We start from the raw sequence: 72,089 nt of genomic DNA on the forward strand, positions 1-72,089 counted from the left end.
TCAAATGACTGCCTGTTCCACAGGTATAACACAAAGGGTCGGATGTTTTAACAGAATTTGATCCTTCAAACATTCTACTATACGACCCAAGACCTAAAAAGTCTTAAATCTTTTTTTTTTTCTTCTTCTTTTGACCAGCTTTTCGGGAATTTAGCCTACTGTACGAGGTTAATTTAGGTAACAAATCATTTCTAACTGAAAGATTAGGATAGTAGCAACTACATTTCGCTAGCACGAGTTATTCTATTGCCAGGTAATAGCTACAAGCTTTCTATTATTAACATCACAGAAGTTTTCTTTTTGGTGCTTTAAAAACATTCGAAGCTGATCTCATGCATAGCCTTCCCGCCCCCCCAGTACTTGAAATAGTTAACTCTTCAGATTATTTCCATTTATATATTTGGAGTGTTAATTTGCTTTATAACTTTATTTTAATTTATGTAACCACCTACTTTAAGTTTCCAACTACTGTGGTACTATAGCGATAGTGCCAGCTGACATGACCAAACTGTGTAAGGTTGTTTACGCGGGTTTGAATCCCGCTTAAGGCAAGGGTGTTGTGCATTGTGCTTTCATCATTCATTTCTCGTCGTCTCCATTGACTTCAAGGACTGAATTGTAGACATAAAACTTAAACTAAATTGTACAGTAAAATCACTTCCCTAACTTTTGTGTAAAATCTGCATTTTCCTATAAAACATGTATCATTTACCTCAGCCGCATTGAATCGTTATTCCTATGATGTTACTGTTAAATTTACCTTGTGTGGTGGACACAGTCACACTGAACAGTTGACTGTGTACGTGATTTCTTTAATTTCTTAGATAACTTCAAAATATTCTTGATTGTTATTATGCTTCGGAGGTCAATAAACCCAAATAAGAAAGAAAACTAGTCCGCTTTCTCCAGTAAAGTATAACTTCTCCAAAAATATAAAGGCGATGGTACTGTTTATTGCGTCTAGTATCAGAGAATGTGTGAACAAATCTGCTTCATTAAGGATATCCTTCCATTCATATTCTACATTGCAAAGTATTTGAAATTCAGTTCTGATAGATATATTGCGTTACGGATGATATTTATTTTCACAACGTGTTCGGTTTTCTTTAAGGTTCTTTGGGTTGATGTGTAGTTTGACCTAAGATGTACTTCCATCGTAGATCGAACCTAGGTTTCCCCACACGTAAGTAGACAGCGCTGACAATTTAGCCCGAGGGAGCTCAATAAAATCACGCATGTAATTTATGCTATGGGTATTCTAGTTGTTCTTATTGAAAAATAATTACATTTTTCTGTGTAACTTTTATTTATTTATTAAAGGGACAGAATATTTGCCACACAAATTCACATTCTTGTTAATACACTGGAAATATATGCAGAAATCTCCAATATAATTATTCCATTCGAGCAGTAGCTCCCCCGACCTAAATCTTCACCAGTTGCCAAAAGAAATACTCATGAAAGACCCTGTTCTCACATGTCACTGTATTTGTAAAAATCTGATCATTTTTATTTTTTAAAGATACTTTTAATACTGGTATTAGCAAATATTCTACAATCCTTTTTTTTTATTTGTTCTTTATTCATGTACCTATGTTCGGAACATATAGAATATATATACATGCATTTATAAATATATACAACTTGTCTACTTGGAATGTAATACCGTCAGTAATACTTACATCACTATAAATTACATCAAATAGCCTTATATACAAACAAATAACTGAGTACACTTAATATACAATGAAGCAAGGAAAAGACACGGAAAGCATACATTCAAACTTAAACGAAGAAACTTTTATAATGGGAACTCAAACTTTATGCATGAAGTACGTACGATACTTTTTCTAAGTCTCCTTAATCCTGTTCATATTCTTTACACTGAACTTGCGGATGGCTAATAAAAACAAATTTCATGTTGACAATTTAAAAGTTGGGATCAATTTGCACTTCTATTAAATTTTTACAGCTTAAATCAGGACAATTAACCATGTACACTGAAACAGATATTTAGGTTCAGTTCAGGTTAAAGTTTCTATAATTTTCTCTAGATCACAAAGTACAAATTAGAAATAATGAAAATTCGCCTTGATTGTAATATTTCAAATTTGATTTCATTTTCAGTTTAGCGTTCTTTTCAGCAGCGAGCTACATGAGACGTGGACCTACAGTTTAATGTAGAATCCGAAATACATGAGTTCCCACCGGGAATCGAACTGGGTCTCCCACGCCAAAGGCGCGTACGCTAACACTTAGCCACGAGGGAGCCCAATATTGTAAACTATGGATACATTAAAATATTGGGGACACAGTGACTCGGTATTACAGCCCTCACCACTGGTGCGTGGGGTCCCTGATTCGATCCCAGCTTGCGCAGTGTGTGTTCCAACATGGAATAATTTTGAAACTAACGTAATAAGATATCCTTTTTCTGTTTGCCCTCCATTTTGTGACTTGCACAATTCAAATACTCTATGAAAGAATGGGCCAACAATAACTATAATGAAATCGAGAATTGCAATAATAATGCATTATGACGTGAACTACTGATTCAAACACATAAAACAATGTGTGTATATGGCGCCACGAAACAAAGTTTCCCGCCAAAACAAAAGCTTTCTTTCTCTAGGAAGTTGCACTCAAATCTAATGCACATCATACTATATCTGGACAAAAATACCATGGATTTACATTCGTGTAAGTACGGCTAATAAGGTTAGTTGTCAATCTTAATAAAAATGTGTCATACCGTTTACATTACAGTATAGCTGTTGAATAGTTTATACCATTATATTACCAAACAATATGACTGTTCTTTTATTACCTTCTGCATTTAAAAAGCAACGAAAACAGATTACTGCATCAAGCTGAAACAAATGTAGTTAAATCTATGCTTTCCGAGCCATTTTTGCCTTTTGTCTCAATTAATTCTGCTCAATCTAACCTTTCTTAAGATACATTATGTATGTACACGTAAAAATTGTTAATTATGCTTTACACACATTTCTACATATGTAACTATATATATTTACACAAACATAAAAGTCCCAGTAAGTAATATACTTATATAAAAACAAACATTTTCCAGTTATGATGCCCAAAGTTTACTTCATAAGCAACCTGGAACAGATATGTAAATGCACAAAACTTCAGAAACAGCACTGACTAATGTCCCAGCTACAAAAATTTAAAAACAATTATTTTAAAATTATTCAACTGTTTTTCGCATATATAAAATAAATAACATTCATAACCAACAACAACACTGGACACAATCGCTTAAAATCAATTTCCACAAACGAATATTTCAAGATGCAACGATCGCATTCTTTAGGCTATTCATAAAACTTTACGTAAATCTCTCTCTCTCACACATACAAAAGCAGCTAATCACTTGTTCATTGTCATTTTAATTCATTACATTAAAATTCATTATTCCGTTCCCAAGGATATTAAAATATGTGTGAATTATAAAACCTGTTAAAGTTGGCAACCCCTCTAAATTGGTCACCTACAAAGTTCGGTCGCGTCTAAGGAATCTCTTCATAACTTTGCCAACTTAACACAGGTTTTAATGTATATATACATACATACGTAAATGTCTTTGTAAATTGTAGGCAGAGATTCAGGGTTATAAGGTAGAACTATTTATAGTAATAATTTCATGGCTTTACAGAAATCTCATGTAAATTTATCAGTCTGGAGGTGTTAACTCATACGGAAACAAATAAACTGGGGTATTTTAATGATTTTGAAAGTAACATTCTTCTATTAGATATGAAATATTTTTGCCACTAAACGCCTGCAAATATTATGGCAAGTACTCTACATTTCTCTGAACATTCAACGTAATTTTCGCGGAAATATTTCTAACGAAACAAATAGTTTTCTTTTAAATAATGATATTTTAAAGATATATTATGGCCTCCATCTTCTGAACTTTGAATTTGTGTGTTTATTATTATCTGCTTCCTCACTTCCACAATATGGTATGGATATCGGCCATTTACCTGTTCCGAAATTCGCTCCGAAAATATTTTTGATTTGACCCACTACAATACGTTTCTACTAAGTAAACGGCTGTTGAAAATGAAGATTAGACCGAACACTGTCAATAAACCACATTGAGGGACCTGTCAACAACGCATGCGCGATACATCAAATTAGGAGGGAATATTGAACTTAAAATTATAATGTCTTAATGATTGTTCAACATTTTATATTAACTGAACTCAGAATATAGAGGCCATAAATCGAGTTTGAAACCTTAGCATTAAAGTCATATTTCTTTTATTACAACTTTGTTTTCCTTAAACACACAATACAGAATATTCTGAATACTATGCAAGTTTAAGTATCTGGGATAAAATTTGATGTTTATATTAGTATCAAGTGTAACCTAAAAAATTTTGCCACTAATGTTTACAACCCAACAAATATGTTGAACCTTAAGTTTAATGCAGTTAACATTAAATCGACTATGTCATTTTGTCAGCATTAACATGTTATACCTAATATATCGTTTAACCTTTTTGAGAAAATTTGAATCACTTATTTAGGAAGTTATTTTCTCTAGTATGCTTTCGCTAGAGCTACATAAATACCTTTGATTTTGTTTTCGGTTCTCTCAATGGGATTTCATTATTTTAGCGCACCGTTTTACACGCTGAAAATTCTGAGCCTTAGAAATATTATACATAATGAGAGAGACAAAAAGCAGCTATCCCATTGTATTTCTTCAATGACTTTAAAGAAAGGAAAAAATAACGAACAATAAAATATGTCGCTAAATATCTAGAAGAGATCTTCTTGGCGAAAGCACCGTTTTCATTTATTGTCCTAAGATACACCTGAGTCTCTATATCTAAGAATACTGAGAAAAAGACCAAGCTCTTACGTAATATTTCGTGAACACAAGTCTGCATGATGACATGATGATACTAACATGTTTATGACCATAATTGAAGTCTCAGATTCACCAAACCAAAGCTATGTTCAACAAACGCTACACTGTACATATAGGACGCGTAATTTGAACTTAAGTACTTCATCTTATTTTATAGCGTTTTGTAAAAAAGAGAAATTCACTCCATTGCCATCCTTTCAGCCTTTTCTGTTTTTCTTATTTAATCATCTGCTTTAGGGCAGTACACACTTAACAATAAGCACTCAACTGTAGACCTAATTTGCATTTAGTTTATACAAAGCAATATGTAAAGATCCTCAAAATTATACCGTAGTTGACAATTATTCAGTCTCTAGTGGTACTCATAAACGAAATCGATTCAGAAGTAAGTGTACAGGAGAAAAAATCCAGATATAACCGACTGATCGTACATTCTTTTACAAAAAGTCATAAGTATAAAGAAGGTACGAGGGACAGTCAGAAAGTTCCCGGAATTCTGTCGTAGCTCTTTATTACCACAATGTAAGTACACATTTACTTAATTGCCCTCAAAGTTAGCACCTTCGGAACACACGCACACTTGTTTTAATGCTACCGTGATTGGTGGAAACATCGACGATAGCTCTTTTTTGGTACCTTCCGAAGTCAGACGTCGCGTTGGTTTTGATCTCTTCGACGTCATTTTTAGCTTTGGGAAGAGCCAAAAATCCGATGGTACTAAACTGTTTTTAAAGCTATCAAAGCCTCTGATGCAGATTTTCCCCAATTTGCACATGAACTTGATGTTTGCGCGTTGCTTAATATATGAAATTGCACCAACTGATCACAGTCCTTCATTCAGCTACATTACTCCTACACTGGCTGTTATGACGTGTTAATACTTGTCAAATTCATAATTAAGCAACCTAAGGACTACCTGTACAAAATTCATTGCGGTTGCATCAAAAATGCCGACACTAGAAGAACCTTCCAGGAATTTTTTGACTGCTCCTCGTATAATACTTTAACGTTTCTGTGTAAAATAGGTATAATTATATTTATAAACGACAACGTCTCAGTGTGTCACACTAATTCCTAATAATAAATCGACACGCTACCAGATGTCGCTATCTGCGCTATCACTTGGCTGTTTGGCTAATAGATGTCACTACTATGCACGCAATTTGCAAATTTAAAACTATTGTGACGATTTAATTGTAACTTAAAAACACTTTTGTTTCAATTTAATTATTTCAAAATAAGACAAGGGCCTTAATCAAATTTAGATCCGATGGTTATTATTTGTGTGTTTCCACAGTAATATATTGTGACGATTACCTTGTTTAACTGAATTATTTCAAAATGGATAATCGTGATATTGACCATGAACGTGCTTTGCTATATATTATTAGGACAAGGACCCTAATCATAGTTCGATTCGAGCATTAGTATTTGTGTATACGCGCGTTAGCTGGTACGCAATCTCAAAATAATGTAAAATGTAAACAATTAAGAGTTTTTGCTTAAGCAAGGTTTTAACCTATAATGTACAGTCATGTCCAAAATGATTGTCGCATATCTATAACTGTCTTCTTGTAAGAATATAATTTGATAATGATTTTGCAGGGTACTTTTAGTACTGTTGTTATGCGTATAATCGGGAAATGTATATTTGTGGTAATTTTTTATAGGAAAAGAATTATAAATACGAAAATTAGAATGAGTAAAACAAAATATTGTTAAATGGACAAGAAAGATTTGTTTTTCGTTATATTGACCTTATTTACTGCGCTTTTGACATGAACTTTGCCACATACATGTCTTTGCCGATTATAAACATACTAACATTATAAAAAAAATACCGGGTGAAATCGTTATCAAATTATATTCCTACAAGAACATATTTATAGATATGCGATAATCATTTTGGACATAAGTGTACAATAGGCCGCAACAACAAGTAACTATAAATATATACTAAGTTTCAGAACAAGAAAGCCTCGATTCCTGGAAATCCATCGACACCTCCACGCCTTTGTCCCTTGTCAACAGACCTTACATCTAAGAAAACAGGAGACCCTCGGTTAGAAAGAGGAAAAGAAGTTGCCAAACGTCTCCTTTTCTTCAGATTTCTTTAATTTTATCACCAAAAGTAATAACATTATGTCTTCATTTTTCACTTGTTTTCCTTATTTGTTTTTTCTTCTACTTAATTACATCGGACATGTGGCAACATCCACCAACCACGTTCTAACAAGAGTTGTGTTGCCCTTTTGGTAATGGTGTGAGACAAGGCTCTTATGTTTTGAAACGGACAATATGTACTTGTTTCGATGAAATTCGAGACCCATGGACAAGTCTATAAAAATCTATCTTTCAAAGACATGGGGTAGCCATTTTTTATTTTTAAAAAAGATCGAATATATCAAAAATTTAAAAAAAAAAATCAAAATGCTTTTTTTGATATTGAGGGATACACCTTCACGCAAAATGAACGAAGCTGTTATTTCATGTCTTCATAAAGAAATAAAGAAAAAAAAAAGGTATTCCTTTTTAACAGTACACTATACACAACTAGGAGAGGCTTATTTTTAAAGTTTATATGTATTTATAATAGTTTCAACAAAAATTCTCTGTTGATACGTTTCACTTCGGAAACCAGTTACAAAAAGGAGGAGGAAATCTTATTCAACCATTTCCCCTTAGAAATCACACCCTCTTGGTCAATCGTGCCCAGAATGAAACATTTCATCGCAGATCTCAAACGCTACACTAACACCTTGAAGATTTTATATTATAAATGCTTCAAAGACTTTACTCAACATTAAAGTATTTTACTTTGAAAGGGTTATCAATATTGCCTAAAAGAAGTTAAATTCGAATTATACATGAAGAGATTTATGCACAGTTATACAGTAATCATTGTGATTAGAGGTAAAATACAGTTTCGTCATATTGTGTTATTAACAAGATGCTTGGTTTTCGGTGTGTAGTAATTTTAACTAATTACAATATATTTCTTTGAATATTCAACTTATCTTTTTAATATACATATAAAATTCGATGCGACTCAATCCTCCCATTCCGGAGCTACTAAAATAAAAAGTAAAACCAATCATACCAAATTCTCATTCAAAATATTATCAACACTAACAAATGTTTCTTATTATATCACAACATTTTTTAATACTAAAACTTAAACTGGCTGAGACGCGAGTTTCCCGTCTCCTCCTAACTTTACCAACGCCTAAAGTTTCTTTATTTTGTTTATTTGTCCAAGTGTAAAAGACTAAAGATCAACCACTGACGAAAATAAGACAAAAAATACACGACCCATTACAATAAAAGACCCTAATAACTCCCACATTAGACAAAGAATAATGTACAAAACCGATAACGAATACTCTAGTACATGCCTTTAGGACACAGTATTACATCTATTACAAGAAAATTAATGTATGCAATGGTCAACTTACATATAATTTAAAAAGACAATGTAGATTTTAACACAACAATAAGAACAATGTATGAGAACAATAATATAAATACTGAACCACTCACAAAACCAGACGTAGAAAATATTTGAACCTCCTAACTTTATTACGGTAACATACTTGATTATGATATGGTACTGGAGAGTACACAATTAACGGTTTTGCTCATAGGCAATACACATCCTGCAGCACCATGGTAGAAGTACGAAATAGAAATAACTTCCGAGTTTCTGACAAATGATAACAGTAATTAATATAAGTCTTATGAACAATACTAGTGCCAAATGACAGATCTCAAACAACAATGACAGTTTTTACTTATCATACATATATTTTTTAAAATGAAGACAATGACCAATAACGCCATTTATTATGCAATCACATTCACGTCTATCTTGAAGTTCTTATTGTGTACCAAATAAAATTACCAACCAAGCAAGTTTTATATTAGTTTATATTTTAATGAGAGCAGTTATTTGGATGTGATGAATATATGTTTTGATATACATACATACGTTAAAATGACCGTGAAACAAAAAGCTACACTACAGAGGAATATACAGTAGCTTTCTTATATGGGCCAATTTACAACTAATTGGAAAACGTCTGTCATTATACTCTGTAACTAACGTCATATTTATGTAATATCTCATTCTTTCTTGAACTGGATTTTTCTGTTATTTCTCCAATAACTCATGTTAAACTAAAATACCAGAAAAATATAAGTCTTCTACTTTCACTCGCACGGAAGAATGTTTTGATGCGGTATGCTTACACTAGCTTTGAGAGAGGGAGGCACAAGGTAGTTCAACAAATGATATGAACGGCTGAGAATAGAGTCTGTGAAAGAAAACTAAGCATACAGCCATTACTATCTATATATTAGTTGGGAGCGACTACATATATATCATGAGTGCAATACTGTTACCTCCAAGTACGACTGAAACACATACAAGATAAATCTTCTTCTTTTTTAAGTTTTACGTCCCACGGTTATGCCGGTTAGGCTAAAGGAGACGGTGATTATGAGAGATGAGTGAAATGGTGGAATGAAGAAAGTGGGAGGAAACGGGAGAACCCCGAGAAAACCCACGAGCACGGTGTTTGTCCACCACAAAGTTCACTTGGCGGAGGCTGGGATCGAACCCGGGACCCCAAGCACCAGAGGTGAACGCTCTACCACTGAGCCACCGCGCCCCCCTACATACAAGATAAGTTGTAAGTCCTGTTACCATCACAATCAGCAGTACAATTCAGAAACCACATGCCACAGAGTATCGCGGTCCCTTGCAAAATGTACGATAAGTTTTTTTTTTTTTTTTTTTTCATTTTCCTAATTTCCAGCATTCTTTGGTTTCGTTTCAGAATGACTACGAAAAAACATATACGACAGTCCTTCCCACTGGTTTGGTGGCTTGCGTGTGCGCCTTTGATGCACATGGTCTCGGGTTCGATTTCCGATGGAAGAGCATTACAAACCTTCAACGCATTACAGTAATTTCAATTTCACCTTAAATTGTGGATCTACGTCTCCTATGGGATCGATGCTGAAAAGTGAGGATACCACAGAAGGCAGCACAGTGTGTACTGTGGTGGTCTATGGAGACCAAATCGCTAATAACCGTAAAAACGAATTTTCGCCTTTAATATGGACGTGATCCTGCCTCCAAGCCCAGCATCGCATTAAGTGACAGACAGAGAACATTAGGATGACGATAGGGTGAATAAATTCCAATGTCACGCATAAACATATTCATGGTACACCTAAGACGAATATGTGATGTTGGCTACTGCACAGTAAGGTATTCGGTCCATATTTCTTCAGTGAGAACAACATTACAGCGAGCACTTACTGTGACATGTTAGAGCAGTACCTCTGCCACAGATGGAAGAGAAGTTGCAGACGTCCATTATTTTCCAATACGATGCGAGTGCTTTTATTGATCTCAACATTTGTTCGGAATATTTTGAACAGAGATTTCGCTGAGAAAGATTTATCCCAGTCTGTCCTCGATTACCTGATATCACACTCGCTGGATTTTTCTTTTGAAGGTGTGTTAAACTCTATGTGGTCTTCTGTTGACGCTACACATCGAAGGTGAACCATTGGCGCTGTACGAACTTTTGATGCTGATATGCTCCAGTATACAAGGTTAGAAATATTACCATGATATCCTGCTAACAATCAAAGAGAAATACTAATAGCAAACAAAACTTGTTAAATTGTGATACATTTTACGGGACCACAATGCTCTGTATCATTTGGTTTGGAAGCTCTGATTGATTCTGATGGTAACAAAACTTTTCGAATTCCTGTATATTTTTCGTCTCCTCTCTGCTTTTGTTCTAATCTTCACAACAATGCACAATAGTTTGTTTTAACTAGAGAAGTAGAATGTGAGAAAGGAAAACAAGTAATCAATATCCAGGATCTGGGACTATCCACTAGAAAAGAACGAGCATAAAATAAAAGCAAACGTCGAAGTCGAAAGAACTTTTCTGGAAGAAGTATATTGTGGGTTTTGTATGAAGAATTACGAAAACGTGATTAATAATTATGTCTTCGAAATGTATGTGTTGCGAAATACACAGTTCGAGTTTGTGTTTTGCATCCCTATATGCACTACGGAGGTTATGAAGGACGGAACTAACTAATTAACATGAGCTCTGCACCACGACCGGGCTTCTTAATTCAATGCAATTGGCAGCTGTACCGACTACTGCTGTTAAAATTCGAAAAATTCATTATTTGAATAATGGATTCTTAGAATATTCGATATTATTCGAACAATATTCATTATTTGGACAATTTTTCAACAAATTTCGGATAATGAATAATTGTTCAAATATTGAAAATAGATATTCGAATAACAGGGGGAAAATATTCGAACAATTTTAACAACACAAGCACAGACCATCATGTAACTTTATAGTGTAGAGCGTTCCCCACCACTCTACCTCGCCTCCAAGAGAGTCAGATTACAGGACCACATCACCGGCCCCGGTTTAAGATGAAGACAATTAAATTGGTTGAACGGAAATCCGATTAGGAAGTGCTGGAAATAGCAAGCAAGGAAAGGGTGATATTGAATGTAAGTAAAAAGAGAAAGGCGAGCCAGTTGGCATATTGAGTAGAAACGGCGAAAAGAACGAGAGAGAAGATGAGGAACAAGATTACAACCAACGTGAGTATAAAAACGGATAACTCCTATCAGGACAAAGATGTTGACTGTGGACCATGCCGCAAGAAAGCTTTCCAATTTGCACCATGTGACCTCTTCCAGTAATGACAAGATATTTATGACGACCATGTATCAAAACATACTACCTCGAGGACAAGTAGTGATCTTCTGAAAGTAGTATCTGGTTATTTTTGAACCTGACCGTACATTTCTACGGAACAATTCTGTATATATGTATATCAACATGCTGCAGGTAACTGCCAAACTAAAACAGTACGTGTTGTAGCATTTTACTAAAAAAATACCCTGTTTTATCACATCAAACATTGGATCACTCTTAAAGTAACGATATACGAGGTAAACCTGGAAGCAAACAATCGACACAGTTAACCCATAGATTCGCACAAGTCGAGTGGTACAGGTGTCCGCCATATGTAAGCTGATGTGCTTTCTCACGACTGTTCGAGAACTCAACGTTCGTAAGACACACACCACAAGTATTCTCTTGCAAAACAGCCTCTTGAATTTCATCTTGAGACGAACAGTCCACTGTCTCTACCTGAAACCAAGAAATATCAAAACAAAAAAATCACGCTATTTCTTAATGGATGGATTTTTATAGCACCGCGAATTAGATATGATACTTTTATGTTGTTAGTAATGTTAATTACACGAATACATACACATACGCTACATTTAAAATTTTTGAACACTACATCAATCTCGAAGATCTTGGTAACACTTTTATTGCTAGTATGGTGGTTAGTAGTACTTATTCTTGTAACATAACAACAGCTTTCATTCAGCAATCAACACTTCTATTTCTATGAACACTTGATGTGCTGCGTGCGAAGATATGGACGTCATCTATTCTTTATGGACCAAGCTATAAGACCAGTACTTCTGACCACTCACCACTTGGGCCAGCTAGAATAGCATTAATAAAACAAACACATATGTTGTTATCAAGAAACCTTAAACAACACTTGTCTACAAATGATCAGGCTGGCAAACGAGAGAGTGATTTATTTGCTCTTTCAATTGGAGTGACTGGACGTAAACATTACAATTCCAATTAATCCTATCACAACAAAAATAAAACCAGCGAATGATTAGTTTCATTTTCTGACGTTTGATATCTCACATCAAATTTACAACACCATGTCTTTGTCGTTTCTTGTGTATCAATAACATAAGTGAATTTTGTTTTGTCCGGCAATTTTAAATCTTCACCGAAGCTCGCAACCATGATAAGCCATTGGAAAAACAAAGAACAGGATAACCATAATTTCGAATCATTACAACTGCCATCATTATTATCGAATTCTGAAAAATATTGTTATGTTGAACCAGCACCATTTTGCACTTAGATCAAAGAGAACGTTTCATCTGCTCTCCGCTAGCTTCAATATCGCGGAATTTCCGTTAAGATTTTCGTATCTGTAATTTGGAATTTGCAATTGCGATACAAAATCCGCAACTTGAAAAAAAAATCTTGGTATAAAAATGAAATTTTTGAGTTTAACGTCCCAGGATTATGCCTGTTAGGCTAAGAGAGACGCTGACTGAAGCAAGTGAATGATGATGGAAGAACTGGTGGAATGAGAAAGAGGGAAGAGACGGGAGTACCCCGAGAAAACGCAAGAGCAGGATGTACACTAGAGACCTGCACGGGCCGGGCCCAGCCCGAGGCCCGAATCCCGGCCCGGCCCGCGGGCCGACTCTGCTATTTCTTTGGGCCGGGCCGGGCTTGGGCGGGCCGACACTGTTATTTCTTTGGACCGGGCCGGCCTTGGGCTAGCTGACACTGATTTCTCTTCAGGTCGGGCCGGGCTGGGGCCGGTCAATTGAAATTCTTTAATAATTATAGACTTTCGTTAAATGATAATTGGAATAAAGCCAAACGTTGAAGAAGTGTGTCCATGAAAAATGTTACAACGAATTCAATAGCTATTTACAGTTTGTGTTGCTTAGCGGCTCCACTTTCACTATAGAGGATTGCAGGCATTATGCGGTAAATTGAGCTCTGACTTTGACCTTCACTGAACTCAAAATATAACAAGAAGGGCTGGGAATGTTTTGCCTGTCGCTAAACAATATTGCCATCTTCACTTTATGCTAAAAATCAATTAAGTTAGATTTTTGTTACAGGGAATGGAGTTTTTGTTCTCTCGATGACAGGAAAAGTTCTAGGAGGCAATGGTACCATTCGGGAGGCAAGCGTCAGGTTATGAACCAGAGTTTAGAAAATGTTTCTGAGTACTAAATTTTGAGAAAGATTGGGGCTCGAGCTAATTTTTTTAAAAAATTATCGGGCCGGGGTCTGGCCAAAAACTTTTAAAATTTATCGGGCCCGAATCGGGCTTGGGCCAAGAATTTTATAAACTTATCGGGCCGGGCCGGGCTTGGGCCGAAAATCTCCAAAACTTTTCGGGCCCGGGCTGGGCCGGGCCTAGGTACGTTCGGGCTGGATTGGGCTCGGGCCGATTAACCTTACCTGGTTGGAGATCGAATCAGGGACGTCACGCACTAGAGATAAGCGTTCTACCACTGAGCCATCGTGAATCCTTTAAAAATCTCGGTATAGTTCATTCTTCAAATAAACGGGACTCCCAACACACTGTGGCAACGGTAGCTCTAAAAGCGTTCTAATGCTCTTATCATTATCTTGTAATGTTACTTGTAATGCCAATGCAAACAAATAAATACGCTCTCCACTCACTCATTTACCAGTCTGGCCAACTCCTAACAATGCACATGAAGAATAATCACAACACAGCACATACAAGTCGCTCTCTCTTACACACACCCATACACACATGCATATACACATTCATACGCAAGGGCATGTACGGCAATTAAGATATTTGACTGATACAACGTATGGAATACATATTACAAGGTAAAAAACAGTACTCAACTCAATTGTATTCCTAGAAGCTGAGAAACTTCCCGATATTTCAGATACGTAAGCGAATATCCTTTTTCGAGAATTATGGAGGTTTATTACAAGTTACGCAAAAAGTTCTTCAGTACCAGTGCATATTATATATTCTTATACAAAATAACGAAGTGCCGTTCTTTTAAAAAAATAACTTTTATGTGGGGACTAAATACAACTATTCCTACCCCTTAAAAATTATGCTACTGTGAAGTGCACTTACACAACTATTACCTATTCTAAATTATTTTTATTTTTCAAGTGTATGAAAGTATTAAAATCTCTTTGGCACTATTCTTGATGCGTTCTTCAACCTCCTTCACACTACTACCATGAATCCCGTACCAAGTTCATAGTTGCCCAACTCGTACTTCCAAACGTATAGCGATTTAGTAATTTTCCATAAATGAACAAAGGATTTTTTAAAGAAATTTCAGAATAGTAAATACGAAATCTGTAGATTATAAATATTTATTATTGTGAACCTTTCTATTATGTGCACCTACCACAAAATTTGTATCAAGAGAACAACTGGAATTTAAAAGTATTTTTTTTTTTTTCAGTATTAAATTTTGGATTTTTCGTCTTAATGAAACAAACGTCAAATATGTTCGTTTCAATAGTTGATTTGCACTGTGTAAAACCTTGCTATTTTTTTTCTTTCTCTTTCTTTCTTTGTGTGCGTGTGTGTAAATGTTTAGAGAACCCCGAAATAGCTTCTTTAACTTTATGTTGATCTAGTGTTGGTGTTTCTTTTAAGCTAGGTTGCCATGTTGCAAGAATCTTGTAGCTGACATTAAAAAAATCTTGTAACCCCATCTTTCTATTTACTGTTTACAGAGTACGACTTTCTGAAAGCAAGATAGATATCTCCTCTAGCAGCACTGCACTCTAGTGGACAAGTAGTGAAGAATCCGTTGTTTCGAAAAGGGCTAAATTATTTTTTTTTCTTTATGTCAGTGGGAGGGCGACAGCAGGTAGCAAGCAAGACGCCCCAGAAAGTTGTAGATGGTTTGGCTCCTTGCAAGATGAAAAAATGTTGCATGGAGAAATATTGTACGGTTACAAGATTTTTTTTTAATGACAGCTACAAGATTCTTGTAGCATGAAAACTAACCTTTAGTCACATGATATACGAATCTTGGCATGAACAAGATATCTCATAAACGCCGGTTGAAAGTTTTTATAAACGAAATAGCTTTTGTATTGGCTCAGATACTTTTCCAAATTCCTAGGTGGTTTCAGGCTGGCTTTTAAATTATGTTTCATTGCAATCTTTCGTAGTCTATATGATAAGTTATGGAATAGCGGAAAGATAGCCCATTTATCCACATGTTTATTCTTTTTTTTTTTAATTTTCAACAACATTGTAAGCCTTTTTTGCTATATATTCAATAAATATACTGTATTTATTAATGTTTACGATACAACACACAAAATACTTTAGAATAAGCAGCAATTGTGTAAGTGCGCTTTACAATAGCATAAATGTACGAACAGGAATAGCTTGATAAGCCTCCACATACTAGATTAACAAAAACTTGGTTATTTTGCATAGAAATTTAAAATATCTACTCACACTGAAGTTGACAGGATGTGGAGAATTTTTTGCATAACAAGCGTCTATAATCCTCGAAAAACAACACACGTTTACGTATCCGAAATATCGGAAAGTTTTCCAGCTTCTAGGAATATGATTGATAAAGTACTGATTTTAATTAAGATACTATTAGAATTCACTTCGCAAAGATCATTTGCATTACTTTTACTTGATGTATGATACTTAGCACGAAATATTCTTATTCCTTTTTCTGTTTTATCGCAAAGTCCTTCATGATTATTATTGTTAGTTTTCATCTGTGTTATTGATTAGACCTTCCGATTTTACAAAATCGGAGCTTGTCGAATATGCTGAATAAGAAGTTAATTTTAATTCAGGAAGAAAAAGATCTTTCAACCAGAATATTGAGAGTCAGCACAGGAACCAACCAGTAATCCTCCCCATTCTCCAGCAGAAGACAAGAACAAAGTTGTCGAAATTATTGAAGTGAAAATTCAACTTTAAATACACAGAATCAGGACAAGATTTGATATAATACATATTCCTTGTGTTTGCTGTTATTTTCTCATAGGAATATATCATGAGTTCACGAAAAGGAAAGGTTATGTTTATTTATTTCGACTTGTTTTACATGTCGAGGTCAAAACTATATGAAGTCTTATCTACCATCTAAACATAACAGAGGTTCACAAAAGTTCCCATAAATACACTTTTTTCTTTCTTTCTTTAGCGGGTATGATTATTAAAAAACTACAACACTCAATCAAATTGTGTGTGTTGTTCCCATGCCAATTAATGAAAATATTCACTCACAAAAATATATATCTAGCAAGCAACTTGCACTTTAGCATTGCCCTTAAGAAGCAAAATATTTAGAATTTTCTCGCTTTTGTTTCTCCGTAAATTTACACGTACAACAGAAGTATGCATAAAAGAGACAATCGTTAGTGAACGTATCATTGATTATGCAATAAAAGTAACTTGTTTATACTTTTGGTACTCGGAAAATTCAAGAACAATTCGGATAGAATTCTGCATTTACAATTAGAATTGAATTATTTATGACAAAATTTCTCATCTGAAACTACAATTATTCCAAGGTAACTAGGCGATTCCACGGTACTTGCATTTCTTTATTTCCGCATATTACATTTTCAGCACGCTACAAGTTTAGAAATATGTTGATTTTTACTATTAAGAAATCAACTAACTATATATTGGTGACATAGACTTATGTCTGCACCATTAAAAAAAAAAAAAAAAAAAAAAAAAAAAAAAAAAAAAAAAAAAAAAACCTCAAATGAAGAAATGAAGAACTATGTTAAAATTAAGGCACACGGAATCCATGATTATTTACTTATGAATTAATTAAGTCCATTCGTTTAATATGAAGAAATAAACTTCTAGAGTTTGCATTCGATGCATTTCATTTTCGTCAAACTCACACGCTAGTAAAGTGAAAAATGAATGTTCATACACATCTTCCGGTAACTACATATCGTTACTCACTTGTTTTACAGAATATGGTAGTATGTGCTTGAGATATGTAAGGGTTATTCATTTAATTCCCATATTTTTTCCTCAGAAAATTTTAATTGAAGCTGGGATTCCTCACCATAGATGACTGTAATAGCCTTTCATGGTGACACTACGGTGTTATGCTAATCGAGCCCAAGCAGTATCGAGTGAGATATGACTGTGTTTGGTGTGATCCGTGTCTGATTGTGAAATGGGCAATGAAACGAAATAGGAAATCCATGTTAAATTTCGATGTTAATTCCTTAGAAAACAGCTACAAAGACGTATGAAATAGTGCAAGTAGCATTCAGTGATGCAGCAATGAGTCACGCAACGACCTTTCAGTGGTTTGTACAATTAAAGCTGAAAGAACGTAGTCTTGGTTACCTATTCATGAATTGGAATGAGTAGAAAATTGCACAGATCAATGCAATTATGAGATTCGTTTATCGACTGATTGTCGATGAAATTGCGGGATTGTTTAATATTTTCATCGATTCATGTCACAAAATCTTACATGAAGACTGGGAATGCGGCGTGTATCGGCGAAATAATGCCAAGGATTCTCACACAGACCAGGACACTCGAGTCACATCAACAGGGAACTGAAGGAAACAGTAGCGAACGATCCGATGCCTGGCCGTATCATTACAGAGTATGAATCATAAATTTACGAGTACTATCCCGAAACCAACTTAATGTCGTCCTAACGGACATTACCTGGATCCCTGAGATCCAGAAAGGCCAGACAAGTCCGATCCCGGCTGAACATGCTACTGACTTTTTTTTTCTTTCTTTTGTAAGTTCGGAATCGTACATTACGAATTTGTTCCACGTGGCCAAATTGTCAAAAGGAGGTCACACCTACATTGTAACGGCTACGCTCCGTTCGTAGTAAAGAGCCGGACAAGTGGGAATCTGGACAGTGGCACCACCCTTGACACTGGAGCGAGAAATGTTCAATGTCCGGATGACTTCCGAAATCGAATGCCCCATTCGTCTAGCATCAATTATTATCTCGCGCTCAAACAACGATAATTTCTGTCGGGTTACCATCACCACGATGAACCACCTTTCACTACACTCTCAAATTACTTCGCGCCGTCTGATCGGTTTTCCGCAATGTTCTCGCGACGTCAATTAGTTCCTTCCACTATGCCATGATTTCTGAATATTTAAGTGTACACACATTGCAACATATTCAAGACAGTTAGTACACTGTTACATAACTTTTTCACCTTTTTTTTTTTTCATCTTCTTTACTCCCTATGAACCACAGGAAAAATGTAGAAGCAGTTGAATACAAGCCCTACAAATTTATTTTGCTATATGAGACTAGTACGTGGATTTATCATTTCTACTCTGCACTTATTAGTTTGTATTCATACTACTTATAAATTATTTATAAAAAACGAAAATAGAAAAAATAAAAAGGCCTTGTGTCCATCTTAAACACAAACTAAATACAACTTTCTTACAAGGCTGTCTATAATCTTTATTATAAATTATCTAGAAATGTTACAGTAGTAGTAGTCTGAAGAAGGAAGTGATATACTTCCGAAACTGTAACATTTCTAATTAATTTATAACAAACATTATAGACAGCCTTGTAAGAAAGTTTGTGAAATAGAAAAGCTATCAATCTTGACCCTAAAGAGTATTCGTTACTCTACATTTCTTCTTTCCGTAATTTCACACTTCTTTAGATAGAAGGCAAAAAATGACTGTTGATTTTAAAACTGATACAGTCAATACCTTCATGCTCATGATTGGTTGATTATATGAAATATGTTTCTCCACAAATATTGTTATAACGTCAGCTGTAGACGAAATGCAATTTTACTGTTTATATGTCTATTTTTACGTACCATACATGGAATCTTCCGATAAACTAAAATGAGGATGAATTATAGCAGTGAGAACCAATGAAAGATTTTTATTTTTGCTGTGTTCAGTGCTCTAGTTTGTGAAGCCACAAATTAAATATTTGATGGATTGTAGATTAACGTAAGATCCGAAAACCATGAGCTTCTACCGGAAATCAAACATCAGTCTTTCAAAGTAAGACAAGATCGCTAAATTTACCTGTATCTATAAGGGAGCTCAAACCACGGAGTCAGTTGAGTTACTAAGAACCAACACCATGGTCAAGATAACACAAAAGTATTATTTCTAAATTGAGTTAGTAGATATGTAATTAATAGATACAACAGAACACACACAACTACACATTTTCTACTAGTTAGCAAATCTCATAATAATATATACCTAAAGCAAAGAGTGTACTCGAATCTTTGTATATACATATTTACGAAATAAGAACGAATATTTAATGTAACTTTCTTAATTGCTGAATAATAAAGAGAATTCTAAATACAAAATTTTAAGTTCACATGATTACTTAAAGAGTATATTACAATTCAAATACTAAACTTTGGGCATAGGTTCACACTCACCATTCGAAACGTCCAACGTCACTTGCTTTACAATTGGGAATATTTCGGGCTCCTTCAATTGGGTCACTCAAAAAGTTTACAATGCTATCCTATTCAGGAAGTGATTTGAAATCCCACCCTCACTGTTCTCTCTCAATCTCCAGAACACATTTGTGTCTTTCTGATATTGAATTTTTGTTGTTGGGGGCACGTGTAGTAGCGATCAAGTTCTCACCATTATTATTTTAAACTATTGTTAAAACTCTGATAGACAACGCTGAGAGAACGGCTACTATGCCAAAAGAAGCATAAAAAATTTAATTAAAACATAAATAAATAAGACAGCCGCCCTTCAAACTATTTAATGACCTAACAGAATCCACATCGACTATTAACCATTCAAGCCGGCGTTTCAATTCCTACTTCCTACTCTACTGCGGTATTTAAATAATGTCTTGCTAGCAAGGCGTTTTCAAGCTTTTTTAATGCTCTTCATTTAGGGAGTGCGTGCTCTAGATTTTGTCCAGAAGGTAGGCATTTGAATGGCGACTGCGGGTCTCGGCATGAAGGGCTAATAAAGTTGTATTCACCCAACGCTAAAAATGGTAACCTTGACAATAGACGTTTCAGCAATGATCTGCCATTTTCATCAGTATGATCCTTTAAGGAATTTTACGCAGCTTGAAGAAGAGTTAATGGAACGTCCTTCTAAGTTTCTTTCATTGTGTTGTTTTCTCTTTATATGTTATCAAAATTGGGAACGAAAAACCGACATATTTTATACTTATACAAACAGATAAAGAGAAAGTAATACGTGTGTAGAAACAGGTAAAGAGAAAGCAATATATATATATATATATATATATATATATATATATATATATATGCAGGGATAGGTAAGAAGAAAACTACATTTGTAAAAACAAGTAACGGGAAAGCAACACAATGTAGAACCAAAAAAGTCAGAACAATGTTCTATTAACTCTTCAAGTGTTATTTTTGAAGTAAAAAAGCAGATAGCTCAGTTAAAACTTTTTTATACGATGCAGTAATTTTGCTAGAGCCTTTCAATTTCCGGTGTGCCTCTTCTGGCGCTCCTATCGATGTGTGTTTTTCCGTACCTCCTTCGAAAGAAGAGGGACAAGTTGCTGCGGTCCAGATCTTTCAATTGTTGGATGCGAAAGAGTTGCCACAATGAAGTATTTCACAGACTTCGCTGTGCTCTGTCTTGTTACCCATTCTAAGTACCCTTCGATCCTTACTAGTCACGACCAAGTGACTGAATGACAAATTGGCGACATAGCTGAGGTCATTCATTGTTTTTTCCTTAAGAAGCAAAGGAAGGCTTTCCACCATCAAAGGGTGGTCAAGGTGGGGCCGAAGTATGTTTCGCATATTTTCCAATGGCACACCTGAAATAGACAGGCTCTAACAACATGATTCTTTCAATAGTGTAAAATCCTTAAAAATCCGTACTGATAAAAGCGACAAGTTGTCACTGAAGCGTCCATTTTTAGTGTTCGACTCTTTTGGTGAGTACAGACTTTATTAGTACATCCACTCTTTCTTATATACTCCTTTTAGCATCAAACGATGAGGCCCGAAGTGCCCTGAAAGTAGTGCAAGTGACACTGGAACTTCGAATAATAAGTGTGCAATTTTTCTAATATTGCGAACAAATACTCTTTCCATTTAACTCTTCATATGAATCTACATTTCTAATCTTATAATAACTGTCTACAAGACACTGCTGCTACTTTTAGAGATAACTTAAATTGTACTCACCTCAATATCACTCTTATCATAGAAAGGTTTCAAGTTTTCCCAAATGCAACTTATATCCGTAAGCAATTTCTCTAACCGAGGATCAGTACCAAGTTGTTTGCATGATAAGCGTATTCGTTGTGACACACAGTAAACTTCTAGTAAGTCTGTGGAAGAACCAAATAATTATTAATTTGTTATTCATGAAATAACAATTATTAACCACTCAAAAATAAATAAATAAATCGGACACGCAAGTTCTCCTTTTTGGAATTCAATTTTTTTTTTTTTTTTACTCGCATTCAAACTTAAAATATGGACAGTTGCAAGTGTTGAGACAAGATTCCGAAAGACTAGCTGTAAGCATGATTATGCAATATATGAATATTTATTTATGAAAAATTACTATTATCTGATTAATGATTTAATTTTCCAATATCATTATATTTCATAATTTGGAAAATGTAACGAAAAAGGAAGACTGATAAAGGATAGGGAAGAAAAGTGAGGAAAAGAAAAGAGGGAATCTTAAGTTAAATGTCTAATTTGCCAAAGAAAATGATTAAGCACAAATGAACGGAGATTAAACTTTGATTAAATGAATAATACAGCGGTATCATTTCCAGTTACAGCCGAATAATTAACGCAGGCATCTTTGGGGTACGCTCCGGGTTTTGATTTACCATTGCAATTGAATTTTCGGTGTTGAGCCAGCATTGGAGGCCAATATACAAGTTTATTTGGATTAATACTTAGTTCTGGTCTAGAAAGCCAGAACAGCGTTGGGATCAATTAAGGAACTATCACATCGAATGTACATCGTTAGATCCCCATAGCCATTGGTGAGTTGTAGCAACAAGGAGTTTTTCATACACAAGGAGTGAAAATAATGCACATGAACTGGGACTCGAACCCAAGATCTTCTGCATACCATGCCGATGCATTAACCACTACGCTACCCAGTCCGCTTCCTGAACAACCATACGAGGTGCACACCAAACGTACGTGCCGTTTTGTTCTAAAGTCCTTTTCTTCTTTCTTTCTTTTTTCTTTCAGGAAAGCAATGTGGCGTCGAAGACTTCATCTTTCGTCTCTAAGCAGTGTAAGTTTTATTTAGTAGATGGCAACAGTTGAGTCACAGTGTCTGAACGAGTAAGACCTGTTTCTAGTACAGCCTGGGGACATGGAATTTTCAGTTGAAGAACAACGAGTAACTGTGAAATTCCTCACTGCAGCTGGACGTTGTGTAGTCGACATTCATCGCCAATTGGAGAGTGTTTGTGGTGATAATGCTCTTGCAGAAGAAACCACTGTTAAGAAGTGATGCGTGAGTTCAAAGTAGGGCGCACGAGTGTGAAAGATGAGTAGTGGTCCGGACGTCCAAAAACAACATCAACTGACACTAACATTGCCGTATAGAAAAATCTCATTATAGGAAATAGGCGTGTCACCATGCAGGAAATTTGTAATACACTGGGCGAACAATGGGGACAGTAGAACAAATAATTATAAACGAAAAAATGAAATGAAATGAAATCTTTGAGTTTTACGTCCCACGGTTATGCCGGTTAGGCTAAAGGAGACGGTGATGATGAGTAATGAATGAAATGGTGGAATGAAGAAAGTGGGAGGAAACGGGAGAACCCGGAGAAAACCCACGCACACGGTGTTTGTCCACCACAAAGTTCACTTAGCGGTAATTATAAACGAACTGAACCTAAGGAAAGTTTCTTTGGGTTTCACGAATGCTTAATGACGGATCAAAAAGAGGCAAGGATTCGATCAAGTGTTGCAAATTTGACACGTTTCAGAAGAGAGGGACGCAATTTCTAGACAGGTGTGACAATGGATGAATCACAGACTCAGTTATTCAACCCAGAAACAAAACGGTAGTCGATACAGTAGAAACACATAGATTCACCACCTCCAAAAAAAATTTCGTCAGTAGCATCCAATGAGGTGCTGTACGCTTCTTCTGGGATTCCCAGGAAGTTATATTGTTCCATCCTATTCCGAAAGGTCAAGCAATTATGGGCGAGTATTTTCGTACACTTTTGGATACAGAATTTTTGTCAAAATTGGCTGCGGAACGACCACAAATGGCAAATTGTAATTTCATCCTTCATATGAAGGTAAGGAAAAAAAACAAGCAATGTCCATCTGTGTACTTTAACGGGTGCTTTGCCTTATCTGTTGATGACTCTTGGTTCTATTTGACTGTATATTCCATACATGCGTAGATATAGAAATGTCCAAGGAATGGGGCAAAAGATTTCACTAACCCTATTCATTTTGTACGCGGTTTTCAATACGTCGTTTTCTCGAAAGTTTTGTGACATTCCTTCTTTTTTCTTCTTACTCTTCATATGGACAATGCACCGCCACACCGTGCTAATGTTGTGACCTCATTCTTGGCTGACCACGGTGCTGAACTTTTGCCACACCCACCGTACTCAGATTTAGCACCGACTGACTTCAGATTCTTCCCACATACTTTTGGTGTGCATCTCGTACATTCTTTCACTCTTGAAGTCAGTGTTCATTTAATCAGACCACGGTCGATAAGCCGAAGATCCTGCTTCGAGTCACGATCCAGTCGTGTGCTTTTTTCACTCTGTGTACCACTGAATTCGCAAATACAGAGGAATTGACGTGTTAAAAATTGATCTTTTCTTTCACAGTTTATTCAGTTTTCATACATTTATTAGGAGACAAGCATTACGAAACATATTATCTGAAACATTTTGGCTTAAAATTGACATAATACATTATTAAGTTTGTGGGTGAACCAATACCTTCCAATTGTTAGCAGACATAAGAAAAAAAAATTTAGCCAACTTCGAAATATTAAACTTAATAATTTCACGTTATAAGAGAGTATCCACTGGTTAGCAAGATAACTAAAGATACAAGTGAAACTTACTATTTTAGTTGCTTAGTCATCAACGTGACTGTAGATGAGTCTGCTTTGCTGACTCAGCTTTGCACCTGTATCTCAACATATGTACCCCTCTTTAGTTAGTTACTAATTATTAAATATTATGGGATTCTTAGGGCGGTATTTAAGTATTGTTAGAAAGACATCTAAAATTTCTATTTAATGCATTAAAAAGAAAGAAAAAAAAAGATGCGAGAGCAATGCCGACTTTCTTAAGACTACATTTAGCCAGTGCGTGCTGGGGATCCCGCCAACAGGATGGGCGTTTAAATGACGAGGGGTACTCGGGATTACTTGTATCTAATTATATATACTTATTTCGTGCTTTAAATTATCATTTAAATTTTATCACTGTTTTCGCACATTTTTATTGAAAATGAATTTCATTGATGGCTGAAGGAAAAAAAAAATACAATCATACAGATTAGTGATGGTCAAATGACGGCCAACGAATAATAATGAAAAATGAATGATTTTTCTTTTTAACTTTGCATAACAGGAAAAGTATAGCTAATCATCATAATGTACCGAGATTTTGCTTTGTATGAAAATTTTTCTGTAACCTTTTGGATACCAAGCTCATTCAGAAAGGAAAGGCTGTTAGTACTGGGCCGATTCCTAGAAAAAATTAATTTAATAGTTACTTAAAAATTTTCATAGTTGGCCTATGCAGTTTGCCGCCCCCTGCAAATTTGATTTGCCACTCCTCATTCTCCAGAGAGAATACATCTTAACCTTGGAATACATCTTAGTATTGAGCAATCTTCCACGCCACACATCACGAGTCGAGAAAACGTTTAAGTCAAAAGATTGGTACTGTTTGTCGCATGTGTTGAGATCTGGGTGTAAATAAAAGTCTGCAGGATGAGTGTATGCCAAGCCACGTCAACTATGATGACGACTGGGAACTTGAGTAGCGAATAAGTTGGGCTTGTATTTTAACACTCGGTCATCTCTCATTACATAAGATCTTTGGAACCTCGAATTCTGAGGACACTTCTACTGTCTTATTAATGTTATCTCACTGTTGTTACAATATGTATTCTATAAACGTAAACACAAGTAAGTCTTATGGCTTACTTCATTCTTATTCTCTTTCGCACGTATCATTATGATCCTGAATATCTTGTTTATCAATTGAAAAATGAAATGAAATCTTTGAGTTTTACGTCCCACGGTTATGCCGGTTAGGCTAAAGGAGACGGTGATAATGAGTAATGAATGAAATGGTGGAATGAAGAAAGTGGGAGGAAACGGGAGAACCCCGAGAAAACCCACGCACACGGTGTTTGTCCACCACAAAGTTCACTTGGCGGGAGCAGGGGTTTGAACCCGAGACCCCTAGCACCAGAGGTGAACGCTCTACCACTGAGCCACCGCGGCCCCTTGTTTATCAATTGAGATCTCATATATATATATATCTGAATCTTAAACATCAGTTATCTTAAACTTCCTTTTTTCTGCAACGTACACGTACAATCCAACTGAATCTTGAAATCACAATCTACAGGGTGTTACAAAAATGTATCACAATATTTTACGAACAGATTCCTCACATCAAAATAAGAAGAAACAAAAAAGTTCATATGGACCTATGCTGAAAAGTGAATAGTTTTGGAGTTACAGGGTGCCGAAAACGTGAAACAACTGAACTTTAAAACTTCATAGCTCCACTACTATGGGACCTATCGTAGTCGGGTCAAGGCATCACTGAGGAACTAGTATGTGAACTATCCAAATATCCATATTCAAGAATGCTCCGGTACTTGCACACCAATTTTTAGAGAGGTAGGTGAAGAGTGATCTAGTACTCCCAAACAGTCCCTCTAAAATGATTGTGCAAGTACCGGACGTTCTGCAAGATAGATATTTGGATAGTTAACATACTAGTTTCTTAGCGATGTCTTGACCCAACTATAATCAGTCCTATAGTAGTGGAACTATGGACCTTTAAAGAGCAGTTTTTCACGTTCTCGGCACTCCATAACTACAAAACTATGCACTTCCGATCACAGGTCCATATGAACTTTTTTTTCTTATTTTGATGTGAGGAATCTATTCCAGGGTGTCTACTAAAATCCCGAAGTGAAATTTCGTAACTTTTTCGTGACCTTTTCTTTACCAAATCAAAAAATTTCCTAAAATTTTCAACAGTGATTTTGGGTGCGAATTAGGCCGAATTTTCATCCATGCGATACAAACGTACTTTGCTTGCGATTTGGTAGTGTTTAAAGCTGACCATAGACATTTTTGGTGGTAAACTTTCACGTTTTATAGAACAAAATTTTCCCATCTGTACTTACATTTGAACAGTTAAAAAAAAATCGTGACCCAATAGCTAAATTTCGTGACTTTCATGACCATTTTCTGATTTCGTGACTTTTTCGTGACCGATAGACACCCTGTATTCCCAAAATATGTAAGGAATCTATTTCCAAAATATTGTGACAATTTTTTTTTAACACCCTGTATATTCTATGTAGTGTTTGCACAGACTATCATAGCTCAACAACCTCTGTTAACGGTAGTGTAATTTTTCGTAAAACTTTGTGTCCGACTATTCTCAACAACTTTGCATTATACAAAAGTTATCCAAATTGATGATTCTCAAGTTAACTGGTCTCTGTTACTGAAGGGCAAGTAGGTGAATCACTTCTGCAGTAACTCATTCTATTAGTCTTCATAATTATTAGTACAGTACAGGGATGTCTACTAAAATTCCAAAACGAAATTTCGTGACTTTTTCCTCACCTTTTCATTACCAAACCATAAAATTTGTAACATTCTCAAGAGTGAATTTAGGTGGAATCAGGCCGAATTTTCATGCATGCGACAGAAGCGTACTTTGCTTGCGATTTAGTAAGGTCTAAAGCCGATCATAGACATTTTTTTGTGGTGACCTTTTTATGTTTTATAGAACAAAATTTTTCAGTCTGTACTTATATTTGTACAGATAAAAACAAAATAGTGACACAAAAGCTAAATTTCATGACCGTTATTTGATTTTGTGACCTTCGTGACTCTCATGACCGATAGACATCCTGAGTACTCGTAACCACTTGCAAGAAGAAAAAGGGTCCAGTTCTAAATGATGAAACTTATGTATTTTAAAGAACTTTGGAATGCTTTAACATAAAGAGTTTTTTAACATAAATTGAAGTATTTACAATAAATCAATAGTGACAACGGTAATATGTGAAGACCAGCATTGAGGATAGTATTAAGCCTTATTCCCCGAAAAAGAGTACCCGTTAGAAGTACTGGAATATAAAAAGGAACATTATTGAGGTTAAATGTTATATTAGTAAAAAAATTAACTTACTTGACAAGTAGTCTTTTCCTTCTGCAGTGGAAACTACTTCTTCGACTACCTCAACGGATGTAATGGAGCCGAAGATATCATACGCTGCTTGAAGGAGAGTCAGGCAACTTTGCAAACAACGTTGCCATTCGTAAGTGTGACGATCCCCAATCTGAAATTATAATAATTCACAGTCAGTAACACAGCACTACACCAGCAGGTGATCACCATATTAAATCAATCTGAGATTACTGACAATAATTGCGTGGAACTTATGTTCGTGATTTTTATTCAATCGATTGATTCCTTCTCTCTTTTCAATTATTTTAATTTTCATATCCTTTAACTTAAAATTCCTGACGGCAAAAGCGGTGATTGGTATAATTATTTTCAAAAATTTCTTTCTTCACCTGCAGAATCGGGATTTAGGATTTAGATTTCTGGGCTTTCGGCATCTATGGCCATGTTAGGCCGTCACTAGGATTAGGAATTAGATTTTGGGCTTTCGACATCTATGGCCATGTTAGTCCGTCACTAGGATTAGGATTAGGAATGAGATTTCTGGGCTTTCGGCATCTATGGCCATGTTAGCTCGTCACGAGGATTAGGATTAGGAATGAGATTTCTGGGCTTTCGGCATCTATGGCCATGTTAGGCCGTCACTAGGATTAGGAATTAGATTTTGGGGATTTCGACATCTATGGCCATGTTAGTCCGTCACTAGGATTAGGATTAGGAATGAGATTTCTGGGCTTTCGGCATCTATGGCCATGTTAGCCCGTCACTAGGATTAGGACTAGGAATGAGATTTCTGGGCTCTCGGCATCTATGGCCATGTTAGGCCGTCACTAGGATTAGGAATTAGATTTTGGGGCTTTTGACATCTATGGCCATGTTAGTCCGTCACTAGGATTAGGATTAGGAATGAGATTTCTGGGCTTTCGGCATCTATGGCCATGTTAGGCCGTCACTAGGATTAGGATTAGGAATGAGATTTCTGGGCTTTCGGCATCTATGGCCATGTTAGCCCGTCATGTATGAGGGATGGCGTCCCTCGGCGATCACACTATCCGAGGAAAGGGAAGGAAGGAAGTGGCCTGGGATCTATACGTTAGGTACCATCCCGGCATTTGCCTGGTGTGAATGAGAAAAACTCAGGAAAACCCCATTCAGAATGGTTGGCCTGAAAAAGCTTTTTACATTTTTCGACCCAGTGGCGGTACTTTACATTCAACTTGCATGCCGACTTCTTCCACTACGAATAAAATAAAGAAAACAAAAATCTAAAACAACATTATTGTTATGATTTCTTTTTTTATCTGTAAAATGTGTACACTGTACGATAAATACATTTTACAAATTAAAATAAAACTACTAAAAGTAAACATGTATGTTTATGAAATGCTAAATGGAAAACAATATCAAAGGTTTCGGCTATAGTTTTTGTCAAAAAGAAGATAAAAGTATAACATATACGTTAAAAAAAATAGTATTATTTCAAATTAGGCAGAAAAAATAATTATTATTAGTATTATTTCAAATTAGCCAGAAAGCTTGAAGATTTTCAAGATTTATACAAAATCCATTAATATATGAATCAAAAACTGAAAGTGCATACAAACGTTTGACTCAATTTTTAAATAATTTAAGTAATATTGTAATATTTATGATTTCAATATAATTTTCATTCATTTTAATTCTTTTTCTTATCGTGTTAAGGTTAAAAATCGTTCTTCTGGAGTTTAATTTTTGGATAGGGTTAATTACCAATGTTCGTTTAAGATTAATAACAGCTATCAGAACTGTTAGTCACAATATACCCTTCTGTTCTTGCAACTTACCTTCTGCTTTCGTGTGTGTTCCATTGATAATCCTGTTTCTTCAACTTCCCCCGATACTTTCTGTTCATCCAAATTTGTTTTCATGAAATAAAAGAAAATCACAAGAAATAACGGAATATTAACTAACCAAAACAAAAAAGTACTAAACAAACAAAAGAAAAAATAAATGAATTAAAATAAAGAAAAGATACTGGCCACCGCACTGCACAATCTCGCTTCCATTCCTACATACTAAACAATATCATTCTGCAGTTGTTACAGAAACATTTACGAATATGAGTCGATTCTGACAAAATCGTCCGCCTAGAAAAATTACTTAGGCTTATTAATGAAACAATAACATATTGTAGGCTTTTTAATAAAACAATGACCTACAAAAAAATTAACAAAATCGTTAGAGCAGTTTCAGAGAAAATAACGTATTTAAAATTTTCATCCTCCAGCAAACTATCCTTATTTATGCGGGGAGAGAGGAGGTTGAAACAAACTACTCTCCCTCCTTCTTATCTGGAAAATTGTTCTTGCTCGTTAAGTATGGAATGATGCTTTAGTCATTACACAGCACATCAATCGAAACAGCACGAACTAACAAACTCTATGGCCTATGAAACCCGGAGGTTCAATGCCACATTCACAAAAGCTCTCCATTGACTTCTGTTCTTAGCCAACTGGATCCAGTTTCTACTTTGTATTCCTATTTCTGCGAGATCCATCTTAATATTGTCCTTTCATCTGCACCTAGGTCCTCCTAATGGTTGTTTTCCGATTGTAATTTCAGTTAAAACTTTGAAAGCGTTCCTATTTTCTTTCGTCCTGGCTAGATGGCCTGCCCACCTGAGCCTCCTAGATCTGATGACCCTAACAATATTGGATAAACGGTATAACTTATGTAGCTCCTCGTTATGAAGTTTCCGCCATTCCCCCATTCCTGTTTCTCTTGGGTCTGAATATTCGCTCAGAATCTTATTCTCAAATACTTTCAGTCTACGTTCTTCCCTCAGAGTAAGCGATCATGTTTCGCAACCATAAAGAGCAACAGGTATGATTATCGTTTTATATATTTTGGGCTTCGAATTCCTCGATAGGAATCGCGACGACAAAAGATTTTGATCTGAATAACAACATGAATTCCCTGCTTTTAGTCGACATTTAATTTCTTCGTTAATATGGTTTTGGTCTGTTAATATTGATCCTATATGTTTGAAAGAATCCCTTTATCGAAAGTATTATTTGATATTTTAACGTATCCATAATATACAGTACTATGATCCCGACGAACTTCCATGTATTTAGCTTTCCCTGCATTTACTTCTCAGCTTACGTCCCTGCAAGCGTTTAATAAGACCTCTGCATTTCTTTCTATTGTTTTCCTATCATTACCTATTAAATTTACATCATCAGAATACGCCATAATCGGAAACACCACGAACTGTTCTGTTAAACAGTTATTTGATCTTTATTGTCCTCTTTCAGCACAAGTTATATTGTCACTATTATTATTATTATTCAACTTCAAGGTGAGTCCGACCCGTGTAAGCTCTAAATCGGAAATTAAACCCAATCTTTCCGCACAGAAGGCAGAACGATATTGTTGTATTATTAGACAGTTTAATAAATATCCAACAATTCTTTCCTTTGAATTACTGGAAATTGGGCAAACAACGAGTGTTACACATAAAAGAGAGTCAGTTATTACAGCTTCAAAATTTGAACATAACGAAAGCTAGCTTCTAAATACTATAAAATAAAAAAGGAAAATAACAAAATCAAATAAAATTATAAACAAACAAAATTTTAACTTATAAAAGAAAAATGAAGTAGGAAATGATATATAGTATGATCTTTAGTACTCTAGAGCGAAAAGGAAAAAAAAAAATTTTTTTGCAAGGGTTTATATTATGATGCTATTACCACTTCACTATCCTGTAAAAGCAACATATTTCAGATCGAATATGCTATTACTAACCTGTGCAGAATCCCACGGCTCGATACTGTATTTCTCCCCTACCAAGGGAACTACAGATGGAGCTGGAAGTGCCGATCCTTGAGCAGTACTAAACTCTCCTCCATCTTCTTCCGTTGCACCTGTTCCGAACACTTTCAAATCCAAACTTGGAAGCGAACCCTGCCGACTCAGTGCAGACTGACCATCGCCTAACGAAAGATTATCTCCGAGACGACCTTCACCAATGGACAAATTGTCAAAGCCCCCAAGTTCAAGACTTGACACTGACTGTTGTTCAGGAGATAATTCACGTAATTTATGAACAAGATGATTTTCAATTGGGTTCGATTCTTTCGGAATCGTTTCAGGACCTACGAAATCACCAAATTCATCATCATCATCATCATTGTTGGCTTCTTTAACATTCGGAGCTTCGTCCACAAACACAGTCACTGTTTTAGAGGGAATATTATGATCGCTGGATTTATCTGATGTATCCTGAGCCCACTTAACAGATGTTACAGTAGTCGACTCTGTGCTCTGGTTGAAAGCATCGAAGTCTGCACGCCATTCTTGATTTCCTGTAGCAGAATTGGCAGAAAACGAGGAGAAAGAACCGAATATATTATTATTATTGTTTGTTGTGAATCCTGTACTGTCTGCAAAATTAAACTGAGATGACGCTCTTTCTTTGGCTATTTCTGCAAACGATTCATCGCTTGGTGCTGTCACAAAATCTCCAAACCCATCATCATTATCATCATTATTTGTTTTACTATGAATATCTTTGTCTTGTTTTAATTCTTGCTGTTGCTCATTAGACGTCTCATTACTTTCACCCATTAACGCTAACTCTCGTAATGCACTGTACTTGTCTTCAACCAACAACGAATCCTCTGTCTTTGTTTGCACATCACTAGACGAGTCACCAGACTCAGAAACGGTACGAATTACACTTTCCTTAAGAACAAAAGTTGTTTGAACTGGTTTCGAAACGTTTTTCTCTGTTTGTTTAGTTAAGTACTTGCTGCTCGGGCTTTCATGGGATACTAACGCCTGTTGAAAATCACAGAACTCATCGTCATCATCTTCATTAGCACCATCCGGAGAGGAAGAGTGACGCTCTGGAGCAGTAACACTGAGTAACTGTCTTGTATCACTGGCCTTAGGGGTTCCTAAATTATAATTGGCTAATCGGCTGCCAACACCATGTCCACCTGAAGTCTGATATTTGGGAAGCATTATAGGAGAAGCGGTTGCTGAGGACAAGGATGGCGAAGTTGGAGGAGATTCTTGATAGATGGGGTTATGGAAGGTGTCAGGCGGGGAAGGTGAATGAGCTGTTTTTGCTTCTTCACTTTTCACAACACTGCCAGACTCCGCTGGCGCTGTTTGAGCACTCTGGAAATCCGTAAACTCATCATCATCTGCTACAACAGCCGAAGAATTCACCTGGGGAGATGTTTCTTTCTTCGCGTTCGGTGGTTGCTCTGATTCATTTCTAGCCGGCTGATCAATAGGCTTGGTAGGCACCTCTGCTTGATGTGACTGGGGTAAATACACACTGGCATTGAGATTAGGCAGCGGAGCTTGAGGAATGAGATTCAGTACGTTTAAATTATTGAAGGTACAGCCACCCTGCAACGAAACAAATTGCGAACTGTAATTTGCATCACCAACGTACTCTATATATCTTATATCGGCATCTAACGTCATGAAACATAATAATTATGCTGGAATTAAATAACAGACAATAAAACTAACAAGGCAAGTATAGGCGAACAATGCTATATTTAATTTCAATATCATTAAAGAAGGTCTAGGTTTTAAGGACACTACTAAAGCTCTTCTCGTACAAAACGAAGGCACAGTAGCGTATCCTAACTTCTGGTACGAAGGATTTCTTACTCAATCCCAGTCTGAGCTTCCTCATGGATCTTTTTGAAGTTCTTCCGTGTATCTCTAATTTCACATTTTACCAATGATTTCATCATTCAGATGGGATTAGAGTCTACCGACACGTTGGGCATTGAGGCTAGATGAAACGAAGAGCTACAGTTTAACGTGAGAATAATTACGGACACAATGTGTTACAGAAGACTTGCACATGCCTCTATATTGAATGTTAGTTGTTAGGATATAAATTCTGTGGAAACAAATCATGATGGATATTGGTTTATAGGAATCTTTTGTACGTTCTCTCTTAGGTGGAATCTCTGATTATGTAAGTAAATGTCTAAAGGCTTAATTGAACCAGAATTGTTCATGGAAGCTCTTACATGGGATATGAAAGTATAGAACAATAAATATCTCATTAGTAATCAGTGCAAAGGACGCTTAAACCTAACTTTGGGTTAAGGAACGTACTCTCTTAAATGACTCGCTTTCTCGGATTTTGAGTCTTGGATAATAATAATAATAATAATAATAATAATAATAATAATAATAATAATAATAATAATAATAATAATAATAATTAGTGGCACAGTTACAGTTTATATATTCACTCTCAAACTTAATATTGGCTTAGACTTAACTCTCAAATCTAACAGATCCGAATCACATGAGCTTCCATTGCGAATCGAGCTCGGAACTCTCGCACCAAACACACTACATTAACCTTACAGACATGAGGGTGTTCAAATTAATTTTGAATTCAATTTTTTTTCAATTTTCTTCGTCATTACAACCGGTATACTTGGAAAGCTTAAACTGTTATATATATAGGGTGTTTCAAAACAACACCGACAACGTTTGGGAGATGATTCTTGATACCAGGATAAGACAGAAAGTATAGATCAAACTGGGTGCAGAAATCCGTCATTTCGGAGTTATAGGATGCCGAGAACATGAAGAAATGAACTTTAAAGGTCCATAGCTCCAATACTGCGGGACCTACCGTTGCTGGGTCAAGACTTCACTGAGGAACTAATAAGTGCGCTACCCGAAAATACATATTCCTGCGGTACTCACGCAACAATTTTTATAGAGGGAGTTTGGCTACGGGCATACCATTTGAAGTACTCAACGACTACCTCTATAAAAATTGTTGGGGAAGTACAGCAGAATTCTGAAACATGGGTATCTGGGTAGGACACATACTAGTTCCTAAGTGAAGTTTTGACCCTACTACGGTAGGTTCTATAGTACTAAGAATATATGGTGTCTCAATATATGGTGTATAGTATATATATGGTGTCTCAAAAGTCCCCTGACATAGGGTAACTCTGTTATTATCAGAGTTACAACAACAAAATGTAAGAGGGAAAACTGTCTCCAAATATGTTGTTTTCAATCTAAAGTGAAGGATTTTTTTTTTTTTTTTTTTTAATCACACAAGCCGTTTGGGCTGTATACTCTTTATGCTCCCAATGTTAAATGAAAATGAAACGTTGCCATTTACCTGGACCCACAACATAAGTGAATCAAGTTACTGTCTTTTATGCTGCCATGTCGATGGCCAGTCCCCATTTCAAACAGTAACTTCATTCACTCATGTTGTGAGTTCAGGTAAATGGCAACGTTGCATTTTCATTTAACATTACAGAACTAACGGCTAGTCCGATTTAAAAGAAATCCTTCACTTTAGATTGAAATCATCATATTTGGAGATGGGTTTTCCTCTTAAATTTTGTTGTAACTCTGATAATAACAGTTACCCTATGTCAGGGACTTTTGAGACACACTGTGTATAAAGCTTTTTGTTTCCAAAATAAAATGTGTGTAATCAAAACGACATTGAAATAAATGAGCAAGGCATTCACTTGCATGGAAAAATACGCACAAGAATGTCGCCAAACTCACTTCCACTTTTTTGAATTTTAATGAATAATTTAAAGACAGTGACGAACACACACAAATGCAGAAAGTAAGGCAGGTAGTATTTGTAAAATGCTATTAAATAAACTAATAATTATTTTAATACCTTTTCTTATAGGCCAGAAATTTAGGTGCGTAATTTATGCCGTCATAAAATTATACAATATATGAAAGCCCTTGAAAAAAAATATTATTTCATATAATAGCGTTTAGTAGATACTAACTAGCTTACATTCTACATTTTTTGTGTTCTTCGTTGTCTTTAATCATTAAAATTGAAAAAGAAAAAAAGGGAGAGAGGTGAGCTTAGCGAAAGGCTCTTTAGCCTTTTGGAAAACGATTATTTTTTTCGCTATTCTAGAATAATATATAACGAAGTATCTTGAGATAGTGAATAATAGATGCATATAGACTATGTATGACCTAGGTGAATTACATTTACTAAATTTCTTTTCCTTCAATTACTTGATTTTTTTTTTTTTTTTAATTTACACTTAAGTGTACAGTCAGCGATAAAAGTTATTTGCGTTTGGTAAAATTTATTTTAGGAATAACGGTGGTATGGCTGGAACGTACAGTCAGAAACAATATTAAGTATAGATTGGAAGTATAAGAAATAATAGCTCCAACCTATACTTAATATTGTTTCTGACTGTACAACGGTGATATGGCTGGAACGTACTGAAAATTAGATTGTTTTTAATTTACTGAAAACTGTACTCAAATTGTCCTTCCATGCTGAAGTTATTTACAAAACTAATTTCATCGAACGAAAAGAACTTTTGTTGCTGACTGTACAGTCCGCAGTGAAAAAAAAAAAAACCCTGCAACATGAGCATGTAAGTTTATTGTGAAACGACAAAGTCTTCTGCTCCAAAATAAGTGCGCAGGGGAGGACGCCGAGGTTTCTCCTGGCATGATCCCTGCCACTTAGACGTTATGTTGATTCCCTGCGCTGTTAGGCGTAGTTTTACAATAAACTTTCATGTTCATGTTGCAGGTTTTTTGCTGCGGACTGCAAAAGTATATAGGATAAGTCAAATGTAATTTTAAAAATAACATTATGGTACGCTTTTTTTTCAGTTACATTAAGTTAACATCATTAGTAGTAAGTATTCATTATCTACTCCAATGATAATCTTGATGAAACTTCGTATGTGAGGCATAATAATCATGTACACAAATATTACGTATTGTTTTGGTCGCATGCCAAGTTATGGCGGTATATCGCTACTAGGCATACAGTTTTTGATGAAATAATTGAGGAAAATACAAGTAGTTTCGAAGATAAGGACAGAAAAATAAAAATTGACTCCGAGTCAAATCTAGTGTATCGAATACCAATGGAGCCATTTTACAATAGATATCTTAAAATTGGGGAATACAAAAACAGTTTCGGAAGTAAGAAAGGAGCTCTTAAGCATATCACCCCAATACCATCCTGGTAGGGCAAAAAATCCTAGAGAAACCTAATCCCAAATGACCGTTTACCGAATTCGAACCCAGGATCTTTCGATTGCGAAGCATGAATAATGCGTTTCATCTACACGGTGCTCTGACAGAACTAACCTACACAATATAAATGTAATTCATGATTATTAATTTTAGTTTCATTTAGATTACCGTATAATTCAAACTTGAGCCTGACTAAATCCTGTTAATTTGAATATTTTCTAGCTTGGTAGGTGTGTACTAAATGACCCACATTTAATATTTTTGTTTTATTTAATTAAAATCATTCAACACGAAAATCACTCATAACTAGAAAAGCTTAACATCACACTAAAGGAGAAGCTGGTCAAGTACTATACATAGAGCACTGGACTGTATGGTTTGGAGACTTGGACATAATGGAAGTTAAAGAAACATTTAGAGCTTCGAAATGTGATGTTGGAGGAAGATGGAGAAACTAAAATGAACAGAAAAAGAGCAACAAACGAGTAGAAAAGAGAAGAAGACGCCTTCAGCAAGCATTCTTTGTAAGAAAGCCAATTGAAATGAAATCTTTAAGATTTACGTCCCACGGGTTATGCCGGTTAGGCTAAAGGAGACGGTGATTGATGAGAAATGAATGAAATGGAGGAATGAAGAAAGTGGGAGGAAACGGGAGAACCCCGAGAAAACCCACGAGCACGGTGTTTGTCCACCACAAAGTCCACATGGCGCGAGCTGGGATCGAACCAGGGACCCCAAACACCGGAGGTGAACGCTCTACCACTGAGCCACCGCGCCCCAGAGCCAATTGAATTGGACACACCTTGCGAACAATGTCTCCTTCACAATGACATTGAGGGAAAGATGGACAAAAAGCGAGGAGTAGGAAGAACACAATCAATTAATTATTTGAAAAATGAAAGAAAATATTGGGATAAGAAAAGATAAATGCTTAAGAAACATATCCAGTTCGGAACTTGAGGAAGAACGAGAACAAAACAACCTCCAGACACAGGACCTGCCAACAAGTAGAATAAATAAATAATAAAAGAAGTAATAGTTGTAGTTGTTGTTAAAAATGTCTTAATAATAGATTCAACTACTGTAGTCTTTAAATATAATATTACTTACTTGAGCCAGACCTACTAAGGCCAAAACGACGTATAGTTCTTCCTCAGTCAGCTGGCCAGGTACCTTATGGTTAGCTAGACTCCAAATATAACCAAGTACTTCCCGGGGTAGGCCGGAAGTCAATAGCAGTGAAAAAATCTTTGTAGTATCCACCATTCCCACGTTATCCTTTACATATTCCCACACTTGAAGGTAAACAGCAGGGAGGTGACTTTTATTGGTGATCCAAACGGGAAGACTGAAAGTAGGAGGCGGAGACGTTGGGACATGGTTTACGGCCGGTGTTACTGGCGGAGACAAAGGGGTTCCTGTATGAGGCTGAGCTTTTCCTTGCGTTGATGGATAGCCATGACCAACTGCAGTACCTCCAAAAGGATCCTGAGATGCCGTATTAGGCGCAGGAGTCTGAAAAATAAAAAAAGTCAATACAGGTTTTAAATTATGTTCTATAATACAGGGTGATTCAAAATGAATATCGGGATTTTAAAGTTTTGTAGTATTTATCACATTTAAAGTAGAATTAATAACTGCTTCATTAAAGGAAAGAGCAACTTAAACAGTTTTTGCTACAAGTGTTCAACGTGAGCACCATTCGTCACATGCCACACATCGAGTCGATAGGCGAGTTCTTCCCAAACCTTGATCAGTGTGTTTGGAGTACTTGTTACGACAACTACTTTAATCCTCTTTGTTAAATTCCTCAATTTTCTTAAAATTCTCCACAGAGACGTCACTGGAATTGCTAATTCACGATTACCCTTCCGAATTGATTTCTTGGGGCTACGGGTGAAAGACTCTCTTACTCGTTCAACACGTTCTTCAGTCACTCTTGGTCGTTCCATACTCTTCCCTTTGCACAGACAGCCGGTGTTTTCAAACTGATGATATCATCTACGGATGTTATTATCAATTAGTGAATTGCAACTGAACTTAATACGGAAAGCACGTTGCACTGTAACTACAGATTCAGTCTTTGCAAAATGTAAAACACAAAAAGCTTTCTGCTCACTAGTCGCCATCTTTGTTACTAGCGCTTTCTAACGCCAGACAGAGGAAACAGTGCATGCGCATGCGTACGTACAAAACTGTTTGAACTGCTCTTTCATTTGATGTATTATTTATAATTGTAAGTTAATTGTAATAAATGCTACAAAACCTTAAAACCCGGATATTCATTTTGAAACACCCTGTATTATTAGCACATAATTAAACATCAATAAATAAGAAAACGCTGATACACACATATATCCCCATCAAGCCTTAAGATATTGCCAAGACGACATGCAAACTATCGTTAATGAGATTCAAAATTATCATTAGTTCTTAATCTTCATGCTTAAGGTTGGTTTAAAGGGACAGTTTTGCCGATAGATGTCACTACAGTCTTCGGTATATATCTGTATTTTTTACCTTTCACGACAATTCATGATTTCTCTTACAAATTTCAATCTAGAGACTTCAAATTTTTAGAGAAGGAACTTCATAACCTATCGAAGGCAAGAAACTGTGCTGATTTTTTATTTAGAATTTTCTACGTTATTGAAATGGATATCAAAACCTTTAACAATGGAACTGGTTCAACAATGAAGAAAATTCTAAATAAAAAATCGGTACAAATTGTTGCCTTCGATAGGTTATGAAGTTCCTTCTCTAAAAATGGATTAAAGTCTCTAGGTTGAAATTTGTAAGAAAAATTATAAATTTTTGTGAAAGGTAAAAAAAAACATGAGACCTACGAAAACCGTAGTGACATCTACGGCAAAGCTTGCCCCTTTAAACCAGCCTTAAAGGAGTTTGATTTACGAAAACTCTTTTATATGAGCGGCTCAGGCGAATACAATGGCAAGAGCCATTTTCGGTGAAACTGAGTTATTAGGTGGACTGGGTTGTGATCGAATCACGGAACAAAAAGATTTAGGTATTGTTTTTGACAATAAATTGCTTTTCAAACATCATCTTGAGAATATACTTCTAAAGCGAGAAGGAATCTTGGCATCCTAAAATGGATGTCCAAAGATTTTAACTCTGTCAAAACCAGCCTTATTCTTTATTACTCCAACGTTAGAAGTCATCTGGAATATTGTTCAATTATATGGAATAGAAGTACACGTTATATATCAAGTACTTTGGAGAAAAATCTTTTTCTTCCTTGGTTATGCTGGAAGTTTAAATGTTATGAAGGTATGACGTTGGATGAAGTGAGGATGTCGTTGGATATATTAAGGCTGTCTGAAAGAAGGATTATTCTGGATGTTAAAATATTGCATTCAATTCTTCATGGTAACCTGAATTTGTTATCAATAATAACTCTGTATGTAACCAGTTATCATGTAAGAAATCCGAAAATTTTTAAACCTATTCACTTTCTCAATGATGTACCTTTGTATAAAATCTTATCAGTGGCCAATGATTTTGACAATGTCATTGATATTTTTGATTATAATTTTAGCAATATACAAATACATTTCAATATAATCATTTCATAATCAGCTGAGAGTATTACTTTCTTTTATGTATGTTTGTTTTATGCATGATTTTTTCTCTTCTGTGCATGTATCATTCGTATTTTATGTATTATGTTTATTTTTGTTATTTGCATTTTTTTTTTTTGTATGGAAATTGTAAATGAGCAGATCTGTCTGTAATTTCCAGTATGCAATAAAAATTATTATTATTACATATAAAAGTATATATGTTCAACCGTAATTCTGGAACGCCTGGAGCAATTTTAGCTAAACTTGATTCACATATTACTTACGGTTTGGAAAAGAGTATTGTCGAGGTAAGACCCCCCCTAGCATACGTAAGGGGAGAGGAAGGGGGACATAAAATGATTGAAAACTACCGATATTAGTGTCAAATCCATAGTTTTCGGAGTCCATGAGCTGACTGGTGATAGTTTTGATGTCTTTTAAGTTCAGCCCTCGAGCGGGAGTAAGACCTTCCCCTTGCACACTTAGGGGGAATAGAAGGGAGGAAACATATAAAAATGATCGACATTAGTGTCAAATCGATAGCCAATGGCTGATGTACACCGTCTATACAACTCAGATATTACCATTTAGGAGGCACAAATTGCTCTTCCCATGTAGAGGCGGGAATAATTGCCTACTTCACTTTGTTCAATTTCCGTGGTGACACACCACGTACACTCCCAGGCCTAATGGTCCGTGTTAATGGCCTGTTTGGGATCCTATCATCATCACCTAAATATACAATAGATTAAGTACACTGATTTATTAATAACTCAAATGCAATACTACATAAACTATAAAAGTTAATTAAAAGGCATAACTATCACGCACTAGTGTCACAGCATAACCTTGTTATAGTTCAATAAAATAATTTGAAGATTTAACTTACTGCGGTGTTAAAGGCAGAACTAATATCATCCACGCGGGACCAATCACATGCTTTCTGACTAGGAGTATAACTTATGCCACTTGATGGTTTAACAACCTAAAAGGAAAGACAGAATTACTATTTTTTCTCGTTTACAAGTAGGTAGGTATACAATACAACGCATAAAGAGGTATAGTAAATTTCAATTTTACTATATAACACTACCATTATTAATTCCACCCAATGGTACAATTACGATCAGAGATATACAGGTACTTAAACACAGAAATTGATACATTTATAATCAAATTATTAGAAAGATATGCGAAAACAATGTCTCCGTTAGTTGCATCTGTAAAAGTTTTCCTTAACAGGTTAGCCACTTGTTCTGTGGCCTTGTTCATCAAGTGAAGCCGCTCACATGAAGATCGAATCATTTTATTAAAAGTTTTTGCACTGATATTGTTAGTGTATACAGTAGCCTCATATTGTAAGTATATACAGGGTTGTGAAATTATCACTTCTTTCATTTTTCTTTCTTTTTTTCTTTTTTCTTTTTTTTTTTTAAGCATAAATGAACAAGAGTAACAAGAGATCTTTCGAATATTCAATCCTTGCACCAAAAGTACAAAATGTGTTTATAAAGTGATTCGGTGTTCATGAAAGTGGGTTAATCTGATGTACACTCATGTCCAAAATTATTGTCGCATGTCTATAAATATGTTGTTGTAGGAATATAATATGATAACGAATTCGCCCGGTATTTCTTATAACTTTAGTATGTGTATAATCGGCAAAGAGGTGTATGTGGCAAATTTCATGTCAAAAGAGCAGTAACTAGGAACAATGAAACGAAAATAAAACTTTTTTGTCCACTTAGCAACATTTTGTTTTATTCATTCTAATTTTCGTATTTATAATTCTTTTCGTATGAAATTTACAAATATACGTTTCCCGATTATACACATAGTATCAATATTAAAAGTACAATGCAAAATCATTATATTCTTACAAGAAGTCAGTTATAGATATGCGACAATCATTTTGGACATGAGTGTACAAGGTAACAGCATAGGTGTCCGAAACCGATCAAGAAAACTCTTACAAACGCAATCAGCGGAGTTAATGTTTTTTACTTATCTGTTTAATAATTACGACCAAAGATCTTTTATGGTTTTCATTTACAAAGTGCTGTTTCTAATAGGCAAAACTTTTAAAGGAATCTAAATTATGACGAAATCTTTGGTAGGCTTCACAGCACTTTTCTAGAATTCTCTCACGACTTAATAGTTAAGAGCCTGCCTTACTAAAAATAATACAAAATTTATCAGTTTTCTTTTGCTTGTTTATTCATAAGTGAAAGGAGATGCAACTTACCACAATCATAGGTGATGTTATCCTACAACAGAAACATGAACCCGAAGAATTTTCAGTGTTGCCATCCATAGAAATTACAGTGTTGCCAGAATAACAACGCCTCTAAAATCTAAGTTAAGGGTGCGACTAGAGAAACGATCTCAATTGCATTTGGTTATGTATCATGTTTTGGTTTCCTGTGAACTACTTTTTAAATAATAGTTGTATTTAGTTTGTAATAAACAAAATAGTTTTAACATAAAGTTATTAAAACTAAATAATGATGTTATTTAAAAAGTAGCTCACACGAAACCAAAACATGATACGTAACCAAATGCAATCGAGATCGTTCCTCTAGTCGCAGCCTGAACTTTAGATTTTGGGGGAGATGTTATTCTGGCAACACTGTAATTTCTATGGATGGCAAAACTGAAAATTCTTCAGGATCATATTTTCTGTTGTAGAATAGCATTATCTATGATTGTGGTAAGTTGCATTTCATTATCTCCTTTCATTTATGAAAAACAATCAAAAGAAATATGGTAGATTTTGTATTATTTTTAGTAAGGCAGGCTTTTAAGTGCTGTAATAGCGATCATGTCTGAAACATTATTTTTAATATATATATTAAAGTAATGAGAACTGGCAAGATTGATATTCGTTGTATTCTAGGTGCTTTCTCAACACGTGATGTACTTTTTTTTCAGGTCAAGATTTTATAATTATTTATTATGTTTTTTTTATTTATGTAATATGTAGACTAACTATTTTTTATCTTAATGACTTGTGTTAGAATTGTACCAATAGCTATATGAATTCTCAGATTTCTGTGTTCATCGCTCATCGACTGACTGACGAGAACGAGTCAAGAGCGAGTCTCGAAATAATACAACATGGTTAAATACTGAGGCACAGGGTTAGTTATAACATTAAATTGTGTATTGTTTCATTTCGTACGGAAGATAGCGCAAGACATAATGGTTTATACTTCATGTCTATATCTACGATTATTATGCACTCAAGATGGAAAATGGACGTTAATTTTTTAGCTAATAATGAGTACATAAATATAGTTAATGTGTTATTTAAATGCATAAAGACAACAGTTGATTTAGATAATAAAAATTGATTATATATATGGCCAACTGCCAATTAAAGTAGGTTTAAAGGGACAAGTTTTGCCAATAGATGTCACTACAGTCTTCGTATCTCGTATGTATTTTTTTATATTTCACGAAAATTTACGATTTCTCTTACAAATTTGAACCTAGAGACTTCAAATTCTTAAAGATGGAACTTCATAGCTCGTCGAAGGCAACAATCCCTGCCAATTTTTTATTTAGAATTTTCTTCGTTGTTGAAATGGCTTGATTGCTGAAATGAAGATCCAAACCTTGAACAATATAACTGTTTCAACAATTAAGGAAATTCTAAATAAAAAATCGGCACGGATTGTTGCCTTTGATACGTTATGAAGTTCCTTCTCTAAAAATTTGAAGTCTCTAGGTTGAAATTTGTAAGAGAAATCGTGAATTTTCGTCAAAAGGTAAAATATACATACGAGAGATACGAAGACTGTGGTGACATCTATCGGCAAAGCTTGTCCCTTTACAACAACCTTAACTCTACCACGAAAGGAAATTTCCTTTAATCCTATAGATACACTGTCTGGTTTGGGTAAATTGAAAGCGTGCTTCACAAAACCATAATACTTCACTTAGACTAGGTAGTAAATTAGCATGCCACGTCCTCTTCTGAAAATTGATGATCAGTATATAGAACACTGTACCATGAATGTTTGATAGCCGCCATTTTTTTTGGAGGGGGGGGGGATAAATAAATTAGAGGACAGACGTATTAATTTACTTAATTTTGAATTTAAAAGCTGAAGTTAAACTTTTATTCCCTATACAAGAACAATATGAATATGTAGAGAATGAAGAAGTAATCCAGAGAAAAGGATTACTGCTGCAAAAAGCACACTGTCAAATTTCTAAAATATTGCGGAAAAATATAATTCCAAGACGCACCACACGGGTAACAAGACTGGCTCTTTAGACAGGTTCACAATTAGGATTACTGATATCATGTTTACAAGATCTGAGTAATTATGGCTTCATTATACCAGCACATATCAATTAAATGCCTCGAATGTAAGAGATTCTCACTTCGCATCTTCACAGAACGACTCTAGTACAAAGAAGCACACTACGAAAACCTTACACTGCTCAGCCTATTTCACAATTCTTGTAATTAAAAGCGCAAACTAGGTCCCGGGTGAAACCGTTACGACTCCCCTCCCCCACCTCATCTCTGCTGCTAACTATAAACATTACAGTTAATATATTACATATGCGACTCTCACTGCACATAAATATGCAGTTTATCTTACCTTAATATCCTTGACGCTGGGTTTGGAGAAAGTCTTGGCTTTCCCGCTGGACGAAAGATCCGAGTAGGCCATCATTAAACTCTCTAATTTCACCTCTTCTTTCGTTGCTGACTGAGGAGCTGAAGATATCACACTGACACCTATATTACTGTTACTCCCACTCTCCTGTTTACTTTTATCTTTCTGATAGACTGGTTCTTTATCCTTCAGAGAACAGGTACACGTTAGTAAAAAAGTTTTAACTATTATTTCAAACATTTTTTATAACAATTTATATATTATAATGTTTTAGATTTTGCTAAGATTTAATACCTTAAATCACCTAATTATTTCACTTGCTTAAACATTTTTTTTTTTATAGCCAGCATAAGATTGGTTTTGTTTTGTTAATTTTCAGCTTATAATATCCTACTTTTAGGACGGAAGTCACGTGAAACCTAGGCCTTTAACTTCGGGTTCTAACATTTATTACCCTCGTGAATATAACTTGGATCTATCGCAACAAAGTTGAGATGCAACTTACCGTTTAGACTTTAATCTGAATTATACGGGCCTCCAACACCGAAGCCGAGAATAATAACTTTAACCAAGAAAGGTCTACAGATACTGCATGATACGACGCTTACTATTTAATATAGAACCTGAACATATGCTTCAACTGGGTATCAAATTTGAGCACATATACATACGTTAATCAACTATTAGAAAGAAAACGCCAGATAAGTGAAAACGTTCAGATGATTAGGTAGAGAGCTCTAGGGTAGGTGGTTACACATTTCGTTTTTTGAATTTTGCAGTTTGTTTCTTTTTCTTCTTCTTCTTCTTCTTATTATTATTATTATTATTATTAAAGGCTTTATCCAAATTGAATTAATGAGCTTACTGAAAGTTTACTTAAAAGTGGCATTTATAGTTAGTGCATAAAATTAAGAGTTTGTATTTTCACATCACTGTTATAACATAAACATTCTTAAGCCTTAGTTCTGAAGAAGAACCCGTGGGACGTACTGGAAATATCGGCTAAAAATTCATTAAAAAGGAATATTACACAGGTTAGTTTTGATATATATATATATATATATATATATATATATATATATATATATATATATATATACACGCGTTGTTGTACCCAGTGGCGGATCCAGGATATGATTAAGGGAGGGACTAAACCATTGTTTGCAGTTTTATCCAGTATAAAGCAGGATTAAAGCCCATTTTATTCAGTGTAAACCTGAGCATCAAGGGGGGCTATAGCCCCGGATCCGCGCCTGGTTGTGCCCAAGCCTTTGGCCCACTGTACACTACAGGCTACTTAAAAGAGTGCTTAATTAAAAGCTCTAATTGTTCACAATTAACTTCTTTTTCTTTTAGTTTGCCACTCCAAACGCAATACCTTACGTAGCTATTCGAAGACTTCATTATAACAGCAATCCCACACGTAATGACACCTATTAGCGTTTCTGTTGACTATTAGAAATTAGGGTGAAACGTTACTCCTTGCCTCCAAAGGAATCAACATTGTGACCCTTGTCCATCTGTAACCAATATCACACGTCTCTTAAGCAATGTTGTATAACGTTCCAGGATAGCGTGATGCAAAGATTGGCATGTTTCCTTTTTATAATTAGGATTATGAATAGTTTTCATTATATCTCTCCAGTTTACGTAATTAAAAAAAATGGTACAACAGTACAACGTAAATGACATATACGTTAATGCAGTTGTGCTCACTGAAGCTTCATGATCATACCAATGTTGTAATTTATTATCATGTATTACTAACAGAAAACCCCGTAAGGAAATTGATTAATAATACAATACAACTTTAATCTACTCATGACGCCTCGGTATAATTGCAGTGACGCCAGCTGTCGTTTAGGTTTAACTATTGTGTCATTATACCCTAAAATTTAAAAAAAAAAAAAAATACAAGGTTTGGTCAATAAGTAATGCACAATCCTTAGTAACTTCTAATTGATAACTCACAATAACGGTACTCAGCACAAATGAACTCTCAATCATTGGCTACAGATCAGAATCATTCAATATATCCACAATTCCTTTCCACCTATTTGGTAAACTGTTCTTTCCGTTTTCCTTAGCAAAATGATACATCCTTCCGAAACTACCTTCTAACTCTTGGAGTAACTTATCGTTTTCAGATGTTCTACCACGCAGAAAATTCTTCAATCCACCGAACAGATAGAAATCTGAGGGAGCCAGGTCAGGACTGTCAGCTGGTTGAAGTATATCTAGGAATTTATAACAGCGTCTGGTGCGCTGTGTGTGGTCTTGCATTGTTCTGATGAAATTTGATTTGAGAGACTTTCAGGTCCGGTCTTTTTGTTGTAAATGCACTTTTTAGCTTTTCTAAAGATTTACAGTATTTTTCCCTCTGAATGGAAGCTTTTCTTTAAAGAATGTCCATAACCATGAGCCCATCTTGATCTTGAAAGACGGAGATAATTTTGTTTTTGGAATGGGGAAGCCTTGGTTTTCTCTTGACTAGCAATGTTGTATGGGTTCCACTGCATTGAATGACGCTTTGAAGAAGGGTCATAATGATAGACCCAAGTCTCATCACACGTTATGACGCCTTTAAACGCCTCATTAGGTGCTCCTGGGAAAGATTTGATGAGGTCGAAACAAATTTCTTTCCGAGTTTGCATCATTTCTCTTGTCATTAGCTTAAACACACTTCCCTTTGATATTGATAATCTGTCCATCAACTGATAAGTCGTTGCTGTTCAATTATTCTTATCCATTTCCTCCAAAGGAGCCACACAGCAGCGAGCCTATATGAGACGTGGACCTACTGATTAACGTGGAATCCGAACCACATAAGCATCCGCTGGGAATCGAACCCGGGTCTATTGTCGTCTTGTATTAAAGCGTGATTAACCTTTTGGGACAAATACCTACAGCAAAATCTTGTTTCCTTGGGAGTTTCCTTTACTTATATTAAGATCTAGTATGATTTTCCGCGAGTTTCTCTTATGTTGTTTATTGTCCATTCTTAAAACTCTTTTATGTCAATTCTATTTTTGGGTTCTGAACGAAAATTTTCATCCCTTGTTAAGTAACGAAATAATAACACTAATAAAAATCTGAAATTATTTGACAGATACATATTACCAACTAGATAATTTTCTTGTCTCACTGAGGGGCTTCAACGTAATTTGTGTCTGCATTTTTTTTTTACTGGTATCACGCTAGTGGGCCTTAGACGGTGATAAGGTTAGTATGTCCGTCTGTCCGTTAGTCTTCACGATAAATCTTGAACGGAGGCGAATTTAAAAATTTCTGTTTTTTTTCCGACAGACAAGTAAAGCGATCTCGGCCGCATTCATTACTAGAGTCAATCCGTTACCACCTTCACGGGTAACGGTGAACTTAAGGTGATTGTTCATATACTATTTCTACTACTGAACCAAAGATGAATAATCGTAGAATGATAAAGTTAAGCGCCATTAGATGGCAGTAAACACCCTCCGACGCTTGAGACACCTACCGGACGAAAGTGAAACTTCTAGGCGTGATGCTTTTTACTATCTTTAGCACAATTTATTGAATTTTATTTCGTATCCTTGACTTACAAATAGAAGTGATTATACTTAATGTTTCGCTTGGATTTTGATTGATACAATTACTAGCGTCAATTATCCGCTTTGCTGCGTTAAAATAAGAAAAATGAATAATATGTTCCGTTAGTCAGTCACTTTTTAATGTTACTGAAGCGCTCTCTAATATCGCCCACTTTTGATCATTTTTATATATCTCCCCTTTGCCTCAAGCTGCGGGGTTGAACTTGGATTTAAACGGCATCGGAAGTGTCACTGTTCATCTCAGCGACCCCAAAAACTATGGATTCGACACTAATATCGGTCATTTTCAATCATTTTTATATATCTTTCTCCTCTCCCAAGTTGCAGCGTCAAAGTGAAATTATAAAAGCCATCCCAGGCCTGAACCTCATCTATGTTCAAAATTTGATCGCGATCGATCGAGTGGCTTGAAAGTTATTAAGTCACAAAAATAAGTCACTTTCATTTATATATATATATATATATATATATATATTAGGTTGTTAGAAACAATTTTTTGAAATTGTAATTATTACATATTTGCTGATTTGAACAAAGATGATACGGATTTGATATTTTGCATCTAGATATTGACTTTAAAAGGTCATCAACTCTTAAGAAACAGTCAAGAGCACATAGTGACTTCAAGTGCATTAAGATAAATAAAAATCTTACCCCTGTGTGAGTATTCTTTGCAACTGCGCTATCATTGTTGACAGGAGGAACTGATTGGCTCTTTGGTTTAACACTCTCTCTTTTTCCGAACATGTTCTCTATCAAAGCATCTGCACTAACAGGCTCCTGCAAAATAAACACGATACGTCACTATTAAAAATCTTCCCATATTGCAACAGGAGCTGAGAATCATCACAGCAAACAAGGTTTCAGGCCATTTCTGAGCCCATTTTCACGGCATCTTTTACACTATTCACTAAAGCATGACTAAAGAATCATTTACAAAAAGTCATGATTCTAAATAAAACCTCTAGAGTTAGATTAATACACACTATGAAAATATGTTCGTTAATGAAGTAAACACTGAATGATACAGAAAGTAGTTATACGCCAGAAATGTGTATTACAACTGACATTAATGTATTCAATTATGATTACTTCTAAAGCGAATGAATTATTCATTCAATGTGCTTCGACTTCTTTATTTCTTCTGCCCCATATAACTTCATATTCAAGAGTGGGAGTACAAAAAATGTTGAAGTCAATGATTGCGTGATTTTAACACATGTAGCGCTAAATGTTAAAATGGACTCGTTTGTGTGCCTATGACTTGAAGGCACTGCAACAGTGCTACAGACAGACAAGAGAATGAGGAGACCCCGAAAAGCTGACGGGAAAGACCTCAAACATTGTGACTTCATATTATTACTAAATACTTCTTGGTCAGCAATATCAGAGTTGCAGGGTCCACATTACATTAACAAAATTTTACCCTCAGTCGTTCTCCATTAGGCATACAAGTATATATATATATATATATATATATATATATATATATATATATATATATATATATATATATATATATATATATATATATATATATATATATATTTTAAGAAAATAATTTTCTTCGTACTTGTCAGTGAGAAGGCATATGACTGCTATTAAATAGTACAGTCGCGCCTGGTACAAAGTCTAATTTTTTTGTGAGATTAGTATCGAGGAGGCCTTTAGAGTAAAACGAAGAACGTTATAGACTGTATAATAAAAATAGTACCTTTCGTATAGACCCCATCGCTCGCAGTTTCTGCTGTTGTTTCAAATACTCCCGTTCTTTTTGCTGTTGTTCCTTCCAATCTTGTGGGGATCCCTGAGGCCACGATGAAGTACCTCCTGGCTTTCGAACTGGAGGAACTGCAGAAACCTGTAAGAAAGAAACTTCATTTTTGAGTTTTATGTTCCACCATTCTGTTCTTTAGGTTAAAGGAGAGGATGAGAAACGAATAATGATAAAGAAGTGAATGATGAATTCATGCCCTGAGCGGGATTATAATGGTTGAACACAAAATACAAGCATAATTCTAGAAATGCAAAATTACATTGGAATATGGATTATCCAATTAAGATTCTAGTTTGATTTACGAGTATTTATTTATTTGCTCATACTATATAACGCTAGGAGAGTAACATTTTGCAACGTGAAATATTCATACTAGTGTAAATCTCTACCTTCAAGTTTGATTTTTCTTTATGCAGAGAACTAACAAAACATGAAATTTAACCAATAATATGCCATGGTGCCACTCTCACATAGTAAAGATCTTGTTTTCACAACCTAACCTAGCTTACCTTGACACAATGATTTTGCATAATTACACTGCCTGCGATGTCAAAGATTACTAAGTTATAAACCAACATTATTACAGGTAAAACAAAAGCAGATATCCAAGTATTCAGAAAGAGACCCTTATCTCATTATATAATAGCTTCCTCAGGCCAAGAGTGGCTAATGGACGTGTCTTTTATACACGGCATCCGAGATTCAATTCTCGGTGAAAATACAAAACTTCAGATACAATTCCTATGAATTATGTCCCGTCTTATAATCTCAATGTTGAAAGGCATTTTAAGCTTTGATTAATCAATCAGTCAGATTAATAATACAGAAAATCTACAGATTAACATTAAACCACCACAACAACGAAATCTGAATTTGGATCTCAATTTCAATAGAAAGAAAAAAAAGTATATTCTATGCGCAAAAGATAAAAGAGTAACTTTGAACGGACACAGATGTATGAAGATAAATCTAAAATAACCTACCTGTTGAGGCCACATTCCAGGTCTCATTCCATGGAAAGCCGGCATGCTCATCATGTTAATAGCAGGCTGCTGTGGAGCGATGCCCATCCCCACAGCATGCATCATCGGAGGCATGACATTAGTCACTCCCACTGGTTGCATAAAGGGAGGTTGAAAAGGGTGCCTAAAACAAGAAAACTTTTCAAGTCCTTCTTAAGTAGAAGATGTTGGTATTAACTACTAATCGCTACCACATACTTCGACGCGTGGCAAAAATGCAGACCAACAAGCATTCAATGTCATTTCTTTTTAAGTCAATAAGGCTGATCCTAAAACAAGTTTGGTTCTCAGTTATTTTATGTGCGAGGGAAGAGTGCGCCAAGAAATATATTATGGTGCTGTCACAGGTTTCCTTTAAAACAAGCAAATATGGTTCAGAGCACTCGTGTGTGTATGTGCGCGTGCGTGTGCTCGCGCAAAGAAATATACTATAGTACCCTGTAGGGTAGCTAATGGCAGTGTGCTATGGATAGGTGGCTGCTATGGAAATCGAACATTCACGTCAATAATAAAAGTGAGCAATTGGTAGAACTAGCTAATCAATACAACAAAGGAGGTCCGAATTTTAAATCTCAATTTCAATAGAAAGAAATACATATCTCATCTCACATCTCATACGCCCAAAAAAAAAAAAAAGATAACAGCAATTTTAGCAGTATATGGTACGAAATAATACGCAATGCCAACAATAATAATAAGTTAAAAAATACGTAAATTCAAAAATATCTTCGTAGTAAAATCACAGATATTTATCTCAATACGAGACTAACTTAATGAAAACACTAAAGACTATGCCTATAGTAAATATTGCAATCGCTTGCATAAATTTCTAATCGCGCTTTTTATACTAATTTGAGGATACTAATCCAATAAAATTATTTTTAAACATATCTATCTAAGGTGTCACGAGAAATGACCTCAAAGTTGGGATTCTTGATGCACGCTTATGCCAATGATAAAAATGCCCACGTCTGGCTATATTACTAGTTGCAATTTGAGGATGTTAAATTTAATGGAACTGTTATTAAACACACACATCCATGGGGTGACTAGGAAAAAGATCTCAAATTGAGAAATATGTCTCTATCTCTCTCTCTCTCTCTCTCTCTCTCTCTCTCTATATATATATATATATATATATATATACATATATAAAAGTGACCATGATCGTGAATTGGTTAAGGGGTGGGGCAGGGTATCAAAACTTTTTCTGAGGGCGGTTTTAGGTCAAAACTAACATTTTAGGTCAATAACAACACAATTTGAATCAAGGGCCGATTTCACTATCCTACTAGGAAAGACCCTTTACTTGGCCGGGAATGGAACCAGGGACCCCATTCGCCAGAGATAAGTGCTCTAGCTCTGTCAGCAAGACATCTTGGAAAGAGTTTAATATGATTGATTCAAATGTTTCCTAATTGCTACTTCAACACAAATGCAATCTAGCATATTATGTTAAAATTAAATTAAAACAACACTCAACATTAAATCTGGATGAAAGAAACCTCGACAAGAACTAAGATTTAATTAAACAACTTCATTCAAAAACATGAAACATTTGTGACAGCAAATCAATTCTTGCACGTAGCGCAATTGTTCAGATTTATGCACAGATAGATTTGAATAGTTGATGCAATTTTTGTATGGGTTAAACAAAAGAGAAAGATGAATTGATTTGATTGACTTTAGTGCCTCTTTCAGAAACGAGTCCATATTAATACATGGACCTACAGCATAGCGTGGGACCAGAACCATATGACCTCCCACCGGGAATCGGATCAGGTCTCCTGCGCTAAAGAACACTTAAAACGTTTAAAATTGTTTGAAATGTCGTTTCAGTAACTTGTTGCTGCTTTTAACGTTTTGTGTAGAAAATTAATATTTTACAATACTGAATAATAATAATTATTATTATTTTAGTGGTAGTGGTAGTAAAAGGACATCTAGCCAAGGCTAATCCAGAGATATATGTGTTTTTGTTGAGTGTGCAAAAAGAAGGAATAATGTTTAGAATGGAAAAGAAGGAATAATGTTTTTATTATCCTTCTGTCTTCAAGATGTCTTATTTTGAAGGTAGTAATCTGTTTCAAGGTTTCCAGTCTCGTTTTCGTTGTCTTGAAGAGGCTGCTAAGTCGATACGATTGTATTTCAAGGTGGTCGTTTCTCTTTCCATTTATTTGTTTGGCCGTGCTCAATAGCTTGAAGAAGTTCTTGTCTTCTTCAGTGAAGTGGGTTTGATGAAATTTCTTACGTACAAATTTGCCGAAGTATTTTATATTGAATCTGTGGATTTCTTGATTAATTGGTGTAATGTTATCTAGTTCGTAAAATTTATGGTTTGGTACCATAATACTGTAATATTTCTCTTATCCAGTGTCTTTTTTTCCTTCTTTATACCGTGTCAATATATTTGAAATACGAAACTGATTTAAACTACTCACTGAACAAAACAGTAAGTTTATTCTAAAAAAAATAAATAAATAACGTGTAACAGTTTCGCCACCCCCACTTTGGCTTTATCAGACATCATCAGATATCTTACTCCCACTGTGATGTTTTCACCTATGCACAGGTTTACAATATGGAGGCACAACGATAATGACCCGATAATTACTGTTTTCTTTTTTTTAAAACTTATGATGTCCTCCTAGTAAGTTTCCTTGGGCTATCAACCACGTGAAAATTTACTAGAATCACGTTGCCACGGAAGATTCAATTCTTTCTTTATAAATGTCCTATTAATAATTATTACTATCTTTAATTTACACAGCCACAACAGTATGTATGCAGACAAAGTGAGAAATAATGCTAATACTATCAAATAATTCTACTTGTAACTTTCCGTCTGTACTAGGTTTGATTGCATGACAGGACTTGTTCAATGACCAAGCGGAAAGTGTACGAACCTGAGGAAACAATGGCAAGCAAGTAGCATGCAATGTTCGGGCGCAGCGAGTAGGACAAAGTTGGTTAGGTAGAGATGTATGTTCACTACTTAATCTTTATATATAAAAACCTAGTTCGGCAAGTACACCTTTACAACCAACGTAATAGAGTTTTCCAGTAGTTGACAAGTCTATTTCATTATTTAACATTTGTAAAAAATATCTTTCAGATTTGCCATGTTTTAGTTATCACTGTTAAGATGAGACCGTTAAGTAAAAAGTTTCAAGAATAGAGCTTTTAATGGGTGAGGTATGTAGAATGAAGAAACGATGAACTCGTGGGAAAGGATTGAAAAGCTAGGAGTACCAGGAAAAAGAAAGATGGGAAGATTCAAGATGAGATAGAAAGACAAGATACAAGATTTAAGGGACATGGGATGGAAAATACAGGACCTCCATAATAGAAGAAAGTAGACGAAAAGAAAGACGGAAACGCCGATCCTACATAAACACGAGAAAAGGTGGAAACAAAGATGATTTTCTGTTTTCACTTGCTTTATTTTCATTTAAAAAATATTCTCTTCAAATATGCCGAAAAATTATGGAGACTGTGTATTGCGCGACTCTTTTGTAATCATGGATTCACCATGCATTAAAGATACCACTTCCCTGACCAAAGTTAACTTTACCCAGGAAAATTAAGATTAATTACCTTTACGTCGCACCACTATAATGACTTCTTAATGGTATCTCTAGTTGATTTTTAACGTTAACGAAAGTATAGTACCGATGTAAATTAATATCTTACACACCCTTCCTTCATACGTAGTCATTTATTTCAACCGTGAAAATGATTATTGTCGACAGTTAGTCAATCCGCAAAGTCCTTTATTTCCACTCATTAATTTTAAGTGTAAAATCATTGATTAAAGTGGAGTAACGGGTTAAATTTCAAAGTTGGTTATCCGTTAGTAAAAAAAAATTGAAGTTACTGGAAAGAAATAGATAATTTGTTCGTTTGTGGGCCTGATAATATGTACGGAGAGTGGAAGTTGTGTATATTTTTCTTATAAGCGGTTGTAAACATGGAACTATTTGGCAAGCAGAAGGAACTATTTCGCGAAAGGCTACCGTATGGTTGGATTGTGGAAAAATAACGAGCATTTGTATTCTGAACATGGCTCCAAGTGTACAGAGACGTTCTGAATATGAACTAACAATAATATAGTTTGTGAAACAATACGGTGATAATGAGGAAAAACTTCGGAAAGCATATGGAAGTCATGGATTAATAAATTGCAAGTGGAGAAAGTTATATTTTTCAATGCAGCGGTAAGTCAAATGGCGAAAGATGCAACTGGCGGAAGGCAGCAACGAAGGGAACATTTTCTGAGCTTGCATATTTATATCTGGCCTAATGTAACCTAACCTAATCTTACGCTTTTTGTCGAAAACCAAGCACACAACCAACTTCGGAATAAATGCCGGAGTAGATGTGACCTATTTTCTTTAAATGGATAAGGGCAATTTGAGGGTAATGATTTGATTGGCCTTGGTTTAAACCTCGAGAAGTGACCGCAACCCGGTCTAACTAGAGGTCAAAGGTCAGCTCATTGAGGGAGACACCATGTTCATTCCCGAAGAGCAAATGCTGAAGAACCTAACACCACGAATGAATCCGCTTGATTTGATCCAGATCGTGCCACCACCAAACCTGTCTTTGGCATTTATGTCGTCTCCGTCTACTTCCAGCTACTGCCTCCGACTGGAAACTCTCGCCAAGTTTCTCTTAACAAAAATAAAGGCTTAGAAGGGCTAAATCTGAGTTTGAAAAAGAGGGATGACAAAAGGCAGGTAAAAAGACTGGCGGCCACAAGTGGTAGAACTTTTTGATTTATAAAGACTGGATGCAACCAAACTGATGGAAACCGATAAGGATGAAGTAGTTGTCAAGTCTGAACAAGCTGTAAATTTATTAAGTTACAATAATAATAATACTAATTAAAAAAATAAAAGACTATTGTTCTCTTCATTATTTCTATTGGCTCTTTTCACTAATTTTGTGCAAAAGATCAAGCCTGAGTATTACTGAATCGGCTGACTGTTTGTGCTCTACTGGTAGATCATTTGTAGAGCTAGTTAACCTTTGACCAGAGTTTAACCAGATTGCGATCACTTCTCGAGGTTGAGATTGAATTCAATCGAGCTACCACGGTCATCTCTTCAGGTCGAAACCCACCTCAATCGAATTGGCTCCTTCAAATTACCTTTATTCATTAAAAAAATAAACTCCACTCTAACCAAATTATTATTGTTGGCAAATCTTAAATCTGCACCCATTCCTGGATAATTCCCACTCTTCACATTTCCATAAAGCATAATTCATTCTTCTGCCTTGAATAACATGAAAAGTATTACTACGAAAATGCTGCCGCACAATTACGTGATTCTTAGAACTATAACATTCAAAGATAATACATTTAAACGTATTATACAGAAAGGAAAACATGTATTGAAAACAGACTTAAAATGAAATTAAATCTTCCAGCTTAACGTCTCAGGATAATGTCTTTTACGCTAAGGGAGACGGATGCTTTAGGCAAACATAGCCCACGATTAAGGAATACTTGGAGGAATGACAGGCATTACTCGAGCAGACGGTTCTACCAAATTTTGACACATTTCTTACATTTTCAGGTTAGGTTAGAGCTTTTTATTTCGTTTAACAGAGCATGCACTAAATGAGGAGCTCCATTATCACTCAAAAGCACGAATGCTATCTAATCGAGTCAGGGCAGGAGCGTTAGCGACGCGGTATACGCATACAAGAGGATAGTGGAAGAGCACACTTACACATTTATACAACACTTTTATTATCACTCAAAATTCATTTCTATATTCTATGAACTGACAGTAATTACTTATATTCACACTCTAATTTCGGTGCAGATTGCTTGTACGGATCCAATGATTTGTAAAATTTACAAAAGAAATTTGTAATACTATTTTCATAGAGTAGTATGTAAATAATTTAAAAAAAAGATATATGGTTTGTTCTTACCCGTGAGATGCATATGTACGTGAAAATACATTAATGAAAGTCCAACCTGGTATGTACGTATCCGCCCATAAGGTAAGTACTGACGGATAAACAATTTCTAAAATTTACGGAATAAATTAGTAATAAAATCCTGATAGACAAGTTTTGAATAATCAAAGTACGTTGTGTTTTCACGTCCGACAATTTGTACGTAGAAAAACAGAAATTAAAATATGACTTGTTGCACACATTCTCCTTTATGTAGGCATTGACTACAGTGTATAAAGTAAAGTAAGGTGATTCAGGGTATACCAAGGTGAAGAGTTAAGAAAAGGAAGTGTTGGTGAAGTTCTTGCAAATCAGCACGGAAGAGTGGTAAGATCTGAATATGTAGAGAATAGTAAAAAGGGCATATTTTTGGATATGAGGGGCCAGATTTTTTTTTTTTTTTTTGCTTAAAATTCGTACTTTCATGTTACACTTTCTGTTTTTGTTGACGGTTTAGGTTAGGTTAAGTTATGATTTGGGGGCTAGAATTCTTTGCTTCAAATTTGACTTTCTTCCTATATTTTCTGTGTTTTTGATAGCCCGTATAGTAAAACTTCACCGTTTAAGCTAGTTTGGTTTGTTTAGATGAAGTTACCCTCATTTCTCCTGTAAACATGTTCTTTTTTTTCCCCCCTGATTTTGGGCCCACAGTTACAAAATTATCCCGTAAAAGGTAATTATTTTCAGGCTTATAAGTGAAAGTGTAAATGAAGGGACCAATCACATATCGTAGTATCGTGAAAACAACTGTTTTCCGCAATCATAGTTTACGCGCATACCCACCATCACTGACGCATCTGTTCCCTACGGACGCACCCTCTCTCTGTCGCTCGGGCCCCTTGTTGCGCTCACATTTTGACTCGGTTAGATAGCATACGTGCTTTTAGTGGCCACCTGGCACAGATTGGTGTTTTTACACCTCTTATTAAAGTAAATCTGCACAGGGAAATGCAAGTGCACACCTCAAAAATGGTTGCTGAATGTAGAAAAAGTGAAAATGAAATGAAATCTTTGAGTTTTACGTCCCACGGATATGCCGGTTAGGCTAAAGGAGACGGTGATGATGAGTAATGAATGAAATGGTGGAATGAAGAAAGTGGGAGGAAACGGGAGAACCCCGAGAAAACCCACGCACACGGTGTTTGTCCACCACAAAGTTCACTTGGCGGGGGCTGGGATCGAACCCGGGACCCCAAGCACCAGAGGTGAACGCTCTACCACTGAGCCACCGCGGCCCCTGTAGAAAAAGTGAATGTACAGAGAAAGAAGTATATATTTCACGAATTTATGCATGGATCCGTATAATCAATCTGCACGCTGAATTCACGAAATAGGTATCACTTCGTACTCTACCTATTTATATATATATATAATTTATTTATTTGGCAGAGCCGTCGGCGTATGTTTAGCAGAAGGGGTCCAGCTCTTTTCTCTTAAAAAAAAAGTTACAATTTTGGTAATTTCTGTTAACATTCGGTTAGATTAGGGTTGCTTAGGTTAGGTTAGGTAAGTTAGTTTATGTTATATTAGTGTAGAGGTCCCGCATAATTTTCCAAAAAATGATAGAACTTCGCTTATTTCTACTAACATTAGGTTAGTTCAGTTTACCTTGGGTTAGATTAGATTTGTTTATGCTATGTTACGTCTAAGTACTTGCATCATTCATTTCTCCTGTAAATTTTGTTTTTTTTACGTGCTTCTGGACCCCTTGTAGTAAACATAGCTACTCCGAGCCGTCTGCTCGAGTGAAGTCGAATGACAATGTGAAAGAAAACGAGAGTACCCCGAGAAAATCGACGACAAGATGCTGTCTACCAGAAACTTACTTGGCCGAGATTCAAACCAAGGAATCGACGCACCATAGGTAAGTGCTCTAGCACTAACCCCCTGTGCCCCCTACTACAAGGAAGTAAAGGGCCTAGAAAGTGTTCGAAATTAAATATTATATAAAACCACTAAATTCACTGTATCATGTATAAACAACATACACAATACCTGCACTAATTTATGCGTTACTCATATTAGTCAAAGAAAAAACAAAAGTTTCTTTTAGATACAGGAAAGTACGTACCTATTTTGATTTGCCATCTTGGATGAAATTACTATAATCAGTGGCCTACTTCCAGCTCTTTCTACTTGAGTAATCGATTTTTCTGAACAACATTTTGACAAACTTCCCAAAGGTGTGTCAACTTGTTCCTTCCATCAAAGATAAAATGCAACATTCCATTATGAATTTCCTGCTTGCCTTCTGCTAACACCTGCCAACGACTTCCACCATTGCAGGTGGGTCTTTCATTTCTTCATACCTTCTGTGACATACAGTTGGCGCACTTGTCAATCGGAGCTTAGCATAATACAATTATGAGTTTTTCATTTTCAGTTCAAATGACATGCAGAAACACAAGTAAAAAATGTGTACTGCTTTTACAAGTATCAAACTCTAGACACTGTAATTCAAATATGTACTCCTACGAGAATCATATATATAAATCGAAGCTTATCAAACCAAACTATCACCGAGAAAGGAATATACTGAGTTACAGCATGCTATGAACTTTCGGAAATTCTAAATTCACAACTGCTTCGCTCCGCATCAGATAGATGTTATCGTCAAAATCATTTTGCTTCTCTACACCTCTCTTCAGTGTTGAATTCAGGCATATTCAAGTGGGAGGGGGGAAGATGACCCTCCCTAGAATATATATGCGTCAGCCTAGAATATCTATACTTATGCATTGAAATATTTGATTTTATCTGTTTAGTTCTTTCGGAATAAAAATCTTAAAAGCAAAGATTTTTTGTCTGCAGTAGTCAGTGGTTTAGTATGACGCTAATCACACGTCGTAATGACTGCATAATGCGGTTAGTTTTTTTTTTTGTTTTTTTTGCCCAATTTAATTGTTCTAACTAACAAACCGCGTTCTCGTATAAAGTCGAAGTTAATTAAAAAAAAATGGAAATTAGATACAGAAACACACAAACGCTTTACAACGTTAGTTAGAGGAAAATGACAATATGTTAGTTATTGCAACCGACCAGACAATAACAAGTCGCGAGTTTCGTTGTGACAGATTCCTGCTGTTGTATTGCGATCTGGAACAGAGCCTCTCCTTAAAGTGTTATTGTCCCATTTGTACAAAAGTCTGAATTCAACACTGCCTCTCCCTTCTCTAATAATTATTCTGGTTTGTGCAAGTGGCATTTTGACTTGTGCTATTAATAGTCCGTTCGCCGAGTCACTGAACGTGGAAATTAGTAACACGGGAAGTTTTATCATGGAATTTGCTCAACGAGTAAGCAACTAAACAAAATCGAGAGGGTGCAACTTTGGCTCTGTTGGGCAATCGTAGTTAGCTAGTAGGGATAGTGTTTTAATTTGGATATCTGCAGTCTACTATATAGTCAAAGACATTGACCATGTGCGCGAGAATGATCATGCAACCAGGTTCGTCACGCATCACCGGAAAGAATCTGCAGCCAGAATAAAATCTGACCGTTCTGATCGGAAAAAGATATGTAAAGTATTAACTCAATGCATCGATCCCCTAGATCCTCAGCATCGGAAGGCAGCACATGCAGGCATTGGAAGAGACATGGCCCAGAGGGTCCTATAACTACATCCCGAAAAAAAGTCATGAAGAAGAAAGTGAAGGTCGTGCAGAATTTGTATTTGATACATCGTTGATTTACGCTAGGATGATTGGTCTGATATTGTCAGGATCAATTGATGTTGCAGACGTGTTGAAGCACGATCTGTCACCACCCTCTTCAGAGATGATGACCAAACAATGCTAAAGGAGCTGCTGGCCATTGAAGTGTCCGAGAGACTTCAATCGTTTCCAAATGCAGTTGTCATTGATGGGTGTGCAGTACTGTAGATAGTCGCTTGGCCTGCAAATGGGACAGTCTTTGACTTTGTGCAAAAGATGACGACTCATTTCGTGGAACGTAAGCTCACAGATTCTGACATACACCTCATCTTTGATCGATGCAACCCATACAGTATCAAAAGCCTATCAAGATGGATGCGCGTGTGTTCACATATAACGAGGAAATACCAACTCACTCTTTATACACCTCTCCCACCACAGCAAGTAGTACTAACTGTGACCCACAACAAATTGCAAGTGATTGACATGTTATGCAAACATCTGGTTGATTGGCGTCTTTCTAACAGAAATGTCCATAAACTGGTTCTTTCCAGTAAATAATACAAGCTCATTGAAGTATCAGAAGGAGAATGAAAGCCAAGAACAGACTTGTACGTCGAACACGGGAAGCAGATATTATCACCGTACAACAGGCATTACAGTTGGCATCGGAGAACGTAAGCGCTCACATTAAGGTGATATCAGATGACACTGATATTCTAGTTCTTCCGCTTCATTACTATGCTGAGAGGGGAATAACAGGCAAGAGCACCATGGAACCAACCAGCCCGAGGAGGACGTTCATTGATGTTGGAGCAACAGCATCGAAACACGCTGATATTTGTAGTAACCTACTTGCAGCACACGCTCTATCTGGATGTGACACTGTTGTGAGCTTATGTGGAACCGGGAAAAAGAAAATAATTCAGACGTTGAAGCAGAGGTACACCATTACATCTTTGGGTAACCCAACGTCAGACATATCGGGCATCGTCAAACAAGTGATAGAGATAATTGCAGAATGCTATAGTCTAACGTCAAAGAGAGTATGTCAGACATACGATTTCTCGTTTGGGTTTCTTGGCGAAAGCAAGAATGTCATCCGCTCCCGCTTTGAAATCGTTGCCACCAACGAATTAAACCTTCTGTGATCTCACCTACAGTGTGCAATTTGGAAGTCTGCAATGGACCAACAACCACTCCTTTTGGATCCTCTGCAATGGAGTCGTGACAAAGCGTCCAAAACTCTTGTTCCAGTGACACTACCCGACAATGTCCTTGTAGCTCCGCACGATATTCTTCTGATAATTAGATGTGGATGCTCCCGGGAGCCTTTATGCTCAACGATATGGCAGTTGTGCTGTAGAAAAGCGTAGCTGTTCAATGTTTTGTGGTTGTGTTGGTTATAGCAGATGTACAAATATGTACAAACATATCAAACTCCACTGAGACTTCAGACCATGGAAGCCTTAACCTGTTCAGGACGGATAGGAATTTCAAGAAAATAGTAGACCTTTACGTTGGTGGCCCTAGTGCCCCTTCTAATTGTCACAGAGGCAAGAGTTATATCTCATTGTAAAGCTTATGGAATTCAGATTCTAACGAGATAACTTTTGTGGCCCCGAGACAAACCCGTAGAAGAAAAAAAGATTTAAAAAAAACATGAGAATTTATTTGTTTTTTTGGAAATCTGTGAGAGGCTGGAAACACTGTTACTTGTCGTACGCAGGAGAAAAATATTTTTACGAGTACGCCAGACATTGGTGACCATTGTACAAAAAAATGAAGGACGTACAACGACGGAGCAAAAGATTCGGAACAGCGTACCTACGTGAACCATCCTATATATATTTCTCGTTGGACTGTCGTCTATCCTGACGTTGGCGGCACTTGTGACGCCCCTAATTGTCGCAGAGATATGATCCATACTTCACTGCAAAGCTCAAGTAACCCAGATTCCAACAAGGCAACTTTTGTGCCGTACGACAAATAACAGTGTTGCCATAGCCCCACAAACTTCGAAAAGTTTATTTTTCCCCGACCTTTTTGACTTTCTTCTTCTTCTTTTAGGGGTTGGGCACGGATGACACAAAAGTTACCTCGTTGGAATGTGTGTCCCATAAGCTTTCCATTGAGGTATGGCTTATGTCTCTGTGACAATTAGGGAGAAGTTTTCCCCCTCCCAAATATTGATGAGATGGGGAACTAAAAGCATCTTAATTTCCCTCTGTACCCTTCCGCTGTTGATCCCCGATGTGAATGAAATGCACGCCGTTGGAAAGTCCCATCCTTTATAAAGAGATAGACACCTAAATCATCTCTCTAGATTAATTAGGAACCGAGCTATGCTGGTTTAAACTGGTGGCTCAACTCTTGAGCCGTTCGTCCTGTAAAGGTTAATGATGGTGCTCAAAGTGATTAAACATTCACCACCCAACCCTGCAGCACGGCGTATCCAGAATTTCTGAAAGGGGTGGCAGACCACACACTTTACAATCTTAGTTCTGAAACGATTTTTTCTTCGTTTATAATACTTCATCGTTCAGGGTGTTAGTGTACCGTTGTATCTACTGCGTATTGCCAAGCCATGGAGTAATCACCATTGGACTCAAATATATCATATCAACATGTTCTCAGTAACAAATCATCAAAACATGACTGTATTACAATCAGATTTTTGATATCGTGATTAATTACAGTACATTTTTCCTTTTCATTCTGTTTCTTGTATTTCAAGGCTATATAAAAAAATCACCACCAGTGCCACCGTTGCACCCGTCGAAATTGGTTTTAATACACATTTTTCACCAAGATGCTATCATAACATGTTGCGTGTAATGTATTTCCACCTACACAACAAATTTTTGACTCTGCCTCCAGACTATAACCGGTCTATATAATAATCAATGTGCGACGCTGGCTTGGTGGTTGATATCAAGGGTGTACGCAGGGGGTGGATCCTGGGGGTCCAGATCCTCCGAAATCCCGACTTTTTTGTAAATGTAGTCTACTTTTAGGGGCAATTTTAGAAATTTTCATATAATTTAGCCTCAAATTGTATTTGGACCCCCCCCCCCGAAACGCTTTAGACCTCTCCCGAAATAAATTCCTGCGTACGTCCCTGGTTGATATATATCTATGTATACAGGATACTTACGGGGATGTTTCTATAATGTAGTCACAAAATCAAATCCCTCCTCAATTAATACGAAGAAAACTAATTAAGAAATATTATGGACATTTACTCCTATATATGAATGTGGAGTGACCAAAAAATATCAGTTCTTTTAATATGGAGTTGCTCCCCTAATTGATGTCTATGAGAGGTTTGGTAATACAGTGTAAGCCAATGTTGATACAGTGAAACCTCTTTAAAGCGGACAGCCGTGGGGAATTAAAAATTGTCCGCTATAGAGAGGTGTCCGCCTTAGAGAGGTTTTAATATTTTTCTTATATAAATTAGTAAACAAGATAATATGCAATTACAAAAAATATTTTTGCATGAAGCATGTATTTACGAATATTACAAAAATGTTATTGTACTTGCATTATCCTCCGCCATCCAATACTCGATATTTGAGGCATAACATCGAGATAAGATGTTATGGGTTTCTGCAGTTTACACTTATCACTACTAACTACATTTTCGGTATGTTAGTTAATTTGTGGATTAATTGCAATCCAATATGTCTTTTTTGAGACAATATGCGCACCCTTGGGCAAAAAATACCAAACTTGTATTCTGCTTGGTTAAAGATTCCAGCGGGATAGTAGAATGACGTGTCATCCCAAACGGCGGCCAACTGTCAATCGCTTTTGCATGTAAAACAGGTTGGATGGGAGTCGAATGCCGGCAAAGGACATCTGGGTTGCTGAGCAGACAGTTAAGGAGGCAAAATGTTGTCACAATGCTTTCTTAGTGACACGTGTATGGTGTCCATATTGGTTCTAAACGGTACTTTTCAACTTATTTCTAGAGAAAGTGTCCGTAATACGGAGGTAAATAATACCTATACGAGACAGAAAATATTGTCCGTGTCCGTACTAGAGTGTCCAATTTAGAGAGGTTTGCCAATGTGTTTTTTTCCTATTACAGTGTTTGGGGATTACAAAATATGTCCGTTACGGGAGGTGTCCGCTTTATAGAGGTGTCCGTTAGTAGAGGTTTCACTGTATTACTCTCTGTACACGTGTTCTGGCTTGGCTAATTTTACGATCGTCTACCTCACAGCGATCACCCTTTAAACGTCTGTCTTTACGTGCATGCAATCACATGACTGAATAAATAATCATTCTTTAGCTCCTTGAGGCAGGCAGGACTGCGAGAGAGGAGGAAATAGGGCGATGACTAGAGATGGAGTGGGTCAGTGGGTCAAGTTTTCTGAGTGGGTCAGTGGGTCGTGGATCAACGGCATGTGGCCCACTGTGACCCACCACCCACCGTGACCCACTGCGACCCACCACCCACCATGACCCACTGCGACCCACCACCCACCATGACCCACTGTGACCCACCACCCACCGTGACCCACTGCGACCCACCGACTCAGTATGATCTACCGACACTCTCTGCTCACTGCATTGTAGACAGTATCTTCTGAAGACTGGTAAATTTGTCTCCGTTTTACTTTCAAGACCTTCCTTTCCCTTTCTTTTCCACTTGTTTCTGTCTACTTACCTGAGGTGAGTATATCTAACCAAGTGAAAAAAGAACTTCGGGCACTTTTGGATATTGATATTGTTAATAGTAATAATAGCAATAGGACTTACACTACAACTTGGCTTTCGAGACCTGTGGGCTTTTAGAGCTAACTACTGGAAAAAATACATTTTTGAATCACTGTAATATATAAATTATTTATAAAAAGTTGAATGTAACTATGTGTGCTTGATCATCACGGTCAAATTGCAAAGTCAAATGAAATTACTTTTGGTATATAGTTAGGCCTTAATCCAAATTGGGATGTTATATTGCTTTTATTATAATGCATAATATCCTAAGGAGGTAGTGAGGTTCCGAATTTTTGCGAAAAAAAAAATGAGTATCTCGCAAGCCGTTAAACTTACGGAGCTGAAATTCAGTGTATTAACTCTTTATTGAAAATAAACAGAATGTGTCCTAGCATTTTTTTAAAATTCTCCTTTATGTGGGGGCACTTTCTATATATGGAAAATTAGTAGTGAGTTGGTTTGTAAAAAGGATCGAAAACGATCGATGTTATTTCAGAAAAAAGAAATCATAAACAAAAAATACAGTGCTTGGCTTCATATCCATTACTTTCTGCTATAATAATTGCTGAAGCTTATGTTTATTATATAGAGCGCTCACAGCACAGGGCAATCAACCCATAAAGTTGTGAGAAAAATAGGCATAAAATTTGTACTGTAAGCTTAATTACACGGAAATTTTAAGTTTGGATTGTACTCATAATTGTATGGAAAATTTTACCCTTTTTTTTTCCTTTACGTTGGTCTACTTACTTTGATTTGGAACTTTGAAATTTCATCCTTTTTTCCACTGAAAAGTATTGATAATTCAACAAGGAAATAATTATACTATGATAATTTATTTGAAATTCCTCGTAATTTGGCACATGGCAAACAGCAGTGTGGTAATTGAAGTTGAAGAAGGAGGGAAATTCCCATTCGCCTCTGAATACTTTCCAGGAACTTCGTTCCCTTTCGCTTTCTAGACTGGGGAGAGAACTTGGTAATGGTATCAAACCTTCATGTGTAATTACAAAAATTAAATTTATAAACAAATAAGAAATCATCAGTTTATCAGGCTTTAATTGATAATTTATTCACAAGATTCCCTATCAAAGGCGTGGTAGATGAAGTTTCTGTTCTACATGGGTCGACATTGCCAACTGACATGGTCGATATGGAAAAGATGTTGTATGGTGATAGAGAGATGATACTTCTTGCTGAGTATTTCAAAACTGGCCGAGAAAAATCGTTATCAGACTTAAGTCTAACAAGTAGATTGTCGATGAGAAGTTGCAGAAATCGGGTAGAAGTATTATCAATTTCCACGACAGAGTGTGAACGGGGATTTCTCCTTTTGAATTTACAGATGACTGATATTAGAAATAGATTAAGTGCTCAAACATTGTTTAACTTGTTGCTCATCAATGTTAATGGCCCACCACTAGACAAGCTCAAAGTAGACGAGCTAGTTATTTCTTGGCTGAAGGATAGACATCATTCCACTGCGGATGATTTACCGCCAAAAAGTTACCAACAGGAAATAAATCCGATTTCAGATTTGTTTTAAGGTGGAAAATTACGAGTTATAGAAAATGTATACTTGTATTACTAATGGCTTATTTGTGTTATTCAACTTTGTACCTACTTTTTAGTAACTCTCTTCTTTGCTTTAGGTAAACTACTTTTGAATAAATATTCATAATAATTGCAATTATGCATATTTGTAACTTAAATTTAACGTGGTGTTTTAGTGATTACACAAATTACAATTATGAGCATATTTTATGGAGATGCTCTCACATAGGGTACCCGAGCACCTTTATACCCTATGAACAACTGATTTTTCAAGTCTTTTGTGAGAAAAATATTGTGAACTGAGAAACCATAACCTTTCCCATATTGTACAGGGGTATTTTCCTGCGAATAGAAGTTTCTTGTGGAATGCATTCAGAAATTAACACTTGCAAGAATATTCTCTTAGTACAAGTATATTTTAGGCTCTCACTAATTTCCCCCACCTCGAACTGTTTCAATTTCCTCACTGACAAACACTTTACCATTTTATATCGTAAAGGTGAGATCCACCGTTATTGTAACAGAGTGGTGCTTGAGCGATTGACTAGAAATTCAAACTCCGATTAGTGACAATTTCACAGTCTTGTTTTATTACAAGTGTAAACTCTTTAGTCAGTTCAGAAGAGGCCGTGGATCGTGTTCACAAAGTTGATGACGATGGATTTTGGTGAGTCAGAATAGGTCAAAGTGGATGAGAGTTGTTCATGATGGATGGTGGGTCACGGTGGGTGGTGGGTCAGAGTGGGTCACCGTGGGTGGTGGGTCACAGTGGGTCATGGTGGGTGGTGGGTCAGAGTGGGTCACGGTGGGTCGTGGGTCATGGTTGGTGGTGGGTCAGTGGGTCGTGGGTCACGGTGGGTGGTGGGTCGTGGGTCATGTTTTCATTGACCCACGCCAAGACTAAACCTTATGGCTGTGCTGATGCGTTCTCGACACGAACAAAAATGGAACAAATTTGTTCCGCTTCTCGCAGAGAACAAGAACTGACTCATATTATTTCAACAACGAGATGACTCCTCCACAGTAGAATTTCGAATTGTTTGCTTGCGACGCTCGTATACAAATTATTATGAAGTGAATAATACCAATATTTCTTAGTGCATTTTACAATTTCGTAATTTAAATTCCTGATGAATGTTTATTAAGTTATTTATTTTGCAAGCATTTAGGGAATTAATTAATATTCTTGAATTACATTTTAAATTGATTTACCACTGAAATGTTACTATGAAAGCAGTCATAGGGAGCAACAGCCAAATATATAGGTATTATACTTTTAATTCAAATAAATAATTATAAAATAATAAGTAGAGAACTGTGAATCTCAAGTCATGTAGAGTGGATTTAAGGTTGACAATACTTACGAGGGTTCAGTAAATTTGGTCCCCACTAGACTTGCGGAACTTCATAAATATTTTGAAGCTTTCTTGTTGATATATCGTGAACTTATTTTTTTAAAAATTGTGTAGGATGTAGCTATTAGAGATTTGTAGGTAATTTAGATTCCACTTGCTAGTATTTGGAACTAACAGTACATTTTAACGCACCTATGACGTGCAAGTAAAATGTGATGATGATTTGGGGATGTCCATCACTAACGGCCAAACAGAACAGTGATAAAAATGAAAAACAAGTCATTGAATTAATTAATGTGTATTTATAATAAATTGAATTTAGTGTTTATTGCGTTGTTTGTGTAGCATATTTGAATGATATTATTTTGTGTGTGTGTGTTGGGTTTTAAATTGTTGTAGACATGTTTTTGGTTGAAAGGTACATACCTTAACGCCGTGTAGATTACCTGATGATGGAAACAACGTATTCAGCTTTAACATTTTCTAGAGTAATGAACTCAGACTTCTAATGCATTGAAGATTACAGTAAACGTGCTAGTTAATAAAACAAAGTTTTCTTCATGTATTACTGAATAAGTATTTTTGCTATTTTTAATCCGCTCTCTTTTTCGCTACTAATTCAGGAGGTGACCTGAGGACTATATACTACTGGATAGGGATGCCCATGAGACAAGATTTGTGGCTGTCTCGTCTCGAAAAATGTGCTGTAAAAGTGATGTCCCGACACGAAAAATGTATATTTCTCTATTGGAAGAGCCGTGTCTCGACTCGAATTTTGTCAGGAAAATCCTGCCAAACTCGTATCGTGCGCATCCCTACTACTAAAAAGCGCTGAATTACAGTAATAAAGTTTCCATAATCTGAATGAAATTTTACACGTGTTCTCAAGATTCTTTGAAATTTTGATCAACCAAAAATCTCCCTGACATCATCCATTTTGATATCGAACAAAAATGAAATATCTTTCAACATGCTGTCTGACGGTTGTGTAGTTGTTTACAAACAGATTATACAATGTTTTTACAATAGCGTAACAAAATAATTTACCACATTGACATACAATACCGGACATACTCTTGTGATACACAAATACACAGCAGAAATGAAATTAATAAGATTTTAAAATATAACTAAAACTTGTTTTCCAAAATACTTTTAAACAATTAAACTTGAAGACTGTGGCTTCACAATATTGTTTCCAAACACGTTAGGAACATGTTTTTCATGCTCTAAAACCTGTTCACGTGGTTCACGTGTTTTTCATAGCACGTTAAAGAGATTATCTACGTCTTGGTGCTGAAAGTAAATAGTCGAATAAAGTATTCATTTGCTTCAGAAATGGTCAAAATAAAACGCATATTTGTTTTAGTGTATCATCGTGTGTCTAGTTTAGAAGTTAATAAACATTATGAATATATGAGAAATGAAGCTACATAACTTTTCACAATTACTTCGTTTTTTTTCATTTATTTTAAACTACACTCTTAAGTACGTATGTTAATGGGTATGTAATGAAATGATATTTACAGAACCAATTGAGAAAATTAAATAGAAGGAGTAGGTTAAGCAGTGTTGGCAACATCATTTTTTTTTTTTTTTTTTTTACTTCTTGAGTAGCTTGATTTCTTTGTGTTGAGAAAAGTATGTAAAGTTAAGTTTTAAAATTATGTATTTAAGACATACAAGTAGTTATCAGAATAATGGAAACATATGAAAAAGTGCAACTTATTAGATTTATGTGGCCTTGAACTATCTTCGTCCTCAAAACAGCTCATGCGAGAAGTGGAATTGAGTCATAAAACCTGGCTAAAAACAAGTCTCTACGCATTGAAGCGTCTCGAGCACGTAAGACAATCAACAGCTGAGATTGAACAGTTTTATATTCATCTTTCAGACTATACAAATATAAATATTAAATTTCGCCATTGAGAATAGGTGCACGAACCTCCCACTTTATGGATCTCATCATACTATTCACAGTTAATGCTGATGCTATAGTGGCATACTTACCCACTATATGCGCAGCTGTTGGGCGTTGTTTATTTCAGCGTGCATTCTTTAAGTTTCCGCTTCACTATAGATCAATATTGTTTGAAAGGCCGAAACTCAACGCAATTAGGTGGATCAGTTTCCTTGGGTACAAACTGGCTTTAGTCAGTCATTACAGTGAGACTAATGGCAGCTGGCCAAATAGGGCCGAAACTTACTTTGGACTTGTGCTGGGGTGTGAATTACAAAATCCCTTATTCAAACACTCGCCTATTATGATCTGCGATGTCATGGTGTACAATGTGATGAAAACCTTTATTTTGAAATCCAAGCTGCGTATTACTGGTTAAATCATAAGTTTATTTGCGAATTTGTCAGGAAACACGAATTTGTACTTAGAGAGGCCATTACCATAGCGAGTTGCAAGGTGAAATTGTTGGACACGAAGCTATTTGTAGTCCATTTTGACGCAAATGTCATCCATCAGAACGTAGCTTCCAAATTTCGTCAACATACGTCCGTATAGCAGTCTTGTTTGCATTCTCGATACCACATTTTACTCATGGCTAGATTTGAAAGTTTACGTGTACTGGCGGACTTGGCGGTCATTCCGTAGCAATATTCGCATTCTGCATACAGTAACGCAATGCAAACAAGCAAAAAGTTAACTATTATGTCGATTATCGCAAACTGAATCTTAAATTTTGCATTTGGTTTGTCGCAAAACGTTACGGAATGAGCACCTTGTATCCGACTCTTCGAAAAGATATTTCGCACAGTCTGATAGTTGCACAGAGTCTTTCTACAATATCACGCATTAAAACATCAAATTTACATGTTAAACGAAAACTTAGGATATCATATTTGTTATTTAGTCTTGCAAACTTAAGGCAATAATTACCAGAAACATCCAAATTGGTGGCATATAGTAGTAATGATGCTAGTGAAACAGATGGAAAACTGTACATTGATTTAGTGTCTAACACTGTAATCATATGGCGGATTTCGAATAAATAAGAACAAAGATACAAGGAATTGAAAATTTGACCTTTTTTTTCGAAAAAATTGCTTAGATAAGTAACTCGTCCAATTGCATAGATAAATTAAAAAGATATGAAGAACATAATGTCGTTTACAGCAATTTT

At 35.9% G+C, this 72,089-nt stretch overlaps 1 protein-coding gene across 3 annotated transcripts; it reads right to left on the reverse strand.

The window, feature by feature from the left end:
• Positions 1–5,076: 5,076 nt before the first annotated feature.
• Positions 5,077–60,140, reverse strand: LOC145694622 (synergin gamma-like). Of its 3 annotated transcripts, none has more exons than XM_081771023.1 (12): positions 59,734–60,137; positions 51,651–51,813; positions 50,605–50,751; positions 49,545–49,670; positions 45,283–45,486; positions 41,556–41,651; positions 38,193–38,597; positions 31,830–33,446; positions 29,864–29,923; positions 28,044–28,194; positions 21,805–21,950; positions 5,077–12,123 (listed from the first exon to the last, which is right to left on the reverse strand). In XM_081771023.1, the coding sequence occupies exons 1-12, from the start codon at positions 59,748–59,750 to the stop codon at positions 11,902–11,904; spliced, it is 3,354 nt and encodes a 1,117-aa protein (XP_081627149.1). In that variant the 5' UTR covers positions 59,751–60,137; the 3' UTR covers positions 5,077–11,901. The 3 variants fall into 3 exon arrangements, with proteins under 3 accessions (XP_081627149.1, XP_081627150.1, XP_081627151.1); XM_081771025.1 differs by lacking the exon at positions 5,077–12,123 and adding an exon at positions 12,207–12,491 and having other exon boundaries at positions 59,734–60,140; XM_081771024.1 differs by lacking the exon at positions 29,864–29,923 and having other exon boundaries at positions 59,734–60,140.
• Between the last annotated feature and the right edge of the window lie 11,949 nt (positions 60,141–72,089).

The sequence above is a fragment of the Thermobia domestica genome, chromosome 9 (assembly GCF_964235325.1).
Source record: "Thermobia domestica chromosome 9, izTheDome1.hap1.1, whole genome shotgun sequence".
In the NCBI taxonomy this organism is placed as follows: Eukaryota; Metazoa; Arthropoda; class Insecta; order Zygentoma; family Lepismatidae; genus Thermobia; species Thermobia domestica.

What these genes read in the sequence shown, in the direction of transcription:
- LOC145694622 (XM_081771023.1), bottom strand. An exon ending in CAAAGAATACTCACACAGGG is followed by an intron (nt 45,487 to 49,544) that starts GTAAGATTTTTA and finishes TGTTCTCTGAAG; the next exon opens with GATAAAGAACCAGTCTATCA. An exon ending in CCAGCGTCAAGGATATTAAG is followed by an intron (nt 41,652 to 45,282) that starts GTAAGATAAACT and finishes CTTTCCTTTTAG; the next exon opens with GTTGTTAAACCATCAAGTGG.